Consider the following 69808-nt stretch of genomic DNA (forward strand, 5'->3'; position numbering starts at 1 on the left):
ACAACTTTGGACAGTTTTATCGGCAAGATTGAAGAGATGGAGCCCGAGTTTCGTCTCTCTTATTCACACACTCTTGAGTTCAGCATGGAGCAAGTGGTCAAAATAATCTTTGTGGATTGTGCTTTCATACTTGAGCTCTTTTACAGATTTTGTAGTGGAGAATGGAATGAGGACATGTATCTTAATCTGTCCTTCTCTTCACGGGGTGATGACTTCCCTGTTAGATGTGGGACTTGGGTATTTTCCCAATACACCCCCTTCACGCCCAACACTTATTGGGCTTGGTGCGTGAACCACAAATGGTGGGTGTTTGTCGCAGCGGAGGCGAATGCGAGGTCCCAGGGTTAGAACCTGCTCTGATACCATAGTAGATTTCATCTTAAAACCAATTGGCATTAAGTGAAGTTGCCCAACAGATATATAAGTTGCACTCCAAGGATTGAGGCAGCCGATGTGGGACTTGGATATTTTCATTTCTTGAGTTTACGTTTCACTTTTTTGAAGGGTTCAATGGATCAAACTTAAACTTTAACAATATAAACAGAATAGGGCACTTCACTGATTAACAATTGCTTGAACTTTAAAATTTAAATTATTTTAAGAATATCTATATAATTAATGGTTTAAGTAGTTATATTTTAATACATTAATAAAAGAGATAATTTTTTCAACTAATGAGAAATGAATAGATTTTTCATTAATACATAAAAATGACAATAAATATTAAATTGAAATTAACAATTATTTTCTTTCAGATCGAAACTATTGATGTGTTAATGAAAATAATTAACAATTACATCCTCATCAACAATTGCTTGAACTTGGGATGGGTAATACTCAGCCTAATACATGTCCATGACAAGAAAAGCTAAACGAGAGAGACAATCAGCTCTTTTTTTGAAACTAAGACTATGTAAATTACATAACCTGGCCCAATGCTTACAATCTTTAAGCACACCTGCAAAATAAACCTAACATATTCAAGCACATGGTTGCGTGCTCGCCTGGCATGAGAATTTGTCAACTTTGAATTTCGGTCTAAATTTTTAATACTTTATTGGACCCGGGATGGTGGCATGATGGTTTAGGAGCCGAACTCACTCTGTAAATGACAACACAGCTAGGTTTTAGAGTGATCATTTGCTTTGTTTTAGAACTACATTCTCTGAGTGACTAGTGACTTAATGCGAGTGAAAGGTCTACAAAATGGGAAGAGAGTGAGGAATATGGAGAGAGTTAATATTTGTAAAGAACTTTCCGTGGTGATATGTTGTTGGGAAAAATATTTTAGTTAGTTTTTTATTTTTTTATTTTTTGAAAATTTTATTTAATTGTTCGATAAATAATTTTTTTAGTAATTTTTAGTGTTTTTTTAAATAATATTTGAAAGTTATGTTCGATAAAATATTTTAGTTAATTTTTAATTTTTTTATTAATTGAAAAATTTATTTGTCTGTTTGATAAACAAGTTTTTTTATTAGCTTTTTAGTAGCATCTAACATTTTTTGTAATGTTGTTTCAAATAATATTTTTCAAAATGTTAAGGTTCAGGTTTTAGTTTTTTATATTTTTTTCTTTAATGTATTTATTAAATTTCTTATTTATCTTTTTTAAATAAATCATGATTTTATTGTTTTGAGCTATTTTATATTTGTATGTTATTTCAATTAATTTTACCGAACACTTATAATTTAATAAGTTAATTTTTTAATTCATTCGACCAAACATAACCAAAGTAATATTTTTTTAAAACATCAATTTCTAACTTCTAACTTTTTATATTTTCTTCTATTTTTATTCTTATATATGTATCAAATTTCCTATCTACCCTTTTTTAAATAAATTTTAATTTTCTTTCAAAAAATCATAATTTTATTATATTTAAGTCATTTTATATTTTTTAACTATTTCATCGATTAATTTCTTCAACACTTATAATATAATAAACTAATTTTCAACTACCAACTTTTAGTTAGCTTTTTAACAAATTTTACTGCACATAATCATTTCTTTGAACCCCAATTTCTTATTTTAATTGAAATCAATTGTTATTCAGTGAAATTATTTCATGTTTAGAATTGATCAATTTGAACTTGTTTTGAATCAATTAACGATCAGCTACGAGCTTCGTGATTAATCGGTGGATCTATCAAATAAATGGGTTTAAAATAACATCACATGAACAACCGTGTTTACTGAATCTCTAATATATAGATTAATTATTTATTAGTCTTAATTACATTTTTATCTCAATTTTTTAATTTTTGGAAAATTTATTCCCAATAAATTAATTTGTTGTATTTTATCCACAATTTTTAAAAGACTTTGAATTTTATCCTTTTTCATTTTACTCTTAACATAATTACAATTTTTATCCTCAATTTTTTTTGGCAAATTTTACATTTAATCTTTTATTTTTAGCAAATTTTATCCATTTTTTTTGTTTACTAATGAAAAAATAACTAGGCTAAAATTATCAAATTTCTTAAAAATTGGAAGTAAAATGTGTCAAATTAAAAATTGAAGATAAAATCACCAAAAAATTAAAAGTTGAGAATAAAAAATGTAATTAAGCCTAATTATTAATCATCCTCGGTTAATTAAGGGAAAATGATTAATAGTTCATGACCATTGACCAACATCTATTAATTAAACTAAGTGGAATGATTAACAATTAAATCTGGATGGTAAATTGTCATAAGACAACTTCATAAGAGATTGGATTCGAATTCGTTATTACATCCAAAATCACGAAGTGTGATTCACGGTTCAATTCGAATTAAAGTTGCATTTGTAATCACAATCCTAGACATTCCAATATGTGAAAACTTTCAATCAAACTGTTTGTTGATATTGCTTTCTTTTATTTTTCTCGGCCAAACCGTTAGCATCAACGTTGGCTATAACTACTTTCTCCGGTAATATTCAAAATCCAGGTCCACTGGGGACCTCAAAGGCAACAATGACGTGAAGCCAACCAACTGGGTTGATTGATTAAGAGAGAAGGAAAGAAAAAAAAAATTGCAGATTTGATCTCCTTTCATAACAAAAATGAATATTTATCGAAAAAAAATTAAGCATATAATTAACATTAAAGAACCATTTTGGATTGGGAAGATTCTTCATTAATTTCATGGTACTCTCTATTGGACAAGTGACCTCAGATATCTTAAAAAGGGGAAAGTTGAATTAAGATATTACAACTTATTTCCCCAATTAAAATTCTATTTCACTTTCTATTCAAGTTATAAATTCCCTTAATAATGAATTTCTTAAATATTGATTCGAATAGAACAATTTGAATATGAATATAAATCAATAATAAATAAAGAAGTTTAAGGGAAGAGAAAATGCAAACTCAGATTTATACTGGTTCGGCCACACCCAGGTGTCTACGTCCAGTCCCCAAGCAACCCGCTTGAGAGTTCCACTATCTTGTAAATTCCTTTTATAAGTTCTAAAGACATAAGGACAACCCTTCCTTTGTGTTTAGAATTCTTTCACAACAAGAGACCATCGGTCTCTTAATCCCTTTTCAGAATGAAGAAGAAGAAAAGAAGAAATCTCTCTTGAAAGAGATAGATTGAACAATTTGAGCACTCAAATAATTCCTTATTGAATCACAAGTAATTTGGCCAAGGAATTTGTAAGAGGATAAAATGATTTGCTTTTTAAGAGGATAAGACCTTTTTGTTCTGAAAAACTCTTAGCAAATTCATGTCCCAAGTCACACATATATAGGCCTTTGACAGCCATTCAAGAATCAAGTAAAAAGATGTGACTGTTGAGAATATTTTCTGAAAAACTTCTTTGATAATCGATTACAATATGTGTGTAATCGATTACAAGCTTTAAAATTTGAATTAAAAACGTTCAATAACTGCTGGTAATCGATTACACAATACAAATTTTGAATTCAAATTTAATAGCTGTTGTAAATCGTTTTTGGCCACTGGTAATCGATTACATCCTCTGGTAATCGATTACCAGAGAGTAAATATGTTGAAAAAAACCTTTTGAACTTAGATTTCTTGGCTAAACCTTTTGCGACTTCAATTGGAATTCCCTTCCTATTTAATATACCCTTCCTAAGACTCTAGAGACTATCTTGATCATTCATCTTGAATATCTTTGTCTTGAATAAATCTTTGAGAAGCATGTGATTCATGTAATCCTTTGGCATCATCAAAACATTCAGCTTTATCCTTTGTCTACACTCTCTTTTATGTTGTACTCTTTACTGAAGTCCAAAGACCATCAAGATTAATTTGAAACCTTTCAAACATTTCATCTATGGTCTTATCATCTTCCATCTTGAAAAGCTCATATTGTATGATTAACATATTAATCTTAGTACAAGCAGTTAACATACTGATATCAGTACATGCATTTCCTGGCTACTATTATTTTATTTAAATTTTGCATTGTTGCTTTTTTTTATTATTATACTATGTAGAGATGGGAAATGTTAAATAAAAAGTATGGATTTTGTTTTGAAAAATTAAGAAAAAAGAGAAAAGTTGATCATTTATATTATATTAAGTTTGTGTAAAAGTTTCCCCTTGTGCCTCAAAACTTCTAAACACGACCCTAACACTCATGCGTTTAAGTCAAGATGTCTTACATTTCTTTGGCTGATTGGTAACCAAATACCTTCTTATATCATGATCTTATTGAAGAGAGTAAGTGATAAGATATCTATCTATCTAGTGTTCAACATGCATTCTATTGACTTACTTCTGGAGACCATTTTATCTTTCTAATGATGAAAATTGTTAAATGCAGATAACAATAAACATAAAAACCATAAAACATAAAGAGTAGAGAAGAAGATGAGAGAGCACAACAATTTTCGTATTTGTTGCATAATGTTGTTTTGCATGCTTGCATTCATATTTAAGTGCAAATACATTAGAAATGATAACACATCATGACACTCATACATGCTGTCATCAAAAGAAATGCAATCACTAACTTAAGAATACAGTTTTGCCCAAAATAAAAGTAAATATAAACTCACCAATAAGAACATTACTTTCTGACGCAAATAAGCTAGTTGAACAATTAAACATCATTGTAACAGTAAATAGTAAATAAGAAAAGTATTACAACCATAAATTTAACAAAAATCATCATCACCAAAGAAGCAGTGAAGATGTTAATAAGGAATTTTATTACGGATATAAAACCTAAGTGCTCTTATAGTTGTATAAAATTTTGATCCTTTCATGTGCCAGTTATTAGAACTTTACATCTTAGCGACAACTGGATCATCCAGGTAAATTATTACATGCATACGCAGAACATACCTAATTAATTGATGTTTTGCTAAGAGACAAAGCATAACTAACTAAAGATTATTCAATTTTGCAGATTTTTCTACTACTAAAATTGAACAATCTTTAGTTAGTTATGCCTTATCTCTTAGCAAAACACCAATTAAGACATGTTGCTGCCTTTCATTTCTACGGATAATCATTTTAACTAAAGACTGTTCAATTGCTTGTAACAACTCTAGTTATAAACAGCTTAAGCTATCCTAACTTTAAAAGTATGCATAGTCAGAAGTAGTTGTTACACTGATTTGTGTAAAAAAAGAATGGTTAGCCATAAGAAAAGGATAGTAGGAATTCATATCTTTTCAAATACACAACTTAACTCAACACACCTTATGTCACAAGCAATTTATATCACAAATATGCAGGGAATTCACTTTATTTATATGTATTCTTTTTCTGATTTGTTTGCTCTTTGTCTCATCTTTTTATATCTGAATCTGTTGCCACCAACACCAACTAATCCAAGTAGCTAGCTAGCATTTTATTTCTTCTCATAGCAAATATGCAACCTGATGGAATTTGATGTTCTCGTGATACAAAATCTGTCAAAGGGGACTAAGTTAAATACAAAAATTTGGTTAACGGAGGGGACCTTGGCATGCTTCATCCCGTCACACTATAACTATGCTCCTCTTTCCATTTTCTCATGTTTGATTCAATCTCACAATTTCAAGCTCGCTTTTTCCTCGCCAACGCAGATCTTTTGCCTAGAGCTGAAGATGATTTGGATGAACATGTCAGCAACCCTCGCAGCAAAGCCAGTACACCCAAACCCAGGAAAGAGGCATAAATTGTCAATAGCTTCTCAGATGCCCTCTTGGAATTCATCATTTCTGATAATATAGCAACCTGCAACCCACAAACAACCAAAGTCTCTTTGTTACGCCATCTATGGCTGGGATGGAGTTTTATTTTTATTTTTTTATTGGCAAAAATTGGGATGGAGAATATTATTACACCTCCAACTTTAGCAAAACAAATGCAATTGTAAAAAGTCAAAGGACAAAACTTAGATACAGTTCCTTAGGTTTGTACTGTTTTCAAATCAAAATAGGAGTTTCACCTCGGTAATTCACATAATAAAAGTTTGCATTAAAAGATTACATGCATTATTGAGAAGAAGCTCCAATTTTGATTAGAGAACAAAACAGAGAGATTACAGTTTTGTAATGTAATTAATACCTAAGCAAGCACCTGATTGTCAGAAAAATATATGGACCATAGTTTCTGCTTAAATTTTAAATCTAAGCAAGCACCCAATTTTTGTTTTCATTATATTTAGATAGCAAACTTTATACTCAATTCGACATGATCTAAAAGCTGCAAAAACCACCATTTTTTCTCCTGGTACAAGTAATAATAACCAAGAATATCTTCAAATGAAAATGCATGGCACAAGACAACAGACCAAATGATGAGTATGAATCTAACAACAACTAACAGATCCCTGTAAACAAATATTTTGCTTCTAAATGAACGGTTGCTAGTAGTTGTATAAAAGTTAGACTTTTTCTAAATCCAAACATCAGAAAAAGAGAATAACATCCATTTTCTCTCTTCCCCCAGAAGCCTAATCATTTGTAATACCACAGGATCCACACAAACACGCGATAAGATTTTAAAAAACGGCCCGCGACCTTGATTTGTGCCTCAACATCAAGGTTTTTTAAACTTTCTACAACTGCAATTGTGAATGCATCGACCACATTTGTCTGCAATTTGTAGCGATATCAACAAACGTGACGAGACCAATATTTAAAACCAAAATAAAAACGGGGTCATTTAAAAAGGGAGATTTTTTTCTTCTAATAGAAACACAAGTATTCTCCGCAATCTCTCGCTCGTAGCAGGACAGAGCACGACTATAATGGACGACAAAGCTTTAAAATGAGAGGGGGAAAAAACTTTTAACAAGCAAAATCTTAATTGAAAGGTGATAGATAGATAGATAAACAAAAGTATTCTTTGCAATCTTGCTCGCAGGACTATTACGGAGGACAAAAGTTTTAAAAGGAAAAAATAAAAACTTTGAAGAAGAAAAATAAGAATTGAAAGGTGATAGATAGATTACCATGGAGGTAGTGACAGAGACACCATAGATCAAGCAAGTGGTGTTGAACCAAGGCTTGGAAGTGAGAATGGCGTAGAGGCTGAGGAGTGCAAGGGGCCATTGGAAGAGAAGCTCGAGCCAAACAAGGCCTACGAAAAAGTGCGGCTTTTCGGCGACAAGGTAATCGCCGTAGTCTTTGGTGTAATGTTCCTTGAGCTGGACGAGGATGTCGGGGAAGTAAGAGAGAGGAAGACACGTTTGAGCGTCGATCAGAGGAGCCACCACCGCTATTAGGAGGAAGAACAGAAACAGAACGGCGTCTACTAGCTTCAAAACGCAACCACCCATTTGATTATTCCTTCTTTCAAATAAAGGGGTGAATGGGAGATGATGGGTTTGTTGGAAAAGAGGGATCTTGTTGGTGCTGGATTGAATTCGAATTTGAATCCTTGTATTGTATTGTATGATCCTCCTCTTCCATTAATTATCAATTAATAAATAAGGATTGCATTTTCCATGATTTCCTTGCCATTTTTAGAAATGTTTTATTTTCCTTAAAATAGGGTGATGGGTTTTTTTAAGGAGTTCTTTGAAGTTTGAACGGCACATATCTGTTTTTTTTTTTTTTTTACTGCACTTCTGATTTCGTGATTTTTTTTTTCATCCGTATGTTTTTTATGATTAATTTTCATCTCCATAAATTTTACTGGCCAATTTTAGTGTAATTTTTTTCCTTCCAACTAAAATTTTTGTTATCCAAAACACTTCAACTTAAAATCAGGATCAAAATTAATATCACTCGACTCAATAACTTTTTGGTCCAATCAAATGGTTTTAGTCTCTTTGTTTAATAGATGAACATAATTTTTTGTTGATATGTTTAAAAGAGATTTTTTATGATTAAAAATAAATAAATAAATATATATAAAATTACACCATGATACCTAGCAGATCTAATTAGTGCAATTCGGACCTTAGAGAAAAATCAATCGCACATCTGCAATTGTTCTTGAACAACAATTGTGCAACTAAGCCATTTTTTTACTTAAACTATTAAAATTACAGTTAAATATTCTGAATTTGGTAACAACTTAATTGAATAAAAAATAGCTTTAGGATGGCATGATCTATAGTATTAATTACAACAAAATTAAATTATATATAATTCCACTTAATGAATTTAAACCTCCCTGCTTATCCAAAATATAGTGTTAATTTTATCTTCTCTTTTCGTCTTGCTATCTCTTTTAAATCATTTTAGTTGAGAAATATTCCTCCCATACAGTTCATAACGTCCAAGTAGGTTTTCATACTATCTTAACTGTTTATCTCTATACTTAGTCTATGATCAAGTATCGCAAATCAAATCTCAAAATCACTTCCTACGACATCCCGCTTCCATTAAAAATATATATAATTTGAACACAATAACTAGGTTCAGTCTTGCATTGCAGAGAAGAATTTGTGTCTAACAAAAAGTTTAAAAATCATTTTCAGGCATTATGTAGGATTGATTTTTTTAGGCAAAGTGATGTGATGTATTATTAAGAAAAATTATGGTAAATTCTTAAAAAAGCTAACGTGGTGTATTGTTAAGTGGTGTATTGATTATTTTTTTAGGCAAAGTGGTGTATTGTTAATAAAAATGCCAAATATGGCGAAGGAGGTACAAATACATAAATATGGAGGATTGAGGTTTGACAACCATATAAATTGAAGATTTATATTGATTCTACAGAATAATTTTTTTTAGTTTAAATTCCTTAAATATACAATTTTCATTCTTCAAAATTTTATTGAATTTCATCTTCTTTATTTGAACATGCTTTTCCATATCTCATGTATAATTGATATTTTTCATATAATAATTAAAAGAATTAAATATGTTTCTAATTCCAATTATATACATTTATATATTCATTTTATAGTTTTATTCCCTATAAAAAATTTCTTATGATTTTGGTTCCTATAAAATTTTATTTTACAATTTTAGTCCCTGTTACAGTTTAGCATTGACATCAGTCATTAGATTGTGGAACTACTTGAACAAGTTCATTTTCATGGCGAGCCCAAAAAAAGATTAAATAAATAAAAGAACATAAATTTAGCACATCTGGTTTTTTCCAGCACTCCAAAGATCTATACCATAACTCTGCCAGAGTTTTCATCCTTCCCTAGGTAACTAGAAGTGCCTTTCTCTGACAGATTGAAGAACTATTACAATTTTAGTTGATTTTTGCTGAAAAATATAACTCCAGTTACATACCCCGCTTTCTATCCAATCCGTGTGATCTTCCTCCTATTGTCTACATGAAGCTAAAGAATGCAAATATACCAATCAGCACCTTGAATTCTCGATGTCTAACCACGTCATTCCCTCGGTAAAGTAAATCATTTGAGACAAAAATGATCACCTGCAAATCTGGAGCTCCAGTAATAGGACTTCATTTCTTTTCGCTTTGGCCCACAGCAGTTCATTACTGCAGAGTTGAAGAACCATTAGCCCAATGCCACACAACTTGGCTCAGGATATTGTAGAATTTGTGTCGGTCTCTGTTTTCTGTAATTCGTCGTTCATAATATTTAAAATGTCATTTGGGGGACATTTGTCTGCAGGGTTCTGTGCGGATATTTGGCAGAAGCATTCAGGCCAAGAATTAGTATAGAAAGACTCTGGAGAAACACGCTTGTGAGGTTCTCCAAAGTTTGTTTTGAGCATGACTTTCCTAACAGTTTCCTCAAAACCAGCCGTCCGCCCATTCTCCCTATCGATGAAGATAGGGGCAAGAGATTTTCTACCAGGTCTGATAGTAGTCCGGAAGCCATAGTAAAGGCGATGTCCAAGGAGATTGTTGGCAAAGTTGCTTGGGCCATCATAAGTTGGCATGAAAATGTCAGAAAGAAGACAAACCATGTAATCCACAGCAGAACCTGCCAATCCCCTAGTGTTTTCAGCAAGCTCTTTAGAGTTTTCAACAGATGAATGATTCTCGAGTTGAGGGAAGAAACTTTGAAATGGTTTCATAAATCGATCCCCGTCGAACAATTCACTAGCTATATCATTTCTTCTTTAGGAATTAGAGATTAGCTTTTGAGTATGAAAATGAAGAATAGGTCAAATGAATCAGATTTTGTTCCACATATGCAGGATTTGTCTTCAATCCTTAAACCTGAGCGTTTTGATGATACAAGTTATCCTAAATGGCACCAAAAAGAAAAAAGGTGAAGTCTCCCAAGGACAACTCCACTGTTGTTACTGGATTTGTTGGTACATTTCAACCAATTTGGGGTTTTTCTGTTACTATTAAGGATAATGATTGGATAATTGATACAGGTGCAATAAACCATATGACTTGTGATAGAAATATGTTTACCCAGATTTCCTCTAATAGTTATGTTTCAGTCATTGTAAACGCTAATGGTGTGTCTTCTCTAGTTGGGTAGTGGTACAGTATCCATTTCTCCCTTGTTATCCATTTCTAATGTGCTTTTTGTTCCTTCTCTCAATTACAATCTTTTCTCTGTTAGTCAATTATCTTAGTCTCATAAGTGTTTTCTTGTTCTTTCCCACATATTGTACTCTAAAGAATATACATACGAATGAGAAGATTAGCCGTGGTAAAAGAAGTGAAGGATTATACTATCTTGAAGGTAATTCTCAATATACCAAAGGAAAAATATTGGCTCACTCTATAAGTGATGAAACACAAGCTAAGAATATAAGAGATATTTGGCAATGACATAAGCAATTAGGACATCCATCTTTTAGCCATCTTAAAAGATTATTTCTTTCATTGTTTAACCATTGTCATATCTCTGATTTTAAATGTGAAACTTGTGTAATGGCAAAAAGTCATCGTGTTACTTTTCCTATAAATAACAATAGAGCTAATGCCCCTTTCTCTATTATTCACTCTGATGTTTGGGGACCTACCCTTCTTCACACACATAATGAAATGCGATGGTTTGTGACATTTGTGGATGACTGTACAAGAATGACTTGATTATACATTCTTAAACGCAAAAGTGATGTGCGTAAGGTTTTTCAATTTTTTCACAAAATGATAAGCACACAATTTAATACTTTAATAAAGATAGTCATGTCTGATAATGGAGGATAATACTACAAAAATGAGTTGACAAATTTTATGAAATCTGCTGGTATTCTTCATCAAACATCACATCCTAATTTCCCTCAACAAAATGGCATAGCCAAGAGAAAAAATAGACATCTTTTAGAGGTTACTAGATCACTATTGATTGGCGGTAATATTCCTTTTTACTTATGGGGTGAAGCTTTAGGCTCTGCAGTTTATCTTATTAATAGAGTTCCCTCAAGTGTGTTAAACTTTAAGAGACCTCTTGATACCCTTTCTCATCATTTCACCCTTAATTTTGTCAATCATTTACCACCCTATATTTTTTGTTGTGCCATATATGTGCATTTGCATCCTCACCAGCGGAAAAAATTAGAATCTAGAGTAATGAAATGTGTTTTTGTGGGATACAACACCACTCAAAAGAAGTATAAGGCCAATCATCCATCTACAAAAAAAAATTGTATCAATGGATGTTACATTTCATGAGCATGAATTGTTTTTTCCCTTGAAAACACTTCATTCTTCACCTCAAAGCGGGGGGGAGGGGGGTGATTTGGAGGTGCAAAATCATGATAGACTTGACAAAGATATCAAGTTATTTGATGTTATGCCAACAACAATAGATGATGGAATTCAAGATAATGGAGATGAGAACATGGAGGATCAAATTCAGAATAATGTAAATGAGAATATGGTCGAAGATGATAGTACTGATATACAATGCAATGTCTTTTCTACCCCAAATTCTGACCCTATAGTGAGCCCTTACACTCTTCCACCTCGTATTAATAGAGGACAACCCCCAATTAAGTATGAACCCATTCTTAATTGTAAAGTCAAATACCCCATAAACAATTATGTGTTATCTGAAAGGTTGTCCAAGTCATATGTCAATTTTGTATCTCAATTATCTACTGCCTTTACTTCTAGTAGTTTGCAGGAAGCTCTAGTGGATTCTAGGTGGATCCAGGCAATGAAAACAAAAATGCAAGCATTGGAGAAAAATACTACTTGGAAACTTGTAACCTTACTAGATGAAAAGAGTACAATTTGTTGTAGATAAGTGTTTACTATCAAACATAAAGCTGATGGAAGAGTGGAGAGATATAAAGCAAGGCTAGTTGCAAAGGGTTACACTCAATCCTTTAGGGTTGATTACCAAGAAACCTTTGCACCAGTTGCAAAACTCAATACAGTGAGGGTGTTATTATTACTAGCAGTAAATCAAGATGGATCACCTTCTTCAATTCGATGTAAAAAATAATTTTTTACATGGAGATTTAATGGAAGAAGTTTATATGGATCCTCCTCCCGGTATACCAAAGTACTCAAATATTCCTTTGGTGTATAAGCTTAAAAAGGTTCTATATGGATTGAAACAATCACCAAGAGCTTGGTTTGGAGGATTTACGAAGTCTATGAAGTTTTTCGGTTACACATAAAACAATTCTAATCACACCTTGTTTCTCAAGCATAATCAAGGTAAAGTAACTACATTGATAATATATGTTGATGATATGATTGTGACTGGAAATGATCCTGATAAAATTTTAAGCTTACAGAGACATTTAGCTTCTAAACTTGACATGAAACAGCTTGGAGATCTCAAATATTTTTTAGGAATCGAAGTTGCAAGGTCCAAGCATGGTATCTTTCTTTCTCAAAGAAAGTATGTTTTAGACTTGTTAGCTGAAACATGAATGCCTGGGTGTAAACCAATTGATACTCTCATAGAACAAAATCACAAGAATTTTCATTGTGTTGATGCAACCAGTGCAGATAGAGGAAGATATCAAAGACTAGTGGGAAAACTAATTTACTTGTCTCATACTAGACCAGACATAACATATGCAGTCAATGTCGTGAGCCAATTTATGCATGACCCAAAAAAACCACATATGGATGTTGTTGAACCGATATTAAGGTACTTAAAATCTGCACTAGGAAAAAGTTTGTTATTTTCAAATCATGGTCACCTTAAAGTTGAGGGTTATACGGATGTTGATTGGGCTGAATCAGCAGATGACAGAAGGTCTACCGCTGACTATTTCACTTTTGTGGGAGGAAATCTAATAACTTGAAAAAGTAAAAAGCAACAATTAGTTGTTAGATCAAGTGTCGAAGCGAAGTTTAGAGGGATGACAATTGGAATATGTGAACTGTTATGGATTAGAAGTCTCTTAAAGGATATTGGATATGAACAAAAGGATGCAATGAAGCTTTATTGTGATAATAAATCAGTCATAGAGATTGCCAACAACCCCGTCCAACATGATCGTACAAAACATGTGAAAATTGACAGACATTTCATCAAAGAGAAGATTGAAGATGATATTATTGTCTTTCCTTTTGTAAAATTAGAACAACAACTTGTTGATATGCTGACCAAGGCAGTAGCATCCAAGACCCTTAGTAATTATTTTGACAAGTTGAGAATGTGTGACATTTATGCACCAACTTGAGATGGGGTGTTAGAATCCATTAATTGTAGGGATTACCTATGATTTGAATTTAAATTGTAATTGATCCAAATCCTTGTATATTTTTTTCTTTTTGTTTGTGATTTTGTTCTGATATTTTATCCTCAATAATCATAAAAAGATGGTAGAGAGGATCATGTATTTATTCACCATTTCATATCAATGAAAGCTACCGAATACCATTTTCTTAAGAGTTTGATCGACAACATTCAGGAGATGAGTTTCATCACTGTTATTTACACATTCTTGAGTTCAACAAGGAGCAACTGGTCAAAATAATCTTTGTGGATTGTGCTTTCATACTTGAGCTCTTTTCTAGATTCTGTAATGGAGAATGGAAAACAAAGAACTAAGGAAACCGTTTAAAATCTTATATTCACGTTATTTAGTGGAATAATACGTAGAAACAATTTATTTAATGAAATAATATGTTTGATTTCACTCCCCTTTTGTTATGAGGAAGATCATACTTAAACTGCAATTTTGATGTTAAATATTGGAATCCTTACCTCATTGGCTATGGTCCATTGCAAATCAATAGAGAGCTGAATGAAGCATCAAACTTGGTTCCGATCAACACTGGAATTGCCGTCTACAAAAATTGAGCACAAAACACTAGCATTCCCATTCCTCTGCATCCACATGCCTACAATTTAAGCTATTGGTGCCAAAAAAAAATATACGTACCTGATTCCATTTCCTGGCTTCTTTGTACCATCCCACGACACTGAAATCATAAGGTCAGGAAAAAGAAGGGAAAACAATCTTTAGAGAAGGATAATAAAAAGAGATGAAATCTTTGAAAGATACTGAAATCCCTGCTTCTTTTTATATTTTTTTCAGTAGAAATCAAATAAAAATATCAAAGAGTTTATCACAATCACATATTTGCTCAAACATCTCATTCTTACCTCTTTACATGTCTCCTTCTCTATTTTCTAGTTAAAATATAAAAATGCCAACAATATATTAAGGAAAAAGATATTACTAATGAAAAGAGAAAATAAATTGTAAAAAAAAAAAAAGTTAAAATCCATAGTGGTTGGATATTAGGTTACTTTTATACTTAAAGAAAGGCATAATTCCCACTTGACTCGCCTAGTGTTTGAGGGCTCATTGCTTCATCCAATAGCTACAGATATATTTTGTAGTTGAAGTAACTTATTAAAATTAAGTGGAAGTTACTAAGATAAATCTTTATGCCAAATTTTGATTAGGATTTATGGCTGTTATTCGCATGTATTTAACAGAGAGAGAGGGAACAAGGAGAGAACTGCTGAAATTGGGAATACTTTGTCTTCGTCAACGTCAACCATAGTAGTTGATGAGACATTTATCAGTAGATATTAAAACAAAGATATGCAACTTACGAACACCAGAAAGAGAAAGAACTTTGGCTACAAATATACAAATAAGGACTTGACATTCAATCTAAACAAATAATCTAACCACTTTGGAGTTTGGTTATTTTGATCACTAGCTACAATGGCATACGACGGTGATGTTGTTGAGATCAATATTGAGGAGATGCTGAAGGGGGCATGGGCACCCGTAATTACTGAGTGTTGCATCTACAAAGTGCCGTTTAGTATCCGAAGACACAACGAAGAAGCCTACACCCCAAAGGTTATTTCTATTGGCCCTTTTCACCACGGCCATCCTCGCCTCCGAGACATGGAGGAACACAAAATCTATTACTCCAAGGCTTTTCTCGAACGATCTCAAACAACTTTGGACAGTTTTATCGGATGGATTGATGAGATGGAGCCCAAGTTTCGTCGCTGTTATTCACACACTCTTGAGTTCAGCAAGGAGCAACTCGTCAAAATAATCTTTGTGGATTGTGCTTTTATACTTGAGCTCTTCTGCAGAGACCATGATCAAGGATTGAACCAGGACGTGATGTGTCTTTCTATCCCTCCTTTGAGGGATAGTATACAGTATGATTTGTTGTTACTTGAGAACCAGGTTCCTTTTTTTGTTCTTCAGAGTCTCTATAATCTGTCCTTCCGTTTACTGAATGATGACCGTTCATTACTTGAGCGTACGTTTCACTTTTTTCGACATTTCAATAGATCACAATTAGACATGGGAAATATTCAAAAAATAAGCCACTTCACAGATCTGATAAGAACTTTTCACTTGCAAGATCCTCTGCCGTCTAGGATTGATGGTAAAATAATAAAACATCTTCCTAGTGCCACTGAGTTATCAGAAGCAGGATTGAGGTTTAAGGTTCTTGAAAGTGAGTCTTGTTTACTAAAGTTAGACTTTTCCGGACGGGTTCTTGAAATCCCGCAGTTGGTAGTGGAAGATCCGACTGAAACTTTGTTTCGCAATATGGTGGCATTGGAGCAGTGTCACTATCATTTCCAATCTTACATTACGGACTACGTTTGTTTTTTAGACTTCCTTGTAAACACCAACAGAGATGTGGATATACTAGTTCAAGAGAGAGTCTTTATTAATTGGCTAGGGGACACTGATTCTGTGGCTATGATGATTAATGGCCTTATGAAAAATATTACGACATCAAATAATATCAGTTCTCAATACTTTGATGTCAGTGAAAAGTTGAATGCTTTTCATAAAAATCCTTGTCGTAAGTTGATATCGGCTCTGAGACGAGATTATTGTAGAGGTCCTTGGCAAACTGCTGCTTCCATTGCTGCAATTATTCTTCTCATTCTCTCTTTTGTTCAAACAGTTTGTTCTATCTTGCAAGTAATATATTAATAGAATATGTCTCCAGGCCCTCTCCCAAAGACCTGCAGGTAAATCTAGTTATTGTTAAATGCTGAATTTTTTTCTTATTCTTTTCCATTTTTACTGCAATATTCCTTTTGTCTCAAAACGTTTCAATGGCTTCCTTATTTCAGGTGTTGAAACAGATTAATTTATTAGTCCTTCCCGAAATTACTATGGGTATGCATCAAGTTATTCAGTGTTGCCTCTTGAAGTCTGTGTCTATGGTGCAAAATATGATCTAAAGTAGCTTACCCTGCTTCAGATTTGTGAGATGATGATGTCCTGATACATACCTAGTTTAATTTTATAGCTATTTCATATTTGTATTGTGTTGCTTTAGATATTTGTGAGATGATGATGTCCTGATATTTACCTAGTTTAAGTTTATAGCTATTTGATATTCGTGTTGTGTTGCTTTTGATATTTGTGAGATGATGATGTCCTGATGCATATATACCTAGTCTGATTAAAGTTTTCGAATTACAACCCCTGATTTTGTCTTGTGTTGCTTTTGATATTTGTGGGAATTATAGATATTTCAGGGAGGAACAAAAGTTCCAACAAAGCCGTATACCTCTTTTCAGATTGATCAAAAGAGGGGTGAAATTGGGAAAGTTGTATCATTTTCTATAAACTATAAAAGGCTTTGAACAATAATAAGATGATGAGACCAAGAGATAATTTTAATGACTCTTTTTTTTTCTTTCTAAAAGAGAAAGTCAAAATATAAATTTCAAGTTGGGTTTTGTAAAATCAATCCGACTTTATATTTGTTTCAATTGTTTACTTGATTAAAAAAAATTAGCTCGCCGTCGGATCCCACCGGCGGCGGAGGAGAGGGCAATGCCGGCGGCAGCATGCTGTACGTGGCATTGGTGGGCTTGCTTCCGGAGCAGAGGAGGATACGGTGGAGGACGCGGAGGAGGAACCGCCGGAGCAGGGAAACGCGGTGGTGGAACCGTCGCCGGAGGGTGGAGGAACGGCTGAGTTTCGGATCAAAGTGGGACATGTTTTATTTGTTTTTCTTCTTTTAAAAAAAAAGTTGTTCTTTTTCGGAGGAAATAAGAAAAAAGAAACAAAATGGAAGTTTTTTTCTGTATGGAATATGGGATGGGGATGGGCTCAAGTGCAACGACGAGTGAACCTCTCTCAGCCATGAAAATGAAAAGCAAGGTTGTGAGTTTTCTCATTTTTTAATGCGGAGGGGCGTTTTCGGGATTTCGCTCTCCCTCTTCTCTCTGTTTGTTCTTCTATGAAAAAAAGGTAAATTATTCGTTATTGATAAGAAAAATCAATAATTGATGTTTCAATATATTTACTTTTTAATAATTATTGAGATGAGATTACTTATTAATTAATTATTCAGATTACTTGTTTTGCTTATGTATTAGGATCCTCTTATTTATGTATATATAATTATTGATATTATTTATTATTTATTCCATCCCAAAATAATAATCATGATTGTTTTACACAGTTTAATAATAATAAATAAATGAAAGAGAATAATAAATTTATAAAATTAATCTTATATTTTCATTAGTTTATTTTTGGATTTGACAAATTGTCATTAATATATAATAACTATAAGTGAAAAAATAATAATTAATGTTAGTAACATTATAATTATATTAGAACAAAAAAACTTTTTCTTGCAGGACAATTATAAAAAGATAGAGGGATTAATTAATTTTTGAGATTACTTATTTTATTTATGTATTAGGATCCTCTTATTTATGTATATATAATATTAATATTTAATTTTTATTAATTATTGAGATTTCTTATTTCATGAATTAGGATCCTCTTAAGTCAAATTATCATGATGCTCTTAGTATTTCATTACTTATTATATAATATGAGCTTAAATTGTATGCACGGTTAATATACATAAAAAAAACATTATTAATAAAATCTATATTGATTCTACACAATAATTTTTTATAGTTTAGATTCCTTAAATATACAATTTTCATTCTTCAAAATTTTATTGAATTTCATCTCGTTTATTTCAACATGCTTTTCCATATCTCATGTATGCCCATCGATATTTTTCATATAATAATCAAAAGACTTAAATATGTTTCTAATTCCTATTATATATATTTATATATTTATTTTATAATTTTATTTCCTATAATTTTTTTTTTATGATTTTGATTCCTATAAAATTTTATTTTACAATTTTAGACCCTGCTACAGTTTATAGCATCGACATCAGTCATTAGATAGATAGATCACCTTTACTGTTTTCAAAGAGGAAATATAGAATTGTGGAAATACTTGAACAAGTTCATTTTCATGGCAACCCCAAAAAAAGATTAAATAAATAAAAGAACATAAATTTAGCACATCTGGTTTTTTCCAGCACTCCAAAGATCTATACCATAACTCTGCCAGAGTTTTCATCCTTCCCTAGGTAACTAGAAGTGCCTTTCTATGACAGATTGAAGAACAATTACAATTTTAGTTGATTTTTGCTGAAAAATATAACTCCAGTTACATACCCCGCTTTCTATCCAATCCGTGTGATCTTCCTCCTATTGTCTACATGAAGCTAAAGAATGCAAATATACCAATCAGCACCTTGAATTCTCGATGTCTAACCACATCATTCCCTCGGTAAAGTAAATCATTTGAGACAAAAATGATCACCTGCAAATCTGGAGCTCCAGTAATAGGACTTCATTCCTTTTCGCTTTGGCCCACAGCAGTTCATTACTGCAGAGTTGAAGAACCATTAGCCCAATGCCACACAACTTGGCTCAGGATATTGTAGAATTTGTGTCGGTCTCTGTTTTCTGTAATTCGTCGTTCATAATATTTAAAATGTCATTTGGGGGACATTTGTCTGCAGGGTTCTGTGCGGATATTTGGCAGAAGCATTCAGGCCAAGAATTAGTGTAGAAAGACTCTGGAGAAACACGCTTGTGAGGTTCTCCAAAGTTTGTTTTGAGCATGACTTTCCTAACAGCTTCCTCAAAACCAGCCGTCTGCCCATTCTCCCTATCGATGAAGATAGGGGCAAGAGATTTTCTATCAGGTCTGATAGTAGTCCGGAAGCCATAGTAAAGGCGATGTCCAAGGAGATTGTTGGCAAAGTTGCTTGGGCCATCATAAGTTGGCATGAAAATGTCAGAAAGAAGACAGACCATGTAATCCACAGCAGAACCAGCCAATCCCCTAGTGTTTTCAGCAAGCTCTTCAGAGTTTTCAACAGAAGAATGATTCTCGAGTCGAGGGAACAAACTTCGAAATGGTTTCATAAATCGATCCCCGCCGAACAATTCACCAGCTGCAAGATATATCCTGGTAGAATTGTCAAAACCCAATGCACGCAAAATAAGACCAACCTGCAATGAGAAACACATAAATGTACATCCAATTTAAACATTGGAATAATATCATAGTCATAATCTTTAACAAATTTAAAATTTGTTATCACCAGCATGCATGTAAAGGTTAGTCCTTTTACCAGACCCTGAGAAACAAATTAAAGAACAATGAAAGCAAAACTAATTTTTACCTCCTGAGGAGTCAACGGGCATTTCCCAATAGCCCTTCTTTCATTATAGACAAGTCTTTTAGGTGCAAAATTTTCTTTTCGGTACTTCTTCAAAATCTTTTGCTCCTCAGGTGTAAATATATCGAAGCATCTACAATCACATTCATATTCAAGATGAGTAGTTCAGAAAAAGTAGCATCCCATTATGTTTTGGGGGGAGGGGGGAATTGAGTTCATTTATCTACCAATAAAACAGACTCTTGAATCAGCACTTGCAGTACATATTAACTAGTAGTAGTATAAATATGGATTACTGTTTTGTCTTATCCATCACATCACAATCACAATCACATCCTTATATACAAGAATATTATTTAGAATCTCAATTTTCTCTCTCCTTCCTACCTAAATCCCTATAATTTCTACAAATGCTGATATAAACACTATTCAAGATATAACAAGAGGATATAAATAGAAGGGAGAGAAAGCGGGGTATTAATGACAATGGTAGTTTTAGAAGAAAAAAATATAAATTTAAGGCACTTATTACTATCAACTAAATTAACCACTTTCCTTAATCTTAATGAATTAGATAATTGAGTCTTATAAATAAGACTGGATATATACACAGGCATCTGGTTTCTGACAATGATAACAAGGAAAATCCCACACATTTGGTCTATGGTTTTTTATTAAGCTTTGGCATAGACATCCATTGCTTTAAATCAAATAAAAACGTGCAATTAACTCTTGATATTATAGGACATAAAACAACAATTACACAATATTTATATCACATTCAAAGTCAATAGACACATAAACATAATTGTCCAGTCCAACCCAGATAACTTACCCAGCAAATGACAACATGTCCATCTCAAACCGAAGATGTATGGACATGAAGGGACCTTGTTCGCGTAGCTTTTCAACTATTGATTGACTTAACTTCACGATATGTGGCTTAAATCTTAAAGCATGATAGTTGACTCTACACCTCAACCTTTGGTACTCAGGATTGTCAATTTCTTCAGCTAAGCGATGTGAAAAGGGAGTAAGATAGATGGCACCATGTTCCTTCATTTTCTTCAGAGCATCAGTAGTATACCAACTTACAGGAGCATCTCTAGGAGGACGAAGCTGTGTGAAAATAACATTTGAACAAATTATTCAATAAATTGAAATAATTTCAAACTACTGATTGACAACCAAATTATTATAGTCTACCTGAAATGGCTTTATTTTCTTCTTTTTGCCATTTTTCTGATTTTCTGGAATGCTTTCAACAATCTTTACATCATACCTCAGTGTTTTGATGAAATGTTCAACATCATAGATACCATGGAAACCACTGCTTGTAATTAAAAATAAGGCACCTATTTAGTGTAGTGTGACTCTGGTTCATCACAAATTAAGAATCAATTAAGCCACTATCTATACTATTATAGAAAGGGGGTTCCCCATTTGGGATCTTTCCTACTTTTCCAAAAAGTCCATTTATTTGCAGAAGATCTTTCAGGGGAAATAATCACTTACTAGTGTTTCAATAACTCTCTCAGGAAGCTACCAAAAATAAGTGATTATTTCTTCTAAATAAAAATGCAAGCAACAAACTCTCATTATTGGTTGAAAAATATTGCCAATTGCAATTTTGTGTGTCCTACTTCTTATTTAATGAGTTTGACTCATGATTTTGTAGTTTCCAATAAATTTAACCAAAAATAAAGTGTTATAAGGAATGTGTTAAGAGAATGTTTTGCTAGCACTCTTTAAAATAAGCTAAACCAGAGGCATGCACTAAACCAAAAGGGGAGGATAAACTTGTCTCTACAAAATACAAATTAGCTACTAAGGTCCACCACTTAACCTACTCCTACTTGTGAAGAACTTAACAAAAGATTTTTTTTTATTTTTCTTTAGATCAGTGAACTTAACAAAAGATTAATAAGTAAGTTTAAATATCTTATTTAAATTTAAAAAGAAAATTGTCATGCCATAAAATTGAATTTTCTCTTTAGATAGGTGCATTATATGCATCTTTTCTTAAATACAAAAAAGATTCTAATTAACAAAACACAAACAATTGAACTTAAGAAACTTAGTCTGAAGTTTAAGTGAACCATGCTATATGTGGATTTGGATGGTAAATCCAACTCATTTTTGTGCGTCTACCAAGGAAGTTTAAAGAGTTTAATAAGCATCCAAATCTCTGATAAATGAGCAAGCTTATATAATGCAAGTTTATAGAAAAGTACAGAATTGTGCTACCTTAGCCAAGAGCATGAACAGGTATATACCTAAGCAATTGCACACACACAGAAAAGAGAGAAAACCCAGAGATAACCACATCAATATGCTTCTGAGAAAAATGCACTCAAGCAATTCTTAACTTCTAATGACAATTTAGATGAGGAAAAAGGAAATTCCTTTATTAAATGGTAACTCACTGATGGTTGTCCTCACTTGCTGTAAAAAAAATTAAAAAAGACAGTCTAGCAATTACTTTCTATCAGATATATAAGAACTAAACAGGAAACTATCTTCCAAATTTATTTGTGAAAATCAACATATTATCTATTCTCTGTCTCCCTGTAAAATAATAATAATAATCATAGTGGTTTCGACAATGGGTGCCCTAAGGAAACAATTTAAAAAAAAAAGTAAATTGCATTAAGTCCCCTAAAGTTTTGTCAAATTCTCCATGATACCCCTCTCTTTTTTTACCCGTACACTAACTCCCTTTGATTGTTGGAAAACATTACACTGACACCACTATACATTACAGAAATTAATTGTTTAGAAAACAAAACGCTGTACCCCTATAAGGGGGTTGTGAACTTGTGATAAACATTACTAATGCAAGGGGTCATGTGCAATCTCAAGAAGCATCAAGGGAGGGGAGTTAGTGTAATTTACTCCAAATAAAAAACCTTTGTTTTTAGTAGAAACACATGTTTTCCTAGCCAAATTAAAAACAAATTTGATAAATTAACGCACAAGTTAATACCAAATTCAAGTTTAGATGATAAATGCATATATCTAAACATACAAAACAAAAGTGATTTTAATTTATAATTAAAAAAATATAAAAGTTAATGCATTCACTACCAAAAAAGAGTTAATTGTTTCTTAATATAATACAATAACAAATGCCTAATAGTAATAACAAATTTGTCAAGTATATTATATATTATATTACTAATCCATCATCCCATTCCAATTGAACAGCCAACATATATGTTCAAGGGATAAAATAAGTTATCTTCTGGTATTTTTCTCAAAAAAAAAAAAATCCAAGTCTAGGAGTAGATGGATGCATGCTGCAGTTCAGAAGTCAGACAAAAATTAGAAGTTAAGAGTCTTAAGACAGTTACCTGTCATCATGCCAAAAGGAGTTTGCATCCAACTCAGGTAGCACAAGTGTAGCATTCATGATTCGCGCAGCAAGAACAGCATTAGAGATCTATAGCATTGAAATACAAATTTATCAGTATAGCAATAGCAATATCAACATATATATATATATATACACACACGCACAGAATAGCACCAGCATACACATAGGAAGCCTCATCCTATCAACAGCACTAAATTCAATTTACCTAGCTTAGTAAGCAGACACAATGCAAATACTTAGCAGCAGTTTAAGTGAATCCAAAAGTCTACTACAGTTTAGAGAGACTGAGGTACAAACCGCACTACGCTGCTGATTCAGGCCACCATTACATCGAACACGCAAATAGCCGTTGCTCTCAGTCGGAGGAGCTGAGACAAAAACAACACCAAACAAAAACAGCATCAGAAAGTAAGTTCTAGAAAGAACATTAAATTCAGATACGAATAAATTTTTGCATCAGAAACAGTCTGTAACTACAAGAATAGATAGATACGGGCCCAATGAGTTCTCGGAGCAGACGACGGCCGCCAACTTCCGGAACCTGCGTTGCTCCAAAGCTCTTCTAAACGGATCTGAACGGAAAATGAATAACAAATTGCTGAATTACATGAAATAACAAGTACAAATTCCATTTCACCATAAAAATAAAATGTATAATGATATGATCCAGCAAAGGTCCAATTACTTCAAAAATCTTTTGCGATAGATGAGAACTAAAATCAATATCCTTCTAAAATGAAAACTAAAATCAATTTCTAAATCTGAAGTCATCAAAAGGTGATCCGTCACGTTTCCGTGTTCGTATCAATAAAGGATTCTGAACGAATTGCACGAACCTCGGAGCGATAGTTGGATTGAAGATTGGAAGAAGTTCCTGTTGAGGAGAAGAACAATGAGAGCGTGCAGATCAAGAGCACCACAGCAGCAACCGACAACTTCACGATCATTCCTTTGAATCCTGAGCCTCCTCCTCCGCTTTGTCTCCTGTGAAAGCCAGTTCTGCAAATAACAACAAAACGTCGGCGTTTAAGAATCGAATCGAAATGAAAATTAGCATCGAATGGAACCGTTGTTGTTTGAACTAACAATACCTCCTCATGGTTAAGATTCAATAATGCCTCTGTTGTGTTACGCTTCGGTGGTGAAGTAGGGATTGGAATGGTGGTTGCGGCTGAGAGCGTCGGCGATCTAAGTGGCGGTGGCCGGTGGATATGTGGTGGTGGGAGAAAGAAGGTGAAACGTAATCACCGTCATTGAATTGAAATAATAATTACAGAAAATGGAATGGACTAATCGATTGTGGACAGGGGGGTATGGGTCTCTGGGTGGGTTTGGAGAATGGGCTACAGATTGTAGGGATATGCTAGGTGCACCCTGCAATATTGCTGGTGCACCCAGAAATTTATTGAATGGGCCATTTTGCCCTTAATTTAAAATTTTAAAAAGCTTTCTTTCCCTCTTCCGGAACCATTCACTCCTTCTTCGCTGCTGGTTCTCTTCTTCTCCGCGAGCCTCATGCATCTCTTCTTCGCGAGCCCGACTGCTTGTTTTCGTTGGATCAGACACGCCATTTGCCTTCGAGGTAGGTGTCCCTAACCTTCCTTTGCTTTTATTATGCACTATAGTTGTAACATTTAGGCTAGGTTAGTGGAACCTTAGGGTAGAAGACGCCGGAAAAAAATGGGGAAAGGGTGGTTACGGTGGCAGCTTCCGGAAGATCCGTGTAAGGTTCTTTCGGAACTTCTGGAAGGTGTTCCGGAAGATTTCCGGAAGAACCCTTCTTCCGGAAGTACTAAAAGGTCATCCGGAAAAACAGGTCTTCCGGAAATCTTTCGGAATACCTCTTCCGAAAACTTTCCGGAAGAAGTAGTTCTTCCAGTACTTCTTCCGGAAAGTTTTCGGAAGAAGGGTTCTTCCGGATGACCTTTGAGTTTTCCGGAAGCACTTTCCGGATGAACCACTTCTTCCGAAAAGTTTCCGGAAGAAGTACTTCTTCCGAAAAGTTTCCGGAAGAAGTACTTCTTCCGGAAGTTTGTTTTTTATTTAAAAAATATTGTTTTGTTTTTTTTTTAAATTAGTGTATTTTATTTATATATAAAGTTGGTTATTTTTGTTAATTGGTTTTGTTTATTTTTTATATGATTTTAGTTGAGTATTTTACTAATTATCTAATTTTAAATTAGTTATGTTTTTTGTTTATAAATGAAGTTGTTTATTTTTATAAATAAAGTTGTGTGTGTTTTGGAAAAAAAATTTAAATACTAATTTTTTTTATAAATGATAAAAATTAAGTTGTGTATGTTTTGAAATTTTTTTTCCATTTTTGTTTTATTTTTATATATAATTTTAGTTGTGTATGCTTACTAATTATATATTTTTAAATTAGTTGTGTTTTTTTGTTTATAAATAAAGTTGTTTATTTTATTATAAATGAAGTATTTTTTTATAAATTAATTTGTGGAATTTTACTATTAATTATTTTTACATTAGTTGTGTTTTTTTATAAATGAACTTGTTTATTTTTTTTAAAAAATTAAGTTGTGGATGTTTACTAATTAATTATTTTTACATTAGTTGTGTTTTTTTTATAAATGAAGTTGTTTATTTTTTAAAAAATTAAGTTATGGATGTTTACTAATTAATTATTTTTACATTAGTTGTGTTTTTTTTATAAATGAAGTTGTTTATTTTTTTTAAATTAAGTTGTGGATAATTAATTATTTTTACATTAGTTGTGTTTTTTTATAGATGAAGTTGTTTATTTTTTTTAAAATTATGTTGTGTGTGTTTTCAAATAATTTGATTTAAATTAGTCTTATTTTTTTATAAATAAACTTGTTTTATTTTTTAAAAAAAAGTTGTGTATGTTTTGACCGAAAAAAATACGTGTTCTACATGATATGCAGATCATGGCTAGAACACGAGGTTTAGGTTGTGCTATAGGTAGACTTATAGGCAGAGATAGACAGGATGACCATGATGCAGTTGATGTTCCCGAGAGGCGTAGGCCTACTGCATCAGCCCGTAGGCAACGGGTTCATCAGATGACTGCGGATGCACCTGATATGGCTGAGGATGTTCCTGACATGACTGAGGATGTCCTTGATATGGCTGAGGATGCACCTGAGATGATTGCGGACGTACAGGGTGATGATGGTGCTAAGGGGTCACATGGTGATGATGCTGAGGGATTTCCATGTAGGCCACGTGACCCATTAGTGCTGACATCATTTGCGAACCATGTTGCACACGCCGTTTGGAGTGGACAAGTATTTTAATTTGTTAATTATTTATCATTGTTGATTTGTTTGTCATTAATTTTTTTTTATAATTGTATAATTTGTACTTCAAATCAGGAACATCCTGATTTGAAGTTGGTGTCACATGGGAGGAAGGTGACATTGATTGGGAGGCCAGTGCCTGAGATTGAAGGACTGGTTGGTGCCACAGGATTAAGTCCACTGATCGATTGTTCAGTTGTTACTGACGATCCTGGACTTATATCCGCATTTGTGGAGAGGTGGCACAGCGAGACCAGCACCTTCCACCTTCCGGTATGAGAGTTGACGATCACATTGGATGATGTGTCGTCACTCCTCCATTTGCCTATCACTGGCGCGTTGCACAACTTTCATGCTCTTTCTGCGGAGGAGGCGATATTTTTGTTGACCGAGTTGCTTGACGAGGCTAGAGCCGAGACAACACGATCACGTGGGGCATATGTACGGCTGGGATGGGTTCGAGACATTTATGAGATGAGATGTCAGGCCTGGCGATGGATTGTAGCAGCTCGTGCTTATCTGCTGCACTTGGTCGGTTGCACTCTTTTTGCTAATAAGAGTGCAACATATGTTCATGTGATGCACCTAGACGCTTTTCGCGACCTGGGTCAGAGTGGTGGTTATGCTTGGGGAGTTGTCGCGCTGGTTCATATGTATGACCAGTTAGATGAGGCTTCTAGGACCACCACACGACAGTTGCGGGGTACCTGACTCTATTACAGGTAAATTTTGTGTTTTTAAATATGTTACGTTCGATTATGATTTAAACATGTTTTTATGTTATGTTAACCTCATTTTTTTTTGTAGTGCTGGATCTATGAGCACTTTCCTAGTGTGCACCAGTGCGTAACAGATGATACATATCAGGATACGTCCCCACGTGCTTCCCGGTGGCTATGTCGAAGGCGCATATGAAGGGAATCACAGGAGCACCTTACAGGGCACGTTGTGATGCTTTGACTGTCACAGGTGTGTCTTGGTTGTCGTACACTGAGCATCGGGGGGTTAGGGCCTTTGAGCTGATTTCATCATTACATGGTCAGCTGAGATGGGGTCCTATGGTGGTCACAGCTCAACCGGAAAGGGTGCTACGATAGTTTGGTTACATTCAGAGCATCCCTCTGTCGCCTGTTAGTGCTTGATTGTCACATGATGATATAGATGACAGGTGGATGCATTTTGCGGACCACGTACTAGCTGTGGGTGAGCTTTGTCTAGTGCCTGGGCAGGTATCTGCGGATTACATGGAGTGGTTTCTCCAGATATCTCACCCATTCATGATACCGACCCAGGCAGGTGACCAGTACAGAGATGCACCTAGCGCAGACCCTGAGGAGTACATGCAGCCGTCCAGCCCCCAGGTTCCAGTGGCATTTGACCCCCCCCTCCACATGCAATGGTAAGATTTTTTGCTCGTTTAATGTTTGATGAGTTGTTATTTATTTTAAATTTTATAATAAATGTTTTTAATGACTGTCACAGGATGATTATGACTACTATGAGGCGATTGCACAGAGGTTGGAGCGTGTGCTCAACCTTAGGATGGTCATTGCAGGCACAAAGTTATATGATATTATGCAGGATTGCCTGACGATCGCCAGAGGGGGAGCCAGTGCTGATGGAAGTGTCACGGCTCGACAGAGACAATGCACAGAGCGTTGATTATTGTATTTATTTTTTGTTTTGTAGTTGACATGAATTTTTGTATTTGTTACACTTTTTAGTTTAATATCGTTGACTTGTTTGCACAGTTTATTATTTTATGATATTAACTAACGTATCGATTCTGATTCCGATCGTGGTCCTTAAGCGAAGTTTTGGACTGCTTTAAATTTTGTTTTTAAAAAAAGTGAAGCTAAAATCATGAGTTTTTTTTCGTAAGAATTACATTGAAAATAAATTTTTTTAGAAAAGAGGCAGGAAATCCAAAAAAATAGGAATCAGATCCTTTTTTTGATGTTTCAGTACCCATGTTTGGGGTTTTTTTTCGTGGATGTGCGAGTGGCGTAAGACATTGGAGGGATGCTATTTGTCATGTTTGGACGTCAAAGAAGCCAAAAAAATTATTTTTGTTCCCTGGTTCCATCAAATAACACCTAAAAAAAGAGGCAGAAAATCCAAAAAAATATGAATCAGACCCTTTTTTATGTTTAAGTACCCATGTTTGGGGTTTTTTTTTGTGGGTGTGCGAGTGGCGTAAGACATTGGATGGGCGCTATTTGTCATGTTTGGATGTCAAAGATCCCAAAAAAATTATTGTCGTTCCTTGGTTCCATCAAATAACACCTAAAAAGAGAGGTAGAAAATCCAAAAAAATAGGAATCAGACCCTTTTTTATGTTTAAGTACCCATGTTTGGGGTTTTTTTTTTTTGGTGTGCGAGTGGCGTAAGACATTGGAGGGACGCTATTTGTCATTTTTGGATGTCAAAGAACCCAAAAAAATTATTGTCGTTCCCTACTTCAATCAAATAACACCTAAAAAAAGAGGCAGAAAATCCAAAAAATAAGGAACCAGACCCTTTTTTATGTTTAAGTACCCATGTTTGGGGTTTTTTTTTGTGCGCGTGCGAGTGACGTAAGACATTGGAGGGACGCTATTTGTCATTTTTGGACGTCAAAGAACCCAAAAAAATTATTGTCTCCAGATATGCAAACCCAGCAGAGAATGTCATCGCCGTTGGTGTCACCCCAACATAGTCAAGTAGTGGGAGTCTGTACCTGTTTGTTTTGTAGGTATTGTCTATAAAAAACACCAGATGGCATGCATTGCATAACTTTACTGCATCTGGGTGACACCAAAACAGATCACGCACCACAACTTCATCATTCAATCTATGCCAATGAATGTATTGATCACGTTCGAGAAGCTTCATCAGATGTTGCATTTCGGTATTAGCTCCTCTTATTGAAGAACGATATGCACTTCTTGCATTGTAAATTTGCTTTATCGTGGTGCAACTGTTGACATTGTGTTCCTTCAACGTTAGCAAGATGTTTTTTGGTTTCACCATCGACTTTGTCATATCAACAATAATTTTCTTTTCATCCTTAGTCGATCGCCCAACGTATGGATGTCCATCTAAGGACTTGGCCAATTCATGATTGTGAATCCCACAAATCAACTTCACCATCCAACCTTCCCCTCCATGCACTGGTTTCCCACGAAGCCTGAAGGGACAACCACATTTCCTACTCTCAATGTCTTTTCTAACGAATTCTTTATTCCTACACTTGTACGTACCACTCCTTTCACACCCAATTAAGATAAATAAACTTCTTCCTCTACTATCGGTATCTGTGTCAGACCTCATAATCATTGCAACAAATTCATTTTCATGGGCAATTGTTCGAGCCCACTGCAAAACATCATCTCGAGTGCCAAATACCTACAACGCAACCCCAACATATTAATTTTTATACAAAACATCAATTCAACCAAATGACTCAAACTAATCAACATGATTACCTGAGACGTAGTAAAAGCATTTGAACAATCGACATGTGGTTCATTCACACCACATTCTTCTTCATTATCATAATCATAATCCATATGAACTTCTTGTGACATCGCATAGTCATACGTTCATTGATCTTTGTCCATCTTAAGGACATATGCATCATACAGAACTATATTCAAATTATCATATAACCACAATCCACAAATTGACTACATATTAACTAACAAACATATTAACAACTAATACAAATACATTCTAAATTTATAACTACATTATTTACTTAAACTAAACTTAACACTATAATAAACAACTAATAAAATAATTTTCTACTACAACAAAATACAATTATATTATCTAAATCATTTAATATTATACCAAAATCATTATACCTAATTAAACCAATTATCCACAATTGAAAATACAGATATTATAAATATATATATATATATATATATATATATATATATATATATATATATATATATATATATATAAATTTTAAAACAGAATTAAAAAAATTTGTTAATAAACTAACATTCCGGAAGAAGTACTTTCGGAAGTTAATATGGCCAATTCCGGAAGACACTTCCGGAACCACTTCTTCCGGAATTGAGCTTAGTAACTTCCAGAAGAAGTACTTCCGGAAATCCAACATTCTCATTCCAAAACTACTTCCTCCTGCAGTTAAAAGTTCTTCCGGGAATAGCTTTTTACTGTTCATCTTCTCTAAAAATTATCCAGAAAACGCAAAAAAATACCGATAAATGCGTACCTCCGATGAAATAGGAAGAGCAACGACTAACACAACTTCAAATACGGAACAACTGCTTCACGGGACCACCAAATCTTCAAATACGGAACAGCTACTTCACGGGACCACCAAATCTTCAAAGCTTTTTACGGAAGGATAGCAATAGCAAGAACACGGGGATGAAGGTGAAATGAAAGGGTGTAAAACGAAAAAGCAGCGCAGTAAATTTAAAGAAAACAACATAGGGGCAAAATCGTCATTATATATGCATTAAATATTATTTTATTTTTAGTTATTATTATAAAATGAAATTTATTTTTACTTCACGTTGTTATAAAATTATAATTATTTTTTTATTATATATTAAGTTTTGTAATACAAATTAAATGTTATCATAATAAATATTTTATATTTTTTTATAAAATATACGAATTAATTAATTTTTATGATTTAAATTATACTAAATTGTCACACAAATTATTATTTACATTTACATGCGCGTAAAAAAAGAATTACAAATATTAGTCATAATTATGTTCACTAATAATTTATGTATAATAATATTATTTATTTTATAACGTAATTTATTTATTAAAATTAAATAATTACAAAAATGCAACATTTTTAAAAAAACAAACAAATTCCGGAAGAAGAAGGTGGTCTTCCGGAAGACCCTTTTTCCGGAAACATTCCGGAACACGTCCTTCCAAAACGTATTCCGGAGTTTTTCCGGAAGCACACCTTCTTCTTCCGGAAGAAGGTTCTTCCGGAATTTTTTCGGAGTGGCGTCTTCCGGAAATGTTTCTGAAAGAAGGGTCTTCCGGAGACAGCCTTCGCGGAAGGACAAAATTGCCCATTCACTGTTTGCTGGGTGCACGTAGCAACTCCCCAGATTGTATTAAACTAAGAAGTTTGGGCTTTAACTAGTTCATTGGAGGCCTTTCCTTCCTGCACCGTGTAGATTTCTTCTACACCAACACTTTTACGAATTTTCTAAAATTACCCCTGGTAATAAATATACGAATTCATATTCCATAAGAGACTTACAGACTCTTAATCAGTAGTATGCTTACAAATTCATAATCCATAAGCTTCTTACAGATTTGTAATCCATAAGAGACTTACGGATTCGTAAGCTTATGGATTCATAATCCGTAAGAGGCTTACTCGTATGAATCATAGGTTTAATAAAAAATTATATATGTAAAAAAAATAATTATGAAATCAAAATAAATTGTCACAAAATTTATTATGTAAACTTACATGTGCATTAAATATATGTTAGAAATTTTTGTGTTATATATAACAATATTAATTATTTTATAACATAATTGATTTATTATCACAATTGGTTAGAGCGTTGTATCATAGGTTGAAGTCCTGCATGGACCATTAATTTTAAAGTAATTCATAAAACATATTTTTTTTAAAAAAATCAGCAATTCATATTGGCATACCGATTGTGAATCTGTTTACGGATTATCAATCTGGATCGTGAATTCATATACGGATTGTGAATCCATATGAGCCTTATGGAAGAATAGAAAGTTTGAAAGAAGAAGATTATTTAAGTAATTTGATTTTAAAAAATAGGGAAAGGGACCGAATATAGCAAAAGGCTTCATTAGGTCATGAGAAAGAAGAAGAAAAAGAAGATTTTTGTACACACGAGGGAGCAATTAAAATTAATTGGGTATTGGTCATGAAATTAGGATGGGTGCAGTTTTTGTGTGGCAGAAGTGTTGGGTAATTAACTACACGTGTTCCACGGTGAGATATCATGCTTTGCATATATAGTACTAGTTGGAATCCAAAGCAGGCAATGATTGATGTATTACAGCATAGCTGCTTATAGTTGGTACACCATGTACATGAAGTGGTCCCTTAGGCACATGCTGACCCTGTCGATGATGGGTCTTAGTTTGATGTTTGTGTGGACAAATGGACAATGTTGTATGTGTGAGACATGTTTTACAATATTTAGATGGAAGGAAGGAAAGTGGTGGGGTTATTTAAATAAATTTAATAACAAAAATAGAAGAAAAAAAGAGATATATTAAGTAATTAAATTTCAGTTAAAGTTATTTGTGTTTGAATGTTTTGGTCTTGAATACAAGTTAGCTATAAAACTTGGTAAATTCTCCGACTCTGAACGAAAAGTTACTTCGTATGACTTGTGATCAAACTGAAGTTTTTGAAAATCAATTTTACTTAACATCTGTGTTCTATATATATATATATATATATATATATATATATATATATATATATATATATATATATATATATATATATATATAATAACAAAACTCACCTATAGTTAAAATCAATTCTCATTTTTCATCATTCCGGTTGTAAAGCCAAACACATTCTAGCTAGAATTGTTAGTACCCTGCCAATTAGAAAACCAAACACATTCTACAAAATATAATTTTGTGCTTTCTATTTTGTTGAATTCACAAATTTAATCGTCCTTTTTAAAATAAAAATTATAGATTGTTCTATTTCAAAAAATATGTAATTTTGATCAAAATTTTCAATTTTTCCTGCACTTTATTTATTTTATTCTATGTTGAATATATTTTGTAAATAAAGTATTTTATCTTATTAAAATATGAGTAGAATGTATGATTTAATATTTTTGTTCCCACGAGTCAAATTTTAATTAAGTGATCCAATTTAAATTTAGGAAATCATTTTGTATATTTATTGAGTGAAACCCAATAAGTAAATGTGGTGAGTTTGCTTGCAATGCCTATTGGACTTAAGGTTGGATATTAGGTTACCTTTTTACTTAAGAAAGACAGAATTCCCACTTAACTCGTAGAGTTTGAGGGCTCATTGTTTTATCCAATAGCTACCAGATATATTTTGTAGTTGAAGTAACTTATTAAGTGGAAGTTACTAAGATAAATCTTTATGCCAAATTACGATTAGGATTTATAGCTGTTATTCACATGCATTTAACTGAGAGGGCTGCTGAAATTGGGAATACTTTGTCTTCGTCAACGTCAACCATAGTAGTGATGAGACATTTATTAGTAGATATTGAAACAAAGGCTGCAACGTACGAACACCAGAAAGAGAAAGAACTTTGGCTTCAAATATACAAATAAGGACTTGACATTCTATCTAAACAAATAATCTAACCACTTCGGAGTTTGGTTATTTTGGTCACTAGCTAGAATGGCATACAAGGGTGATGTTGTTAGGATCAATGTTAAGGAGATGCTGGAGGGGGCAAGGGCACCCATAACTGCTGAGTGTTGCATCTACAAAGTGCCGTTTAGTATCCGAAGACACAACGAAGAAGCCTACACCCCAAAGGTTGTTTCTATTGGCCCTTTTCACCACGGCAATCCTCGCCTCCAAGACATGGAGAAACACAAACTCTTTTACTCCAAGGCTTTTCTCCAACGAACTCAAACAACTTCGGACAGTTTTATCGGCAAGATTGAAGAGATGGAGCCCGAATTTCGTCGCTGTTATTCACACACTCTTGAGTTCAGCAAGGAGCAACTGGTTAAAATAATCTTTGTGGATTGTGCTTTCATACTTGAGCTCTTTTGCAGATACCGTGATCGAGTACCGAAAAAGGACGACATGTGTGCTTCTATCCCTCGTTTGAGCTATAGCATAGCGTATGATTTGTTGTTACTAGAGAACCAGGTTCCTTTTTCTGTTCTTGAGAGCCTCTTTAGTCTGTCCTTCCCTTCACCGGGTGCTGACTTCCCTTCATTTCTTAAGCTTACGTTTAACTTTTTTCAACAATTGAAAAGATCAGTCTTTTACAATATTAACGACTTTCACAAAAATAACGGAATAAGGCACTTCACGGATCTGATAAGAACTTTTCATTTGCAATATCCTCTGCCGTCTAGGATTGATGGTAAAATAATAGAACATCTTCCTAGTGCCACTGAGTTATCAGAAGCAGGATTGAGGTTTAAGGTTCTTGAAAATGAGTCTTGTTTACTAAAGTTAGACTTTTCGGGACGGGTTCTTGAAATCCCGCAGTTGGTAGTGGATGATGGGATTGAAACTTTGTTTCGCAATATGCTGGCATTGGAGCAGTGTCACTATCCTTTCCAATCTTACATTACGGACTACCTTCATTTTTTAGACTTCCTTGTAAACACCAACAGAGATGTGGATATACTAGTTCGAGAGAAAGTCTTTCTTAATTGGCTAGGGGACACTGATTCTGTGGCTACCATGATTAATGGCCTTGTGAAAGATATTACGGTATATAATACCGGGTCCCAATTCCTTGATGTCAGTGAAAAGTTGAATGCTTTTCATAAAAATCCTTGGCGTAAGTTGAAGTCGGCTCTGAGGCGAGATTATTGTAGAGGTCCTTGGCAAACTGCTGCTTCCACTGCTGCGGTTATTCTTCTCATTCTCTCTTTTGTTCAAACAGTTTGTTCTATCTTGCAAGTAATACATCAATAGAATATGTCTCCAGGCCCTCTCCCAAAGATCTGCTGGTAAATTTAGTTATTGTTAAATGCTGATTTTTTTTTCTTATTCTTTTCCATTTTTACTGCAATATTCATTTTGTCTCAAAACGTTTCAATGGCTTCATTATTTCAGGTGTTGAAACAGATTAATTTATTAGTCCTTCCCGAAATTACTATGGGTATGCATCAAGTTATTCAGTGTTGCCTCTTGAAGTCTGTGTCTATGGTGCAAAATATGATCTAAAGTAGCTTACCCTGCTTCAGATTTGTGAGATGATGATGTCCTGATACATACCTAGTTTAATTTTATAGCTATTTTGATATTTGTGTTGTGTTGCTTTTGATATTTGTGAGATGATGATGTCCTGATATTTACTAGTTTAAGTTTATATTATAGCTATTTGATATTCGTGTTGTGTTACTTTAAGAAATGAATTTAGTTTATATGAAAGCTTTTTAAACTCTTTTCTAGTTATAAATAATCATGTTTCATAAATTTATTAATTTTTATTATAATTATTTTGAAGTCGAATGTGATTTTTTTATTAATTAATCATGTAAAAAGTTATACATTATTTTTAAGAACATAATTGATTTAGTAAATCAATTTTAAAAAAATCAATTTTAACGATATATGCGTTATAACACTTTGAATGAAATTGATTTGGTAAAAATGATTTTGATTATAATTTTGAAGTAAAGGATTTTATGTTTGAGTATTTTTATTCTAAAAATAAATTAATAATAAAATTTAATATAAAAAAATTGATTCAACACAAAAGCTTTCCAAGGTTGTTTAATTCAAAATTAATTCTTAAATGTGGAATTATACATATAAACATTTAACCAAATGACTAAGAAAAGGGTGTAAAATCTTATTATGTTCACGTAAAAATTATTTATTTACTCAAAGGATATATGTTTGATTTCACTCTCTTCAATCAGCGATAATCACAAACCACCAACACTATTTTTATGTTATGAGAAAGATGATACTTATACTATAATTTTGATGTTAAATATTGGAATCCTTACCTCATTGGCTATGGTCCATTGCAAATCAATAGGGAGCTGAATGAAATCATCAAACTTGGTTCCAATCAACACTGGGATTGCCGTCTACAAAAATTGAGCAGTAAACACTAACATTCCCATTCCTCTGCATCCACATGCCTACAATTTAAACTATTGGTTCCAAAAAAATATATATGTACCTGATTCCATTTCCTGGCTTCTTTGTACCATCCCACGACACTGAAATCAAACATCCACAATCGAAACGAAAAGCACCCCCAAAAAAGGGTGGAAAATTCATCTTATATTAGCAATTAGCTCTTGAAAAAGCTTTAATTATTTTTTAATTCAAAAGTAACACAACATAGAAGATACCTGTTTAATGTGCATCGACTTGTTAGATCAAACATAATCAAAATTGCCACGGAGTCCATACAAGCCATTGGGAGTTGGTCTTCTGATTTTCCATCACCTGCATAGATAACAATCAAATATACAATAATTAACCATTACCAATCTTTCTTTTTGGCCACATCCATAACCATAAGTGATCCCAAATTCACAAGAAACAATCTGGGATCTTCTCTCTCTATATACCTCGTACTTCCCAGATACAATACGATATACGTGCCCCTTCAACAACCAAAGTTTTGTCCATCTGATTTAACCCTTCCCTCTGGTTCCCTTGGCGCTGATCTTTTTCATACCCAACATATTTCGTCTGAAAACAAAATTATAAAAAAAAAAACTGACAATTAAATTAAAAAAAGAGCATATTTTTTACTCAACCCATTTCAGATTAAACCCCACAGAACCAAAATATAAAAAAATTTCCATGTAGGTTGATCTAAAAAGCTGGTTTTTCCAATTTAGCAATCACCCAACAAGCTGATCATCCTCAAGGAATCCAAATTCCAAAAAAAAAAACACTAACAATTAAATCAAAACAAAAAAAAAACAATTTTTTTAGCCAACCCATTCCAGATTAAACCCAATAGAATCAAAATATAAGAAAATATCCATGTTGGCTAAATTATAAACATTAAAAAAAAGTGATGAACCAACCAGAAAGCTGGTTTTTCCAATTTGGCAATCCCCCAACAAGCTGATCTTCAAGGAAACCAAATCAGAGTCCAAGTCATGTGTACGAAACACCGCTGACGAATCATTGGTTTAATAAAAATTTATATACATAAAAAAATTAATTATTAAATCAAAATTAATTATTACAAAATTTATCATGTAAACTTACATGTACATTAAATATATATTAAAAAATTTAGTATTATATATAACAACATTAATTATTTTATAAGATAATTAACTTATTAACTCAGTTTGTTAGAGTGTTGTGTGACATGTTCAAGTCTTGCATGAGTCATTAATTTTAAATTAGTTCATAAAATATATTTATAAAAAAATTCATAATTCGTATTGGTATACAAATTGTGAATCTGGATCCATACGGATTGCGAATCTGTATACGGATTGCCAATTTGGATTGCAAATCCATATATAGATTGCTCTTTATGAGCCTTATGGAAGAATGTTTTTTGGAATTTTCCTCTCATTGCTGTGTAGAAGAAAAATGGGTGATGCAAGAAGTAAATGCCTTCATGGGAGCTTTTGCTATATACAATTTTGAGGTAAAACTTCATGCACTCCCACTATTATTTTATTATGCACTTCCCAAGTTTTGATTGCATTATGGAAAGTCGATTACAAAATACAATTTGTATTTTGAAATAAGCTGTAAATATTGAATTACAATATGGAATGATTTTCCATAATACAATAAAAAATACAGGAAACAATAGTGGAAGTGTATGGAGGAACATCTCACTTCCATTTTGTTAAGTACATTCCAATTTGTTTTTTAAAATTTATTATCATATGTATCATTTATACTCATAACATTAATACAAAATTATTAATGCATGATGTAATCTTTACAATGATGTTTTGTTTTTAACATTAAAAAAATAATATTCCAAACACATTTATTTTTTTAACATTTTTTAAAGTAATTTTTGAAATACTATTTTGTGTTTTGAAAAACAATTTTTGAAATTAAAAAAAAAAACTGTTCTGGAAAGTGTTTCTTAGAACAAGTTTATTTTTTCTGGACATTTTCAAAAATTGTTTCTGGGACATATAATTTTAAAAAAAATTAAAACTTTACTCTCGACAGAAACAAATTTTCAAAATGTTGAGAAAAACATCTGAAAAAATTCAGGCAAGACACTAGATTCAGGAAAATTTGCACAATACTGAAGCAATTGAATTGAAAAAACATATAATTAATATTTTAGAGAAGAATAATCAAATAAAAGTATGAAGAGAGTTTACAACAACTCACATACTTGCTCAAATGACTCATTTTCTATCTCTTTACATGTTTCCTTGTGTTTTCTAGTTAAAATATAAAAATGGCAACAATATATTAAGGAAAAAGATATTACTATTGAAAAGAAAAAAGAAATTGTTAAAAAAAAGTTAAAATTCGTAATGCGGATATTAGGATTCTTTTTTACTTAAAGAAAGGCAGAATTCCCACTTGACTCGCGTAGAGTTTGAGGGCTCAGCGCTTCATCCAACAGCTACAGATATATTTTGTAGTTGAAGTAACTTATTAAAATTAAGTGGAAGTTACTAAGATAAATCTTTATGCCAAATTATGACTAGGATTTATTGCTGTTATTCGCATGTATTTAACAGAGAGGGAAGAGGGAGAGAGTTACGTTGCTGAAATTGGGAATACTTTGTCTTCGTCAACCATAATATCTCATCTGTTAAATACATGCGAAGACATAGCAGCATCTCTGTCAGCTTTAATATCTCATCTGTTATTCGAATATTTGTCTTCGTCAACCATAGTAAAACCAAACACATTCTACAAAATATAATTGTGGCCTTTCTATTTTGTTCAATTCACAAATTTAATCCTCCTTTATAAAATAGAAATTATTGATTGTTCTATTTCAAAAAATGTAATTTTGATGAAAATTTTCAATTTTACCTGCATTTTATTCTATGTTGAATATATTTTGTGAATAAAGTATTTTATCTTATTAAAATATGAGTTGAATGTATGATTTAATATTTTTGCTCCCACGAGCCAAATTTTAATTAAGTGATCCAATTTAAATTTTGGAAATCATTTTGTATATTTATTGAGTGAAACCCAATGAGTAAATGTGGTGAGTTTGCTTGCAAGGCCTATTGGACTTAAGGTTGGGCATTAACTGCTATTCACATGCATTTAACAGATAGGAATGCTGAAATTGGGAATACTTTGTCGTCGTCAACGTCAACCATAGTAGTTGACGAGACATTTATGAGTAGATATTAAAACAAAGATATGCAACGTACGAACACCAGAAAGAGAAAGAACTTTGGCTACAAATATACAAATAAGGACTTGACATTCAATCTAACCAAATAATCTAACCACTTTGGAGTTTGGTTATTTTGATCACTAGCTAGAATGACAAATAACGGTGATGCTGTTGAGATCAATATTGAGGAGATGCTGAAGGGGGCATGGGCACCCGTAACTACTGAGTGTTGCATCTACAAAGTGCCGTTTAGTATCCGAAGACACAACGAAGAAGCCTACACCCCAAAGGTTGTTTCTATTGGCCCTTTTCACCACGGCCATCCTCACCTCCAAGACATGGAGAAACACAAACTCTTCTACTCCATGGCTTTTCTCAAACGAACTCAAGCAACTGTGGGTAGTTTGATCGGCAACATTCAAGAGATGGAGCCCGAGTTTCGTCGCTGCTATTCACACGCTCTTGAGTTCAGCAATGAGCAACTGGTCAAAATAATCTTTGTGGATTGTGCTTTTATACTTGAGCTCTTTTGCAGAGTCCATGATCAATTATTGAAAGAGGACGACGACATGTGTCTTTCAAAACCTTGGTTGTCGAATAACATAATGTATGATTTGTTGTTACTTGAGAACCAGGTTCCTTTTTTTGTTCTTGAGAGACTCTTTAATCTGTCCTTCTCTTCACCTTCATTCCTTGCGCTGACGTTTCACTTTTTTCAACAGTTCAATAGATCAGGCTTAAACTTTAACGATATTAACAGAATAATGCACTTCACGGATCTGATAAGAACTTTTCACTTGCAAGATCCTCTGCCGTTTAGGATTGATGGTAACATAATAGAACATCTTCCTAGTGTCACTGAGTTATCAGAAGCAGGATTGAGGTTTAAGGTTCTTGAAAGTGAGTCTTGTTTACTAAAGTTAGACTTTTCGGGAGAGGTTCTTGAAATCCCGCAGTTGGTAGTGGATGATCGGACTGAAACTTTGTTTCGCAATATGATGGCATTGGAGCAGTGTCACTATCCTTTCCAATCTTACATTACGGACTACGTTGATTTTTTGGACTTCCTTGTAAACACCAACAGAGATGTGGATATACTAGTTCGAGAGAGGGTCTTTCTTAATTGGCTAGGGAACACTGATTCTGTGGCTACCATGATTAATGGCCTTATGAAAGATATTACGACATCAAATATCAGTTCTCAATTCCTTGATGTCTGTGAAAAGTTGAATGCTTTTCATAAAAATCCTTGGCGTAAGTTGATGTCGGCTCTGAGGCGAGATTATTGTAGAGGTCCTTGGCAAACTGCTGCTTCCATTGCTGCGATTATTCTTCTTATTCTCTCTTTTGTTCAAACAGTTTGTTCTATCTTGCAAGTAATACATCAATAGAATATGTCTCCAGGCTCTCTCCCAAAAACCTGCAGGTAAATTTAGTTATTGTTAAATGCTGAATTTTTTTCTTATTCTTTTCCATTTTTACCGCAATATTCCTTCTGTCTCAAAACGTTTCAATGGCTCCTTATTTCAGGTGTTGAAACAGATTAATTTATTAGTCCTTCCCAAAATTACTATGGGTATGCATCAAGTTATTCAGTGTTGCCTCTTGAAGTCTGTGTCTATGGTGCAAAATATGATCTAAAGTAGCTTACCCTGCTTCAGATTTGTGAGATGATGATGTCCTGATACATACCTAGTTTAATTTTATAGCTATTTCATATTTGTATTGTGTTGCTTTAGATATTTGTCAGATGATGATGTCCTGATATTTAGCTAGTTTAAGTTTATAGCTATTTGATATTCGTGTTGTGTTGCTTTTGATATTTGTGAGATGATGATGTCCTGATGCATACCTAGTCTGATTAAAGTTTTCCAATTAGAATCCCTGATTTTGTCTTGCGTTGCTTTTGATATTTGTGGGAATTATAGCTATTTCAGGGAGGAACAAAAGTTCCAACAAAGCCGTATACCTATTTACAGTTTGATCAAAAGAGAGGTGAAATTGGGAAAGTTGTATCACTTCCAATAAACTATAAAAGGCTTTCAGAACAATATTAAGATGATGAGACCAAGAGATAATTTTAATTATTCTTTTTTTTCTTTCTAAAAGAGAGTCAAAATATAAATTTCAAGTTGGGTTTTGTAAAATCAATCCGACTTTATATTTGTCTCAATTGTTTACTTGATTAAAAAAAATGAGGGCCCTATAACACCATTTTTTTAATCTGAAGTTGCTTGCCCGATTCTTGAATATTTTCATTGAATTCTATTCATCACTGTTTGATATTAGAAATCCCATCGTTAGTGTAGGACTTAAGACTTGAGTGACAGAAACAAGGGAACCATATGAAATGATGTATTTATTCAGAAGAAGCTTTGGATTACCAGAACTTATTCAAAACTGGGTGAGAAATAAAAATGAAACAAAAGGAGATTTGGAACATCCTAATCTCGTTTTCTATGTGCTTTTGACAGTAACTCACTGGTCACTTCCTCAGTATCAAGACAAGAGTACCATAGACTAAATAATGCATTAGTTCCCTTCTCTTGTTATGCTACAAAACCCTTATAGTCCTCTCCTTTGTTTCAATTTCTTTTATTTCTCGCTTGCCCTTTATTCCTCTCCCTTGTAAAACCTTATTGTTGGTGGTGATAATTGAAGAACCTTGTTACTTCCATAGGAATTGACATGTGTCTAAACCTAACAACTCTATTGCCCCAAGAGTGAGTGAGATTTTGACTCATGACACCCCCTACTGGAGCCGGTTGACTTTGACTATCACTTAACTTCAAAACAATGTAATTTACAGTTTTAGAAGTCAATGATGGGTTCCCCAACAGGTAGATTCCTCTCCACTGTCCATGGTAGGTCAAAGAGTTTAGCTGTGATGAACTTGAAGATCTTGTTCACATTGATGTTGTAGGTTGCACTTGAAAAGAACAAGGTGGCATTGAGGGCCTTTGCATATTTTCTTGCCTGTTCAATGTGACACATTGCAACACACATCACCATCATCATCAAATCTTATCTTGAAAACCTGAGAATTTTTCTTTAGCTATTTTGGAAAGCCTACATAGCATTCCAACATGCCTAGCTTAACTTGCTTGTAAATAAATGGGTATAATATGGTTGGGCTTGTCTGCCTTAGGGCTCAATGAATCATCAAACATGCCTTGGTGGCCTTGCTTCCGGAGCAGAGGAGGATACGGTGGAGGACGCGGAGGAGGCACCGCTGGAGCAGGGAAACGCTGTGGTGGAACCGTCGCCGGAGGGTGGAGGAATGGCTGAGTTTCCAATCAAAGTGGAACATGTTTTATTTGTTTTTCTTATTCTTCTTCTTTAAAAAAAAAAGTTGTTCTTTTTCGGAGGAAATAAGAAAAAAGAAACAAAATGGAAGTTTTTTTTCTGTATGGAATATGGGATGGGGATGGGCTCAAGTGCAACAACGAGTGAACCTCTCAGCCATGAAAATGAAAAGCAAGGTTGTGTGTTGCCTCATCTTTTAATGCGCAGGGGCGTTTTCAGGATTTCGCTCTCCATCTCCATCTGTATTTTTTTTTCTCGATTCTGTGAAGGGTTTTCACTTTTTCGGTTACATCTTCCAACGACTATTGTGCCAATTAGCAACACTACTTTAAGGCCACCGTTGACCGTTAAAATATGGAACACTCCCCATTTTATTCCCACAATCTTAAATAGTTTTTATTAGTGGCTACAGTTTTTTTTTTTTTTGTAAGATATGATATATATATATATATATATATATATATATATAAAAGAATTTTGTTCTGTGAAAAAAAGGTAAGTTATTGGTTATTGATAAGAAAAATCAATAATTGATGTTTCAATAAATTTACTTTTTAGTAATTATTGAGATGAGATTACTTATTAATTAATGGTTTAATTATCCATTTAGTTTATGTAGTTTTAAAATTTATCCATTTTAGTCTCTATAGTTAATAAGTAAATTTTTTAGTACTTTACCATTTAATTTTCAATAGGACTGTTAAATTATTATTACTAGTCGTCCTTCCCGAGAGCTCCCTCTCTTTCGAGAGGCCCTCGTCGACAAGGAGTGTGGCTCCTCTCCCTCCGTCACCGTTAACGTAGCCATGACCCTCGACACCAACTACCTCCGCGACACCATGAATACAAAGGAAGATGTCAATCTCATTGTTGACCTCAGAGGGTGCAGAGGAAGAAGAACAAGAGATAGGTCGTTGGGAAACATTGTTATGATGATGTTGTGGCCGCGAAGGATGCTTCACCGCCATGGGACAACCACGAACGACGGCTTTGTAGACATAGTTGTGGCTCCCTTTGCCAAGGAGCTTGCGGTTGGAGAAGCCATTGGTGGCAGCATCGAGGTCACTGTACAAAAACTCTTGGATCTTGATGTTGTTGCATTTCTCTTTGGAAGATGACACATAATTGGAGGTTAAGATAGCGGATTCGACTCTACAAGAAAGGTAGAGGAACCCCATCATCAATTCAAGTTTGTGGCTTTTTAACGAATGAATCAAGGGGTGCTGGAGATGAACATAGAACAAGGTGAATGGAACAAAACAAAACAAAAAGAGGGCAAGCAAAAGATTTTGTTTGGGCCACAGATCAAATGTGCTTTTGAGTATTACAAATCAGTATCACAAAAAATAATTTTTAATGTTTTGTTATGGGATTGCAAAACTGTGCATTTGTTTCATCCATGGTGCCGCAGAAATAGTTGGTGTCAAGGGTCATAGCTACGTTAATGGTTGCGGAGGGAGAGGAGTCATAGTCCTTGTCGGTGGGGACTGCCGGAAGAAAGGGAGCTCCGGGGAAGGACGACTAACAATAATAATTTAAAGGTATTAGACAATTTTAATGGTAAGGACCTATTGGGAATTAAATGGTAAACTACAGGAAATCATTTATTAACTATAAGAATTAAAATGGATAAGTTTGGAAATTATAGGGACTAAATGGGTAATTAAACCTTAATTAATTATTGAAATTACTTGTTTTGTTTATGTATTAGGATCCTCTTATTTATGTATATATAATTATTGAGATTATTTATTATTTATTCCATCCCAAAATAATAATCATGATTGTTTTACACAATTTAATAATAATAAATAAATGAAAGAGAATAATAAATTTATAAAATTAATCTTATATTACCATTAGTTTATTTAAGATTTAAAAATTCATCATTAATATATAAGAATTATAAGTGAAAAAAAAAATAATTAATGTTACATTAAAAATTTAACATGACAATTATATTACAACAAAAAAGTGTTACTTGCACGAAAATTATAAAAAGATAGAGGGATTAATTAATTTTTGAGATTACTTATTTTGTTTATGTATTAAGATCCTCTTATTTATGTATATATAATATTAATATTTACTTTTTATTAATTATTGAGATTACTTATTTCATGAATTAGGATCCTCTTAAGTAAAATTATCATGATGCTTATATCTTAGTATTTCATTAGTTATTATGTAATGAGTTTAAATTGTATATACGGTTAATATACATAAAAAACATTTTTAATAAAATTTATAACAATAGATAGAGAGGATGCGATGATAACTTCTCTTTGATTTCCAACCAATATTTATATGACTTTTAAGAAATTATTATTTAAGTCAATAAACATATTATATAAATTAGATATATGATTAAATAACAATTCGTGCGCATTACATCGTATGCAACATTGAGCATGGTGATCTTGAAACCTTTGCTGATATTTATGATTATAATGAAACTCAACATATAAGAGGACCACCAAAAAAGCTTGGAAAATGAAAGAGCATATATGCAATGATGTGAATAGCGGTTAGCGTGTTTGTTTCCCTTCACAAGCTTTTCTAAAGAAAGGTACAAACCAAAGCATGATTTTTTTTCTTCTTTTTTTTCTTTTTCAAATACTATTGTGGTGACATTCTTGGTGTCACAGTTTCCTTGCTAAGAAGGAAAGAATTTTACCTTTACTAGTGTAGACTAATTTGTGCCAACACTATTATCACTAAGGTTGCCAAAAGGATCAATCTAAACAAATAATCTAACCACTTTGGAGTTTGGTTATTTTGATCACTAGCTAGAATGGCATACAACGGTGATGTTGTTAGGATCAATATTGAGGAGATGCTGGAGGGGGCAAAGGCACCCGTAACTACTGAGTGTTGCATTTACAAAGTGCCGTTAAGTATCCGAAGACACAACGAAGAAGCCTACACCCCAGAGGTTGTTTCTATTGGCCCTTTTCACCACGGCCATCCTCGCCACCAAGACATGGAGAAACACAAACTCTTTTACTCCAAGGCATTTCTCAAACGAACTCAAACAACTTTGTACAGTTTTATCGGACAGATTGAAGAGATGGAGCCCGAGTTTCGTCGCTGTTATTCACACACTCTTGAGTTCAGCAAGGAGCAACTCGTCAAAATAATCTTTGTGGATTGTGCTTTCATACTTGAGCTCTTTTACAGATTCGATAGTGGAGAACGGAAAGAGGACATGTATCTTTCAAAACCTTGGAGGGGGAAGAGCATAATATTTGATTTGTTGTTACTTGAGAACCAGGTTCCTTTTTTTGTTCTAGAGAGACTCTTTAATCTGTCCTTCTCTTCACGGGGTGGCCCCTCATTTCTTAAGCTTACGTTTAGCTTTTTTAAAGAGTTCAATAGATCAGGCTTAAACTTTAACAATATTAACAGAATAAGGCACTTCACTGATCTGATAAGAACTTTTCACTTGCAAGATCCTCTGCCGTCTAGGATTGATGGTAAAATAATAAAACATCTTCCTAGTGCCACTGAGTTATCAGAAGCAGGATTGAGGTTTAAGGTTCTTGAAAGTGAGTCTTGTTTACTAAAGTTAGACTTTTCGGGAAGGGTTCTTGAAATTCCGCAGTTGGTAGTGGAAGATCCGACTGAAACTTTGTTTCGCAATATGGTGGCATTGGAGCAGTGTCACTATCCTTTCCAATCTTACATTACGGACTACGTTTGTTTTTTAGACTTCCTTGTAAACACCAACAGAGATGTGGATATACTAGTTCAAGAGAGAGTTTTTATTAATTGGCTAGGGGACACTGATTCTGTGGCTACCATGATTAATGGCCTTATGAAAGATATTGCGACATCAAATGATACCAGTTCTCAATACCTTGATGTCTGTGAAAAGTTGAATGCTTTTCATAAAAATCCTTGGCGTAAGTTGAAGTCGACTCTGAGGCGAGATTATTGTAGAGGTCCTTGGCAAACTGCTGCTTCCACTGCTGCGATTATTCTTCTCATTCTCTCTTTTGTTCAAACAGTTTTATCTATCTTGCAAGTAATACATCAATAGAATATGTCTCCAGGCTCTCTCCCAAAGACCTGCAGGTAAATTTAGTTATTGTTAAATGCTGAATTTTTTTTCTTATTCTTTTCCATTTTTACTGCAATATTCATTTTGTCTCAAAACGTTTCAATGGCTTCCTTATTTCAGGTGTTGAAACAGATTAATTTATTAGTCCTTCCCAAAATTACTATGGGTATGCATCAAGTTATTCAGTGTTGCCTCTTGAAGTCTGTGTCTATGGTGCAAAATATGATCTAAAGTAGCTTACCCTGCTTCAGATTTGTAAGATGATGATGTCCTGATACGTACCTAGTTTAATTTTATAGCTATTTGAAATTTGTGTTCTGTTGCTTTTGATATTTGTGAGATTGATGTCCTGATATTTACCTAGTTTAAGTTTATAGCTATTTGATATTTGTGTTGTGTTGCTTTTGTCTTGTGTTGCTTTTGATATTTGTGAGATGATGATGTCCTGATGCATACCTAGCCTTATTAAAGTTTTCCAATTAGAACCCCTTATTTTGTCTTGTGTTGCTTTTGATATTTGTGGGAATTATAGCTATTTCAGGGAGGGAGGAACAAAAGTTCCAACACAACGTATACCTATTTACAGTTTGATCAAAAGAGAGGTGAAATTGGGAAAGTTGTATCACTTTCTATAAATTATAAAAGGCTTTCAGAACAATATTAAGATGATGAGACCAAGAGATAATTTTAATTAGTCTTTTTTTTTTCTTTCTAAAAGAGAAAGTCAAAATATAAATTTCAAGTTGGGTTTTGTAAAATCAATCCGACTTTATATTTGTCTCAATTGTTTACTTGGTTAAAAAAAATGAGGGCCCTATAACACCATTGTTGTAATCTGAAGTTGCTTGGCCGATTCTTGAATATTTTCATTGAATTCTATTCATCACTGTTTGATATTAGAAATACCATCATTAGTGTAGGACTTGAGACTTGAGACTTGAGTGACAGAAACAAGGGAACCATATGAAATGATCTATTTATTCAGAAGAAGCTTTGGATTACCAGAACTTATTCAAAACTGGATGGGAAATAAAAATGAAACAAAAGGAGATTTGGAACATCCTAATCTCATTTTCTATGTGCCTTTGACAGTAACTCACAGGTCACGTTCCTCAGTATCAAGACAAGAGCACCATTGACTAAATTGTACTCAATAATGCATTAGTTCCCTTCTCTTGTTATGCTACAAAACCATTATAGTCCTCTCCTTTGTTTCAATTTCTTTTATTTCTCCCTTGCCCTTTATTCCTCTCCCTTGTAAAACCTTATTGTTGGTGGTGACGATTGAAGAACCTTGTAACTTCCATAGGAATTGACATGTGTCTAAACCTAACAACTCTATTGTCCCAAGAGTGAGTGAGATTTTGACTCATGACACCCCCTACTGGAGCCGGTTGACTTTGATATATCACTTAACTTCAAAACTCTGTAATTTACAGTTTTAGAAGTCAATGATGGGTTCCCCAACAGTTAGATTCCTCTCCACTGTCCATGGTAGGTCAAAGAGTTTAGCAGTGACGAACTTGAAAATCTTGTTCACATTGATGTTGTAGGTTGCACTTGAAAAGAACAAGGTGGCATTGAGGGCCTTTGCATATTTTCTTGCCTGTTCAATGTCACACATCGCAACACACATCATCATCATCATCAAATCTTATCTTGAAAACCTGAGAATTTTTCTTTAGCTATTTTGGAAAGCCTACATAGCATTCCAACATGCCTTGCTTAACTTGCTTGTAAATAAATGGGTATGGGAATATGGTTGGGCTTGTCTGCCTTAGGGCTCAATGAATCATCAAACATGCAATGTATTATAATTTAAGATGGGGTCCATATTTACCAAAAATAAAACAAAGAAAAAGATATATATCATAATCATATATGTGTATATATAAAGGGGTCCATGATAACTTGATTATGCTTTATGCAGATGACTCTCCTTGGTTTTGTATAATTAACATTATCTTTAACTAGCCTACCCTACCCTACCCTACTGAGAAATTAATAGTGACTGCAAATTAAAGTGTTAGGAAAAGAAGGGGTTTCTTTATATGCTGTCTGCAGTGATCCCATCAATCCCTTTCATTTGAATCGACGTTGCAACCGAAAACAACCATTTTATAAATAGTGGCTTAATCATAAGAATGAAAAAATTAAAATAAAAAGGAGTAGAGGCTTTGTTTTGTAGCATCAACTAGAAAGTTTCTTGGTCCTTATTGAATTTTCTCAGTAAAGAATGTACAAACAAATTGACGAGTCTTGCTAGTATCATCATTATGTAGGCTACTAAGGCATTCATGCCTCGGACTATATCCTCTTTAACAGCTCTAAGACTGAGGTGGTTATGTTGAAACAAGACGTGGTCGTTGATTAGTTGTAATCAAATTTACTTTTTCGTAATATATTATCTAAAACAAGATTGGGAATAAAACTATTTGAAAAACGTCACTAAATAGAATCGGACTAAATTTCAGTTTTCAGTTACTTTAAGAAATGAATTTAGTTTATATGAAAGCTTTTTAAACTCTTTTCTAGTTATAAATAAGCATGTTTCATAAATTTATTGATTTTTATTATAACTATTTTGAATTCGAATGTGATTTTTTATTAATTAACCATGTAAAAAGTTATACATGATTTTTAAGAACGTAATTGATTCAGTAAATCAATTTTTAAAAAAATCAATTTTAACAATATATGCGTTATAACACTTTGAATGAAATTGATTTGGTAAAAATGATTTTGATTATAATTTTGAAGTAAATGATTTTATGTTTGAGTATTTTTATTCTAAAAATAAATTAATAATAAAATTTAATATAAAAAAAAATTGATTCAACACAAAAAACTTTTTAAGGTTGTTTAATTCAAAATTAATTCTTAAATGTGGAATCATACTTACAAACATTTAGCGAACCGACTGAGGAAAGAGTGTAAAATCTTTTTATGTTCACATAGGAATAATTTATTTACTCGGAGAATATATGTTTGATTTCACTCTCTTGAACCAGAGATAATCACGAATCACCAGCACGATTTTTTTGTTATGAGAAAGATGATACTTATACTACAATTTTGATGTTAAATATTGGAATTCTTACCTCATTGGCTATGGTCCATTGCAAATCAATAGGGAGCTGAATGAAATCATCAAACTTGGTTCCAATCAACACTGGGATTGCCGTCTACAAAAATTGAGCACAAAACACTATAACATTCTCATTCCTTTGCATCCACATGCCTACAATTTAAGCTATTGGTTCCAAAAATAAATATATGTACCTGATTCCATTTCCTGGCTTCTTTGTACCATCCCACGACACTGAAATCAAACACCCACAATCGAAACGAACAGCACCCCCAAAAAAGGGTGGAAAATTCATCTTATATTAGCAATTAGCTCTTGAAAAAGCTTTAATTATTTTTTAATTCAAAAGTAACACAACATAGAAGATACCTGTTTAATGTGCATCGACTTGTTAGATCAAACATAATCAAAATTGCCACGGAGTCCATACAAGCCATTGGGAGTTGGTCTTCTGATTTTCCATCACCTGCATAGATAACAATCAAATATACAATAATTAACCATTACCAATCTTTCTTTTTGGCCACATCCATAACCATAAGTGATCCCAAATTCACAAGAAACAATCTGGGATCTTCTCTCTCTATATATACCTTGTACTTCCCAGATACAATACGATATACGTGCCCCTTCAACAACCAAAGTTTTGTCCATCTGATTTAACCCTTCCCTCTGGTTCCCTTGCTGCTGATCTTTTTCATCCCCAACATATTTCTCCTGAAAACAAAATTACAAAAAAAAAACTAAAATTAAATTTAAAAAAGAGCATATTTTTTACTCAACCCATTTCAGATTAAACCCCATAGAACCAAAATATATATAAAAAAAAAAAAATCCATGTTGGTTAATCTAAAAAGCTGGTTTTTCCAATTTAGCAATCACCCAACAAGCTGATCCTCAAGGAAACAAAATTCCAAAAAAAAAAAAAAAACACTAACAATTAAATCAAAACAAAAAAAAAACAAATTTTTGACTCAACCCATTCCAGATTAAACCCAATAGAATCAAAATATAAGAAAATATCCATGTTGGTTAAACTATAAATATTAATAAAAAAAGTGATGAACCAACCAGAAAGCTGGTTTTTCCAATTTGGCAATCTCCCAACAAGCTGATCTTCAAGGAAACCAAATCAGAGTCCAAGTCATGTGTATGAAACACCGCCGACGAAGTAAGGTCCATCTCTTCACGACCAAGCTCGCCGTCGGATCCCATCGGCGGCGGCGGAGAGGGCAATGCCGGCGGCAGCATGCTGTACGTGGCATTGGTGGGCTTGCTTCCGGAGCAGAGGAGGATACGGTGGAGGACGCGGAGGAGGCACCGCTGGAGCAGGGAAACGCGGTGGTGGAACCGTCGCCGGAGGGTGGAGGAACGGCTGAGTTTCGGATCAAAGTGGGACATGTTTTATTTGTTTTTCTTCTTCTTCTTCTTTTAAAAAAATGTTGTTCTTTTTCGGAGGAAATAAGAAAAAAGAAACAAAATGGAAGATTTTTTTCTGTATGGAATATGGGATGGGGATGGGCTCAAGTGCAACAACGAGTGAACCTCTCAGCCATGAAAATGAAAAGCAAGGTTGTGAGTTGTCTCATTTTTGAATGCGCAGGGGCGTTTTCGGGATTTCGCTCTCCCTCTCCCTCTGTATTTTTTTTCTCTTGATTCTGTGAAGGGTTTTCAGTTTTTCAGTTACATCTTCCAACGACTTTTGTGCCAATCAGCAACACTACTTTAACGCCACGGTTGACCGTTAAAATATGGAACACTGCCCTCTTCATTCCCCACAATTTTAAATCGTTTTTATTAGTGGCTACAGTTTTTTTCTTTTTTGTAAGATATGATATATATATATATATATATATATATATATATATATGGATTTTGTTCTTCTGTGAAAAAAAGGTAAATTATTGGTTATTGATAAGAAAAATCAATAATTGATGTTTCAATATATTTAGTTTTTAGTAATTATTGAGATGAGATTACTTATTAATTAATTATTGAGATTATTTATTATTTATTCCATCCCAAAATAATAATGATGATTGTTTTACATAGTTTAATAATAATAAATAAATGAAAGAGAATAATAAATTTATAAAATTAATTTTATATTATTATTAGTTTACTTTAGATTTGAAAATTCTTCATTAATATATAAGAATTATAAGTAAAATAATAATAATTAATGTTACATTGAAAATCTAAATCTAACATGACAATTATATTAGAACAAAAAAGTTTTTCTTGCACAATAATTATAAAAATATTGAATGATTAATTAATTTTTGAGATTATTTGTTTTATTTATGTATTAGGAGCCTCTTATTTATGTATATGTAATATTAATATTTACTTTTTATTAATTATTGAGATTACTTATTTCATGAATTTGGATTCTCTTAAGTCAAATTATCATGATGCTTATATCTTGGTATTTAATTAGTTATTATATAAAATGAGTTTAAATTGTATGCACGGTAATATACATAAAAAACATTATTAATAAAATTTATAACAATAGATAGAGAGGATTCGGTGATAACTTCTCTTTGATTTCCAACCAATATTTGTATGACTTTTAAAAAATTATTGTTTAAGTCAATAAACATATTATATAAAAATGATTAAATAATAATATAAAATTTATTTATATTATAAGTATGTATATTATTTATTTATTGATATAACAATTAAGTAGAGAAAATATAATAGATGGTTTTGGTTTTAGCTGAAGAAAAAAAATTGATGGAGTCAGTTAATACACTATTTATTCATACAACAATTTAAGAAGAGAAACTGATAATGAACAATTCTAATTTTAGCTGTAGAGAAAAACTTGATGGAGAGACAAGAGAAACTAATAATGAATTATTGTCTAAAATAAGTTGTGAACGGGCAAGATAAATGTGTACATGAGTATAATTTTCATTTCCTAAAAAAAGATGTTATTATATGGAAGAATCGTTTTGCCTTAGCCTTGTTTTTATTTGTTGTTAGCAACATTGATAGTGATGGTTCAATTACCCTGCCAGATGGCAGTTATCTATGGTCTCATGCTGCCACCCAAGTAACCCTTTGTCTTAACTCTCTAACAGATGTCCATTAGAGAATGGTTTTCATTTCCTATAGAATTCTGCCTAATTGATTGTGTTCCTTGTAAGTTGACTAAATCTAATTATTAACTTCAACGACAAATAGTACTAATGTTATTCAAGTGTAATTAAGGATATCAATTGTGAATAGACCAGTGAGGGTACTATAAAAATATCTTCCCTACGTTTTAAGTTTGGTGAGTAAAAAGAGGCTTTTGAGAAACAAGACAACATTATCGACCACGTGTTGCTATGGAAAAACATGTGTACAATGGTCCCATTTGATGAATCATTTTCTCAAATTTGAAACTTACTAGCGACAAACCCATGTAGTAAAGTCTAGAAATTATTCAATGCAGTCCTGCAGCTCTTATATTTATAGAGATTCGTGAATATAAGAATTATGTTGACAATCTAACTCTTGTTTATTTATTTTTTGATATTAAAACAAAATCTTAAATAACAAAGATGAAGAGCATCTAAGAATACGTGCAATGATCGCATAGGATCATATCAAGCTTGAATTTGCTACTTTCTTTTAATTTTTTAAGAGAAATTTTCATTACTAAATACAAGGGGGTCTGTATAAATCAAGTCATGAGAGTCTAGATGAGCTAATTAAATAAAATACGTAAATTATTGTAAATAGATGTCAATTAACAATTCGTGCGCATTACATCGTACGCAACATTGAGCATGGTGATCTTGAAACCTTTGCTGATATTTATGATTATAATGAAACTCAACATATAAGAGGACCAACAAAAAAGCTTGGAAAATGAAAGAGCAAATATGCAATGATGTGAATAGCGGTTAGGGTGTTTGTTTCCCTTCACAAGCTTTTTCTAAACGAAGGTACAAACTAAAGCATGATTTTTTTTCTTTTTTTCCTTTTTCAAATACTATTGTGGTGACATTCTTGCTGTCACAGTTTCCTTGCTAAGAAGGAAAGAATTTTACCTTCACTAGTGTAGACTAATTTGTGCCAACACTATTATCACTAAGGTTGCCAAAAGGATAAAAAAAAAGATGCACCAACCAAAATGCATAGGGTTGGTTAACTAACTAGGTGACTGATGAAACAGAATGCTTATCCAATGCTGAGTCTCCTTTTTTTGTTTTCCCTAAGTATCTCTTTGATATCTGCTTCTCTTCTATCTACAAATACCATCAACTTCTTGATGCTACGAGTTCGACTTGGACGTCTAGGCCTGACCGGTTGCATTTCCTTGTCGTCGATCTTATCAGGCTCTGGGCTGAATTTGTTGTATTGACAGAAGATTCTAGCAAAGAAAATGGTCAGGGCAATGACACATGCAATGCCACATATCAGAAAGAGGCCCCAGAAGCTTGTCAAAGCTAGTTTGTTTGAATCAGTATCAACGGTTGAACACTCCTTTTTATTAAGCCATTTGTCATGAATCTTTTGCAGGTCCCCACTCTCAGAGAGTTGAAGGATGGCAGTAGACAAGTCAATGGCAAGGGGAGAGTCCCTTTGGAATGCCTGTTGTCAGGTAAACAAACATGAGAAGTTGAGAACAATATCCAACCATGTTTAGAAAATTCTCACAAGATATAGACACAACAAGCACACTCATAGTAAAAGAATATTCACCAACAAGCACACTCTCATGTTTGAGTCTTATGGACTGAAGAAACATGATTAAGAGGGTAGCCCTCATTAAAAGTGACCAGTTAAGTTCCTAAATGAAAATTAATCATCGACAAATTCAATGAATACTTGGAACCAATAATATGGTTAAAAAAAATAGTGAAAATTCATGTATAAACTTAGATCTACCTTTATTTTCTTATTTTTCATAGAAAGTGTCTTCATATAAACATTATGTAAGGTACAAAGTAGAGAGTGTGGAATTGAGGGAGGTTGAAGATGAAAACATATGAAAAAGATGAGAAAACATCTCAGCTTTTTTCTGTTTTTTGTCTTTCAAAACACTTATTTTGGAAACAACTTTCAAAACTTAATAGATTTTGGATGAAAATTTGATTGCTGAATAATGTAGTATTGTTTAAGAAAATTGTTTTTAAAAGCATTCATATATACTTGTACTCTAGTTTAATGTTCTTTCAAGCCAGAATAAACCAATTTTCTACTTGTACAGCCAGGGAGGCATCATAACATAAAAGCAACCTTGTATTCTTAAGGATATTCTGAATAGTCACCAATCCTAACAAAAATAATGCACTGCACATTCAAATGGGAGGAGAGAGAGATAAAATAGTGAACAGCAAAATCAGTCATTCTAATCTTTTAGTTTTTTTCTTCATAGAATTTCAGGAAATGTTGGGTGTCTAGGATGACCACACTAAGCCTTTATTTATAATGAGAATAATGATACAATTAAGGTTAGTAATCTCTAGTGTAATTAAGGTAAGATTATGCTATTCCCTATTTCCATATTTACTTAAAGATATAATCATATCTTTTAACATTCTTAAACACGTTTTCAAATCACCATTTCTGAAGTAATTTGCCCTTAAGAGAGACTTTCCAACTCTAGTATTCTAACAAAACAGGAAATCAACAATATATTCTAATAAACTTATTTAATGGATGAACATATAGAATCCTTAACCATAGACATGAAAAAATAGAGATACTTACAAATCCCCAGCCACTTTTTGTGAACTCCTGCCCAACAATTGTGAACTTACAGTCAATGCTAGACATCAAAACCTCAACATAAGGAAGCTCATCAACAACTGCTGCAACCCCTCCAGCTTTAGGGCCACGCCGAAGGGCATCAATATAATCCTCCATGTTTTTCAATGTAACTATCCTAGATTCAGCTATGTTGAGGTCATCTATCAGATACTTGCGCGCGAATGACCCATCTTGAATTCCAATCGGTTGAGTACTCGAGATCAAGCTGTCAATTCCTGCAATTTGTGATGACAGTTGCTGCACAGTGAGGATAGATGTCAAGCTAGCTGTGTAGCTTGAATTTATGATCAACACCACAAAGAGCCATATTATTAGCACCAATCGCCCGAGTCCACTTACAGTATTCTCCCCTGTGTCAGTGTCAACAAATAAGTCAGAATTTCATCATGCAGAACACAAAATAAGGACTGTTACAGGTAAAAATTGAAGAGGGTGTGAAAGAATCTATATGAAACGTACTGTGTGAGAAAAACATTGTTGAGAAACTAAACCTGCAAAAAAGGAACTCATCTCAGCAAAAATATTTAACTTGATGTTAAAGTAAGCATACATACACCTCCTATTTGGAGCTGAGGCAGGATACTCGGATAAAGGCTTATTGGTTAAGGATTGGGAGATATGAAATTATAAATTAGCTCAATGAAAGAAATAAATTGCCTCAATTCTGACTAACAAATTACAATCCACTATTGTATATGATATGATATGATAAAACAATGGTAGAAATGGCCCACCCTTGCAATAAACAGTGTCCATCTTAAAGGGGTCTCTTCATCTACAAAAAGGATTCAGATTAAAAAGGCTTTCAAATGCGGAAAACATACTAACCAAAACACTGTTATGAGTTGTTTCCTCGGAGAACCACGGAACTCAGGATTGAGCCGGTGCTCAAGAATCCACACAACAGTCCCAACGAAGAGAAAGAAAGCACCAGTGACCAACCACATTTGAGTAGTGAACGGCACAAGGAAAGACCAAGGGCTTGACTTCTCCTCCTCCACAGGAACAACAACAACAAGCCCTGATGGCATGAAAGGTTGAGTAAAATCCACAATCCTTGTCCTATTTGTGACAATTGTAACATCTCCAACAACTGCATCAAAGTTCTGAACAAAGAAAGAGTCAAAGAGCCAAATTAACAAAACTATCAGAATTTAAAAAACCATATCAAGGAAAGGACCAACTTTCCATATTATTGCTGCTTGAAGTCCTTTTTAGACCACACACACATTATGGCATTAGCAATGCTAACATAAGATTTAGAAACTCACATTCTGTGCAACTTGCTGCACAAGCTCGTTGTAGCTAGGATTCCTTTCACCATTTCCAAACAACATATATTGTCGCGGGACAGGATAAGTCAACAAGTTTAAGGCTGCTTCAAAGACATCAATGCAATAGCCTTGTACCCCTTGGGGGTTCTTGCTTTTAGCAACAAAATCCTTGAAGCTCACTCGGTTCGGCACTGCTATCCTCAGTGGCTGTCCATTGTTGGGAAAAACCCATCCCCTTGGTGTAGTTGTAGCCTCTCCAGGCCATATCACACTGTAGAGTTGTTGATTGCTCTTTAAAGAAGTCTTGGATGGTTTTTTCTCATATAAAACTTCAGGAGCTATAACTGATAGACCAGAGTGATTAGACCAATAACCAATTCTATGGGATCCGCTGCCACCAATATTTAGAATATCATAGGCTGGACGGACTAAATTCTTTTCCATGTCAAACTCAACTTGACCACTCAGACCAGTGAAGTTCATTCCCAAAATTGTCTTGAGAAACTGAGGGCCGCCATCAAAGGTACGAAGCGATGCTAACTGCAGCATGCTTCCATTTGTGTCACGCAACTTAGGGTCGCTGGAGAAAGATATATTTCCACCTTCATTGAGATAAGCATCGAGGGCGCGAGCTGCTAACCAAACAGAATCATATGCATAAAGTGCATAAGAATTGAAGCTCACAGTCTCATTGTCTCTTTGGCTTTTCAACCTGGAGAGAAAACTCTTCTTGAGATCAGTATCCGGAATGTGATGATGAAATGCAACAACACCTTGCAAGAGATCCATTGTGTCAGTGTCTGGTAGATCAAAGGAATCCAGCACTGAAGGAAGCCAATCTGTTGCAATCCAAACATATCCACTGTCCATCATTCTTAGCCTCTTGGCAATAGAGAAAATTGCTAAACCATGATCAGGATTTACATGTAGAACATAGACACGCGATTCCATTAAGTTCACCTCATTTAACAAGTCACTGATATCACTTTCTGTGGCACCAGGAGGGAAAGCAGCCTTGTAAGAGATCTTGGCACGTTTCCTTGACATTGCATCCCCCAAAACAGAAACTCCATTCCTTCCATTGTCATCATCTATGTAAATGGCAATTACCTTCTTCCATCTGTAATAATCAACAAAGTCTGCAATTGCATACATCTGAAAATAGTCGTTCTGAGTGGTGCGGACGAAATACGGATATTGTAGAGAAGATAGAGTGGGATCAGTTGCCCCAAATGATAAAAGAGGAACATGGAGTTCATTAACAACATGAGATATGACATGAGCTATTCCAGATGACAGTGGACCAACAACAGCAACCACATCATTCTCCATCAACTGCAGAGCTACATGATTAACAAGATTAATCAAGCTTGTTTACTCCACCTAATTAGGACAAAACATGGATATATAGTTGCTTAGGTACTTTTGAAGTTGTTTTCCAATCAGAATCTGATGAAAGTTTTACCTTGATAGTCGATGTTAACTTTCAATGCAAACTTTTGTTATGGAGATGACCGAGGTAAACTCTAATTTTGATTGGAAAACAGCACTGAAAGTACCTAAAGAACTATTTATAAATGTCCTAAATATTAATCAAGCATAATGTTTTTGGTCCAATACAGATTTTCTAGGTGTAGATAGTCATGAAAAATGTGACTTGACAAGATTGGTAATCAAACTTTAAAGAGAATTCTGCAATAAACAATTGATATGGAAGGACACCGTGTGAGATGAGAAGAGCTAATCTAACTATTTAATTACACATGTGTGGTCAAGATTAGATTTAAGCAAAACTAACCTTTACCAAACCCCACTTAGAATAGAATGGTAAGATTAGCTCGTCTCACATTACAGGGACCATGAGATCATAAGCAGTGAGAAACGAGTCAATCTTGACCATTTGAACTTTAACATACATAAAGTTGTCAAGCAAAGTCAAGAAAAACCAATTTGGTAAGAGAGAGATAGCATCTGAAATTTCAAGTTTTGGCAAATACCTTCCATTGTTCCAAGAAAAGCACTGCAATTTGTATCACGTAAAATTACTTGCAGATCAATGCCAGGGAGAATGCTGGTGCTGGAATTAACATCCTTAACAGCAGCCATAATTGCAGGTAAAGCTGATCTTCCAATGACAGAATCCATAGTAAAGAGGGCACCAAACTTCACAACCTTGGGTCTAGAAGAAACAGTGGAATTCACACTGGTAGGTGAAAAAAAAGGTTCTTTTCTCCCCACCACTTCAAAGGGAATCCACAAGCACAAGCACAAAACCAAGAGCAACAGTGTTCTTCTCCCCATAACCATGCTGCCAAAGAGAAACCAACCTTCCTTCAAAATTCAAACTTCAAAGTATACAACAACTCTCTCTCAGCTTCAGTTATTCTTCTTCTTCAGCTTACACCACCATTCAGCGCAGAGAACTAAGCACCAGTCAAGTGCCAAAGCCATTTCATGAGGAACAACAGCACAAAAAGTAAGCAAAAGTAAGCAAGCACCATCATAGTTTGATAAAGAAGAAAAACTCATGACTCCATGCGCCTAAAGATTCTATGTTTTTGGGAGGGGGTAGCCCAGAAAAGCTAGGATTTTCAATAAGCACTCAACAAGAAAATTCCATGTCCATATATAACTTTTGGTGATTCTAAATATGAGTGAACCGCAATAGTCCAATCATGCCCAGAAACTCCAAAAGATAAGCCACTGAAAATAAATATTAAAAGGTTCCAACAACTTGTTGGTGCCTTGGAGAAGTAAAACCCACATGTTTAATTTATTAATTATTAATATTAAAAAAATCAATATAATATGTGACAGAAACCTGCATAGCACGTTAGGAAGAGGAGAATATCTGAGATTACCTCAAGAAAGAAAGACCAGAGTTGAAGGGATAAAAAAAAAAAGCTTGCAATAGTGATGTTCTGAAACATTGGAACATAACCAGCGAAAAAAGGAAGTTACTGTGTCTTAGGTTCAAGAAAAGAATCATTCACTCGCTTTCAAGCATATTCATTGCACACTTGGTCGTGCTTAAAGAGATCTTTGACGTTTCCGGGGATGGAATCAACGTGTTCATTTTGGTTCAGTTTTTCTAATTACATTTACATTAAAGGAATCTTACTATTATTGTTCATTTTCTCCTCCATCTCAGTTTTACACTTTTTCTTACCTTTTTAATTATATCATTTATCATGTTTATTATTTTTTTCTTTATCTCTTTTTTCTTTCTAGTCAAATATTCCAGAAATTATGAGATCATCAGGAATACTAGGTAATATGTATCCATCGTCTGATTAATATCTATGTGGCAAGCCATAACACATGTAGGATCCTAAGTCAAGAGGAATAATTTATTTAAAAAATGAAAGTTAATAATTACTATCATGAAATGGAGAAAAAAATTGGTGGAGGAATTTAAATATACCAAATTAAGGGGATAAAATCTATACATTCGATATATTTATATATATTTACATGTAATTTTTAAAAGTGAAGTGTGAATCTGCCGCCATCGATCACAGGCAATTCAGATTTTCAATTTTAAAAAATAATAACATTTAATTGAAGGTATATTTTTTATTTATTTAGAAGTATATTTTACTAAAGATTAGACTTAAACTGGAAATCTCTTATTAATTGAATATAAATCTATGTCAATTGATCTATATATTCAATGATTAGTGTTAGATTTGTTTGATTGAATAAAAAGTAGATTGATATAAATTAAAAAAGTAAAAAAAAAAAATAGGTAAAAAATAAAATAAAAAATTAAAGATAATAATTTATTTCAAAGATGGGGTATACGTTATTTTTTCTTTATATTAAATTAAAAATTTTAAAAAGTAATCTTTTAAAAATAATTAAAAAGGTATAATAATAAAGTATATTAAATGCACCTGTGAATGCAGACAAGCCATATCTTGGGAGGAAGAGGAACTGGACACAAAGTCATGGGCAGCCAAAACATTGAGAAAGACTGGTTTGGTTGTGACTTGTGTGAGTCATCCTCGTGTCTCTCATTTTCCACGATTGCGTTCGAATCTTGCATGGTGGATTGGTGGAATTCAAATTTTCATTTCCCCGGAATTAAAGAAGGGCACACACTCTTTCTTTGGGTGAACTCATTAAGATAGTGGTATTTATTTAAGAAATTAACTTTTTGAACAATTTTTTAAATAAATTTTAAGAAAATATTTCTTAATATTAGTAATTCGAGATATTGATCAAGTGATCATTATTTTTTCAATAAACTTAATTTAAAACAATTGGGATAATTATTATATTTTTTTAAATAAAATTTAAGATAAATAGTTAGTTTCATTCTTAAAAGTGTGTGACACGGTCAAATATGTTCTTTAAGAGATAAAAAAGTAAAATTTAATCTTCAAAAGTATAAAAAATGAGACAAATTCATCTCATTGTTAATTTTCATTCATTAACGTTAGAAAACTTGTTTACTTGACACTCGGGACGAAAATGTCACGAAATTAATTGCTCACATAAACTTAAGGACTAAAGTTACTAACAAACATGTCTCTAATTTAACAAATTGTTGACATTTTTTCTATCGATTATATAACTTATTGACACATATATCTAAGAAATATATAAACTTAATTAATTGATATGAGTGACAAGATACATGCACCAATAACACATTAAACTTTCAAGTAAAATTGTTAACTCATAATATAATATTGATGATAATAACTTATTGACTTGTCACATTGTCAAGAAGTCTAACATGATAATCACATATATTTTTTTTTTAGATAAATTGTGTTTTTAAATCTTTCATCAACTAATATAACTTTATTGATTATTTTGAATAGATGGTGATTTTAAAAGACATTTTATATATAAAAAAGTTGCATATCACAATCTTATTGCTAACTTGTTGACAAATATACCAATATGTACAAATAGTAATAAATGATGATAAATAATAAAATATCTGGTGTCAACTCTATAGGAACTTTACTTATATTCAAAGTTTGTATATACCAATTTTAAGCAACACTAATTAAGGAAAGTTGATATATTCTAGAATGAAAGTGCATAAATGTTAAAGTTTAAGACATAAAACTCACCAAGCAAGGTTTAGAGACAAGAAGGACAAACGCTCTCGTGTAAAAATGATAACTTGGTGCAGAATTTTGGAGAAGTGTTAGGTGTTTGGCCTACCAAAATTACTTTTGACGGGATTTTTTCATCATTTAAAATTATTCCAACTATTAATTTCACCAATTAATATACTCTAACCATGATCTCTCATGTGAAAGAGCCTAAGTCACTTGATTTCACTCCTAATCTCTTAAAAAGCTAAACCAAGTAACTTCTTTTAAAAATAAAGATACATAAATCAGGCTAACAAACACCATTTCATCCCTAGATATGAATTACTTCGAAGTTCCTTCACATCCTTGATGTAAAAACATTTCCTAGTTATTAAACCATGAACAAAACAATAAATATAGAAAGGAAGCAACAATACTAAAATAACATTAAATAGACAGTAAAGAACATTATATTGAGTTTTTATATCCAAACCCCCAACAATGGAAATGAGTAAGTTTGCCTCTCATGGCCATCTGAGACCCAAAATAAGAAGAAACAAAGAAAATGAAGAACATCTAAGAAAAAGAGCTCTCAAAGTGACTTTTGTCTCAAAAAACTACTCTAGGCGAACTCCACTTGTTCAATGGAACAATGCCCTTTTAACCACCTCAGAAACTTTGCACTCTTGTGTTTTTTTCAAAAAGTCATCACATACTAAGCCTGCATGCGGGTTGAGCACCACACAGTACAACTAGCTTAACTAACAATGTGTTGAGCCTACATGTACATGTGTGTGCTAAGCGTGCATGTACGTACAATTGGCTTGAAAACCACCAGATGCTTGACACATGTTTCTCCATGTTGGGCTTCTTGTGCTGAATGAGTTGCTCCAATTCTTCACACATCTTCTGACCATTGTTATTGTAATAAAAATCTATAAGAATCGTAGAATTCACTAACTTTAACTTTCTTTAAGCTAAAAATCCAAAAAAACCTAAATTCCTATCTTTTTGGATCAACGTGAGCATTAAAAGAGACAAAATGAAATAATTGTTATATAATTTAAGTGCAAAAATCAAATATGCATAAAAAGTGTCACCTATTAGACTCCTTAATGATGTGCTAAGTCAATGTTTTTTTTTTGTTACATCATCAATAACTGGAAATAAACTAAAAATTAAAATTACAAAAACTAAAATCAAAACAAAGTTTTTTGAATGACTATAAAAATTTATTTTATAGGAATCAAAAAGCTATTTAAGTTTTTTTATTACTAAAAAATAAGGTTTAATTACACTTTTTACTTTTTAGTAAATTTTACCTCCAACAATTAATTTTGGCATATTTTACCCCAACTTTATCCTTGTAACTTTTTATTTTTAAATCTCTATTACTAAGTAACTGTGTTAACTGATGACATAACAATATTAGCACGTCATCAAGGAGTCTAATAGGATAATTACATGTAAAATGTTGGATAAACTGTATTTTTAAATTCCTCATAAACTAATATGACTTTATTAATTATTTTGAACCAATGATGATTTAAAAAAAATTGACCAAAAAATTTACATGTAATTATTATTATAGACCTTTTGATGATATGACAAGTCTATGAATTGTTAATGTCTTTGTTATGTCATCAACAACTATCTAATAAAAATAAAGACTAAAATTTGGGACGGAGAGAGTAATGTTTTTTCTCATTAATTTGTTGTTGATTTATACATAATTTTATGTTTTTCTTGATTCTTTAGTCATTACTCAAATTTCTTTAATTAAGAATAAGTACAATTGGATAGCTTTAAATTACTAGTATAATAATTTTTTTAATCAATTAAATATATTTATTTTTCAAAAATGAATATTTGAAACACCTGTAATTTTTATTTTTACTGTATTTTATTAATTATAAAATAATATTTGATAAATTAAGTTATTTATTTTTCTAATTTTCCTCAACTTATTTTTAAAAAAATATTTCACATACATTAATTTAAAAGTGTCTCTATAATAAACAAAACAATTTTTTTACAAATATATAGAAAATAAATGTTAGTATATATAAGTATAAAATTGTGAAACTTTATCTTATTAAGCATGTATCTTATAAGTAATATCATTACACTACTTATTTCTAAAAAAAAATTCTCAAAGGCTGAAAATGTAAATTCACAAAAAAAGCAAAGGCTGAAAATCTAAATTCTCGATCGAATGTGAGTGTGAAAGCTATGAATGGTGGTTACACAATAAAGTTTTTTTTTACATAATAAAGTTGAAATAGTGATGAAGATATTTTTCATATGTCAAATGAATGAACAAAGTGGGGAACATAAAATTCCGAAAAGAGAAACAAGTTAAATACGAAAAGGGTTAATAATATGCTCTTCTTTCACAATTTTCATTGTGTATATTTTGTTAGAGTTCTAATTTATGATCATTTAAATAGTTTTTTAGATTATTATGGTGTTGAAATATTTGTTGAAAATATTTATTGATTTTATAATTTTATTTGTTGAAAATTTTGGTTGGTCTCTTTTAATAAAATCTGAATTTTTTTTTCCAGATTCAATGTTCGAATCTAAAACATTAATAAAAAAAATGAAATTAATTTCACCCAGGCCAATTATTAAAGGAGTATAAATATATTGACCGTGCAAATTTATTGCTCAATAAATGGTCCGTACTGACAGCGTTAAGATAAAATGGATGATAAATGCATCCAAATTCGAAAGACGACGAGATTGGTGTTTTAGTTTTAGTTTTCTCTCTCTCCTACCCATAAAGTCAAACCCTTATCCGAATTAGTCAATGCTATTTATTTATTGGTTAAAAAAAATCATGCAAATAATGGTACTAAAAGTTTTAATAGCAAATGACACTCCTGCTTTTTCTTACTTTTTTATTCTCGTAATTAATTTATTTCCTATATTCTTTTTCTTATATTTTTTTTAAGTGTAGTATAATTATTGAGAATAAAAAAGTTTTAAACTATTTTTTTAATCTTTAGTGACTTCATCATTTAATAAATATTTGTTAATAAATTGAAAAGTTGCTTCAACAAAATACATAAATCAACGGACACAAAGTTGAAACGAAAATTGAAAAAAATATTATAAAAAATTTAATTTGTTTTTGTCTAATAGTATTATCTATATCAACTTTTAGTTATTTAGAATAGAATAGTTGAATAGTAGAGTGGACAAGAAGGTTATATACATGACAGTCATCGACATGTGATCATGGATGGAGTTTTTGAGCTGGGAGGAGACCTTGTTGAACGAGACATGAAAGAAGAAAATAAATTGGCGTAGAAAGTGCACCAAATTATTGCGGTAATCAGCCTAGATTCCTAGCATTCATCTTTAAAATATATTAAATTACTATTTTTTTTAACGTTAGAGAAGTTTTGAATTTTTTTATTTTATTTTTAATTATAATAAGCAAATAATTAATAAATTAAAATATCTCTTTATTTTTTCAATACTTCTATTTGGATATTAAATTAAATAATCATTTATACTTATTTTTATTTATTTTTAAATATTAATAAACTATGGAATTTACTCTTGCAATTGGTTAAAATACTATACATACAATAAACGATTTCGTACATTGACTTTGTAAATGTTTTAAAAGTATCATAATAGAATTTGACTTCTCTAAAAATGTGAGAAGATTACACCCATTAGAAAATAAAGTACTAATAAATATCAATTTAACATAAATTTAATGCTATACATGTTAAGTCTTTATAATACATTCAAATTAAAATGTGACTTGCTCTTTTTTATAAAAGAGAAAAAGAATTATTTATTGATAAAGTTATCCAATTATAACACATTATGCATAAATGTTTAAAATAATTTTTTTAAAATAATTTAAACCAAAATTTATAATTAAATAATAGTATAAAATTAAACTGTTTTATCCAATATCAATATATATTCATTAAACTCTTTATAAAATTCAATCTGATTTTTACATTAATTTTTTTTACAAAAATGTCCTTAATGAATTCTAATTTAAGACAAATGTAAACTATAAAAGCATCATTTAGTCATGTGCATGGAGTCAATATTTACATAAATCTATGCATATATATTCATGTTATTAACACAACTGATCTATACTATGATTAAGAACAACAAGCGCAGAGGCGTGTTTTGTCCATATTTACCTCTGGTAGGGACTTAATAATGAGATGTGTTTTGTCCATATTCTTTAATATTTTGCTTACCTTGAGATTCTATCATATCTATTATATATACGTACACAGCCACGCAGTTTCACTGTGTGTAAAAACCAGCTGCGCTCCAATATCAAATAATGGATCATGTGCACGTGGGACCCGGAGGAAGACCTGCAATCAAAATTCAACGATCGTGTCTTTTACATCCTTTACCTATTGGTTCTGATTAGTGAAACACGTGAGTCACATACTTTATTCTTTCATCCTTTCCTTTTTTCTTTTCTTCATTAATCTAGACGAAGCATAAAAGTCACTGTATATATATATTGACCACAAATTTTTAATTTAGAACTTTGTACAAACTACCTAAATTTGCCATACTTGACTGACCTAATGAATTTTTAAATGTTGAGTTTAATGCATAGTTTTTCGAATGAGATAAGAGTAAACTTACTTGTTCACATTGTAAAAACATTGGAGGGATGACTCTGCATGTTTTCTTAACTCCGTCCTAACCATGAACTTGAGTTTAAGTATATGCTCATCTCTATTTATACAAGATACCATCTAATAGCTCTTTACACGTGTTCTATTAGCATTGACCCTTAAGAGGCAGGTGTCTAGGTATATACATTCATGTTGGCTCTATAGTTGATACGTATGCATTGCTGCGGGTCTTTAATGTCAAAGATGTGGTGCACAAATTAACTTGGTATGTCGCCAAGTTTAATGATGCCCGGTCGCCCTTTAGAGATAAGTTGGCATGTAGTTGGAGACCTATCTTTGTTGGATGATCCACAATACTCACTCAAACCCTTATAGATAAGTTGACATGTGTCTTGGATTGAGTAATTCGTAATACATTGGTACTATGAATTACTTAATTCATAATACAAATGTATTATGGATTACTCAATCTAGAACCATATGTGGGTGGTGTGGCACGATGGTGAGTTTTATGGGATGTGGAGGCTTGTGGATCATAGTGATTTGCCTAGAAGTGGTGGGTGGTTGGGTGGTGGCATGGTGGTGGGTTCAGTGTAGTGTGTAGGTGGTGTTTAGGGGTGACAATGGTGTTGGTGTTGGTATTGGGTGGAGGTGGGGTGCGATGGTCATGGAGGTTTGGAGGAGAGGCAAGTAGGATTTTCCTGGAAGAGGAAAGATAAGAAGGAAACATTAAGAATTTTAGGAGTGTGTCAAGCAAAAAATAAGGTGCATTGAGTAATTGTCTCTTATTTGAGAACTTCACAATTAACTACAATTTAATATTAAGATATTTTATAAATGTCTTGTTTTTTTTTTTACATCCAAAAGGTATTTGAGATTTTTTATTTGATATTAACTAATTCTTCTCTCATCAAATTGATCCATTTTGAGATAAAATGAAATTTTTAATATTGGCTCTTGCTTTCTTTATACATATATAAATTGGGCCTAAAATTTTCGCTTAGTTGAGTTGTGATGTTGCGTCCAAATTGCTGCTAGGCACTTGGTCACGTTGTTGCCTTTGGGTAAATGTTAACACATCTCATACTCATATTCTTTCCTTCCTTATACGTTGTTGGGTTCACTTTAACTATAGTGCTAATTTTTATTTATTTTATTATTTTGCACCTTTGCGGCTTATCCAATAGCTTAGGAAACCTATGATTTTTGGTTGTTGAACCAATATTGTACTGGACGATTTATTTATTTTTTTGGATCAGGACTATTTATTTTAGTAGTTAAATTATCTAAAATCTCCTTGGAATGTGCATGTAACAAGTTTTTTTGGAACTAGCTAAATTTGTCTACAATTTGTGCCGTGTTTGGAAAATTTTCAATTGGCTTTGACATGATATAGAGATGCGTCATGTGCGTATATATACTCACCCACTTTTTCTTTTTTAACTATGATCTTATTGAGTTTGAACCTACAACTTCTGCATATTACTCAAAATTCCTCGCCACTATACACTAATTTGTGGTAACTACCTGTTCTTTTTAGTTTATACATTGACAGAGAAGTGTGTCGATGTTTATTTTAATGAAGTTAATTCTTCTATTTTTCTATTTTATGTTTAGTGGGGTTTTATATTTCTTACAAATGCTCCTTTAAATTTTTTAACTATGATAATGCATCCGATATTTTACTACTATAATATTTGTGAAGAGTATATATTGTTTTAAAAAAATACTTGGAGTTTTCTTTAGTAGTTTGATTCTTACTTTGTTTTGAACAAAGTGGTGACAGTGAAGTCACGTATGCCAAATTTAAATTGAAATTAATTAGTGTTTCACTTTTGTTTTTGCACTAACATTCATAGCAATGTGAATTTTTATGGCTTAAGTTGTGTTTGTTTTTCCATTTAATGTCAATCCAATCTTTTCGTCCTAGTCACATTGAACTACGTTAGAAAGTGTACAAATGTTAAAACAAACACACTTAGAAAAAGGTGTTAGAGACCGCGTTCAATGTCAATCCATAATTTTTTTCACTTTCATGTTTGCACAATAGTATCAAGTGTTTGCAATTATATAACTAAAATGTTGATTCAACAAACTGCAATCTTAATCATACTAGACTTAATTTGATTATCATTTAATGTGTTTTCTGTATGCTACTAATTAATGTTAAGATTCCTTTCTGCTAAACAGTTTAGTCACAAGATAAAGAAATTATTGATTTTAATATAGTAGTGCAAATTAATTTGTGGTTAACTACTTATAATTCAGTTTATACATCAAAATTGTTGACAGAGAAGCATGCAAATATTGAGTTCCTTCTAAATCTTGTGGCTTTAATCTCAAATGTTGCTTTAATTTGCATCACTCCATCTACAAGTATTTAGTTTGTTGCTGCTAGTTCAAGGGGCTATAAGTCTTGCATGCTCTTTGTTTGCCAAATCTCTTTTAAGTCAACTACGTACTCCAACATTTTTTTTTATAATAACTACTCCAACATGCTATCTTGTTTCATGACACAATAGCCAATAGTCATGTACTTTATGCCTAATTTCTTCATATTTTTGGCTTCTCCAACCTCTTTGTGGATATTTCTAATGGTTATCAGTTACACAATTGGTTCATGTATTTCATGTTTCTTTTGTTTTTTAGTATTGCTGGATTCTGGATAGGCTTTTTTTTACCCTAT

The 69808-nt window shown here is 32.8% G+C and overlaps 11 protein-coding genes and 1 long non-coding RNA gene across 14 annotated transcripts; 6 read left to right on the plus strand and 6 right to left on the minus strand.

Moving 5' to 3' along the window:
- Window positions 1-5688: 5688 nt before the first annotated feature.
- On the minus strand, window positions 5689-7893 carry LOC114417300. Its single transcript, XM_028382450.1, has 2 exons — window positions 7411-7893; window positions 5689-6188 (listed from the first exon to the last, which is right to left on the minus strand). Exons 1-2 carry the CDS (start codon window positions 7735-7737, stop codon window positions 6009-6011), a joined length of 507 nt encoding a protein of 168 aa, XP_028238251.1. The 5' UTR covers window positions 7738-7893; the 3' UTR covers window positions 5689-6008.
- A 1551-nt stretch (window positions 7894-9444) lies between these two features.
- On the minus strand, window positions 9445-14706 carry LOC114416375 (O-fucosyltransferase 1-like). The gene is made up of 2 exons (XM_028381232.1): window positions 14657-14706; window positions 9445-10457 (listed from the first exon to the last, which is right to left on the minus strand). The coding sequence occupies exons 1-2, from the start codon at window positions 14704-14706 to the stop codon at window positions 9914-9916; spliced, it is 594 nt and encodes a 197-aa protein (XP_028237033.1). The 3' UTR covers window positions 9445-9913.
- A 560-nt stretch (window positions 14707-15266) lies between these two features.
- LOC114417301 (UPF0481 protein At3g47200-like) lies at window positions 15267-17197 on the plus strand. Its single transcript, XM_028382451.1, has 2 exons — window positions 15267-16743; window positions 16849-17197. Exon 1 carries the CDS (start codon window positions 15455-15457, stop codon window positions 16703-16705), a length of 1251 nt encoding a protein of 416 aa, XP_028238252.1. The 5' UTR covers window positions 15267-15454; the 3' UTR covers window positions 16706-16743; window positions 16849-17197.
- A 1791-nt stretch (window positions 17198-18988) lies between these two features.
- On the minus strand, window positions 18989-24895 carry LOC114417302 (O-fucosyltransferase 1-like). Its single transcript, XM_028382452.1, has 9 exons — window positions 24708-24895; window positions 24453-24615; window positions 24110-24188; window positions 23914-23984; window positions 23594-23682; window positions 21447-21570; window positions 21076-21359; window positions 20244-20373; window positions 18989-20070 (listed from the first exon to the last, which is right to left on the minus strand). Exons 1-9 carry the CDS (start codon window positions 24713-24715, stop codon window positions 19483-19485), a joined length of 1536 nt encoding a protein of 511 aa, XP_028238253.1. The 5' UTR covers window positions 24716-24895; the 3' UTR covers window positions 18989-19482.
- Window positions 24896-26525: 1630 nt separating this feature from the next.
- LOC114416376 (protein MAIN-LIKE 1-like) lies at window positions 26526-27608 on the plus strand. The gene is made up of 2 exons (XM_028381233.1): window positions 26526-26885; window positions 27267-27608. Exons 1-2 carry the CDS (start codon window positions 26526-26528, stop codon window positions 27606-27608), a joined length of 702 nt encoding a protein of 233 aa, XP_028237034.1.
- Window positions 27609-27793: 185 nt separating this feature from the next.
- On the plus strand, window positions 27794-28559 carry LOC114416378. Its single transcript, XM_028381234.1, has 3 exons — window positions 27794-27982; window positions 28127-28258; window positions 28380-28559. Exons 1-3 carry the CDS (start codon window positions 27794-27796, stop codon window positions 28557-28559), a joined length of 501 nt encoding a protein of 166 aa, XP_028237035.1.
- Window positions 28560-34090: 5531 nt separating this feature from the next.
- LOC114417303 (UPF0481 protein At3g47200-like) lies at window positions 34091-35873 on the plus strand. The gene is made up of 2 exons (XM_028382453.1): window positions 34091-35594; window positions 35701-35873. Exon 1 carries the CDS (start codon window positions 34294-34296, stop codon window positions 35557-35559), a length of 1266 nt encoding a protein of 421 aa, XP_028238254.1. The 5' UTR covers window positions 34091-34293; the 3' UTR covers window positions 35560-35594; window positions 35701-35873.
- Window positions 35874-36597: 724 nt separating this feature from the next.
- LOC114417305 lies at window positions 36598-37082 on the minus strand. The gene is made up of 3 exons (XR_003667732.1): window positions 36957-37082; window positions 36782-36821; window positions 36598-36686 (listed from the first exon to the last, which is right to left on the minus strand). It is a non-coding gene; the product is annotated as an uncharacterized LOC114417305 (long non-coding RNA).
- A 2874-nt stretch (window positions 37083-39956) lies between these two features.
- On the plus strand, window positions 39957-41815 carry LOC114417304 (UPF0481 protein At3g47200-like). The gene is made up of 2 exons (XM_028382454.1): window positions 39957-41345; window positions 41450-41815. Exon 1 carries the CDS (start codon window positions 40069-40071, stop codon window positions 41308-41310), a length of 1242 nt encoding a protein of 413 aa, XP_028238255.1. The 5' UTR covers window positions 39957-40068; the 3' UTR covers window positions 41311-41345; window positions 41450-41815.
- Window positions 41816-45811: 3996 nt separating this feature from the next.
- LOC114417306 (UPF0481 protein At3g47200-like) lies at window positions 45812-47693 on the plus strand. The gene is made up of 2 exons (XM_028382455.1): window positions 45812-47302; window positions 47409-47693. The coding sequence occupies exon 1, from the start codon at window positions 46020-46022 to the stop codon at window positions 47265-47267; it is 1248 nt and encodes a 415-aa protein (XP_028238256.1). The 5' UTR covers window positions 45812-46019; the 3' UTR covers window positions 47268-47302; window positions 47409-47693.
- Window positions 47694-48237: 544 nt separating this feature from the next.
- On the minus strand, window positions 48238-52146 carry LOC114417308 (septum-promoting GTP-binding protein 1-like). Its single transcript, XM_028382456.1, has 6 exons — window positions 51448-52146; window positions 50970-51093; window positions 50746-50842; window positions 50571-50610; window positions 50390-50473; window positions 48238-48894 (listed from the first exon to the last, which is right to left on the minus strand). Exons 1-6 carry the CDS (start codon window positions 51775-51777, stop codon window positions 48730-48732), a joined length of 840 nt encoding a protein of 279 aa, XP_028238257.1. The 5' UTR covers window positions 51778-52146; the 3' UTR covers window positions 48238-48729.
- Window positions 52147-54165: 2019 nt separating this feature from the next.
- On the minus strand, window positions 54166-60458 carry LOC114417309 (glutamate receptor 3.4-like). 3 transcript variants are annotated; one of them, XM_028382458.1, is made up of 7 exons: window positions 60287-60458; window positions 59423-59848; window positions 57423-58768; window positions 56980-57257; window positions 56611-56642; window positions 56092-56501; window positions 54166-54969 (listed from the first exon to the last, which is right to left on the minus strand). In XM_028382458.1, the coding sequence occupies exons 2-7, from the start codon at window positions 59730-59732 to the stop codon at window positions 54556-54558; spliced, it is 2790 nt and encodes a 929-aa protein (XP_028238259.1). In that variant the 5' UTR covers window positions 59733-59848; window positions 60287-60458; the 3' UTR covers window positions 54166-54555. The 3 variants fall into 3 exon arrangements, with proteins under 3 accessions (XP_028238259.1, XP_028238258.1, XP_028238260.1); XM_028382457.1 differs by lacking the exon at window positions 60287-60458 and having other exon boundaries at window positions 59423-60128; XM_028382459.1 differs by lacking the exon at window positions 60287-60458 and having other exon boundaries at window positions 57423-58760; window positions 59423-59538.
- Between the last annotated feature and the right edge of the window lie 9350 nt (window positions 60459-69808).

Source organism: Glycine soja, chromosome 6 (genome assembly GCF_004193775.1).
Source record: "Glycine soja cultivar W05 chromosome 6, ASM419377v2, whole genome shotgun sequence".
NCBI classification, from domain to species: Eukaryota; Viridiplantae; Streptophyta; class Magnoliopsida; order Fabales; family Fabaceae; genus Glycine; species Glycine soja.

What these genes read in the sequence shown, in the direction of transcription:
- LOC114417300 (XM_028382450.1), bottom strand. Translation starts at nt 7,737, where the DNA reads ATGGGTGGTTGCGTTTTGAAGCTAGTAGACGCCGTTCTGTTTCTGTTC. An exon ending in TCTCTGTCACTACCTCCATG is followed by an intron (nt 6,189 to 7,410) that starts GTAATCTATCTA and finishes TGTGGGTTGCAG; the next exon opens with GTTGCTATATTATCAGAAAT.
- LOC114416375 (XM_028381232.1), bottom strand. Translation starts at nt 14,706, where the DNA reads ATGATTTCAGTGTCGTGGGATGGTACAAAGAAGCCAGGAAATGGAATC. An exon ending in AAGCCAGGAAATGGAATCAG is followed by an intron (nt 10,458 to 14,656) that starts GTACGTATATTT and finishes TAATTCCTAAAG; the next exon opens with AAGAAATGATATAGCTAGTG.
- LOC114417301 (XM_028382451.1), top strand. Translation starts at nt 15,455, where the DNA reads ATGGCATACGACGGTGATGTTGTTGAGATCAATATTGAGGAGATGCTG.
- LOC114417302 (XM_028382452.1), bottom strand. An exon ending in AGAAAATAAAGCCATTTCAG is followed by an intron (nt 21,360 to 21,446) that starts GTAGACTATAAT and finishes ATTTTCACACAG; the next exon opens with CTTCGTCCTCCTAGAGATGC. An exon ending in GCCCGTTGACTCCTCAGGAG is followed by an intron (nt 20,071 to 20,243) that starts GTAAAAATTAGT and finishes TTCTCATTGCAG; the next exon opens with GTTGGTCTTATTTTGCGTGC.
- LOC114416376 (XM_028381233.1), top strand. Translation starts at nt 26,526, where the DNA reads ATGGCTAGAACACGAGGTTTAGGTTGTGCTATAGGTAGACTTATAGGC. An exon ending in ACGCCGTTTGGAGTGGACAA is followed by an intron (nt 26,886 to 27,266) that starts GTATTTTAATTT and finishes CTTTCTGCGGAG; the next exon opens with GAGGCGATATTTTTGTTGAC.
- LOC114416378 (XM_028381234.1), top strand. Translation starts at nt 27,794, where the DNA reads ATGTCGAAGGCGCATATGAAGGGAATCACAGGAGCACCTTACAGGGCA. An exon ending in TCACAGCTCAACCGGAAAGG is followed by an intron (nt 27,983 to 28,126) that starts GTGCTACGATAG and finishes GTGCCTGGGCAG; the next exon opens with GTATCTGCGGATTACATGGA. An exon ending in TGCAGCCGTCCAGCCCCCAG is followed by an intron (nt 28,259 to 28,379) that starts GTTCCAGTGGCA and finishes TGACTGTCACAG; the next exon opens with GATGATTATGACTACTATGA.
- LOC114417303 (XM_028382453.1), top strand. Translation starts at nt 34,294, where the DNA reads ATGGCATACAAGGGTGATGTTGTTAGGATCAATGTTAAGGAGATGCTG.
- LOC114417304 (XM_028382454.1), top strand. Translation starts at nt 40,069, where the DNA reads ATGACAAATAACGGTGATGCTGTTGAGATCAATATTGAGGAGATGCTG.
- LOC114417306 (XM_028382455.1), top strand. Translation starts at nt 46,020, where the DNA reads ATGGCATACAACGGTGATGTTGTTAGGATCAATATTGAGGAGATGCTG.
- LOC114417308 (XM_028382456.1), bottom strand. Translation starts at nt 51,777, where the DNA reads ATGTCCCACTTTGATCCGAAACTCAGCCGTTCCTCCACCCTCCGGCGA. An exon ending in AGTCGATGCACATTAAACAG is followed by an intron (nt 50,611 to 50,745) that starts GTATCTTCTATG and finishes GTTTGATTTCAG; the next exon opens with TGTCGTGGGATGGTACAAAG. An exon ending in AAGCCAGGAAATGGAATCAG is followed by an intron (nt 50,474 to 50,570) that starts GTACATATATTT and finishes CAATTTTTGTAG; the next exon opens with ACGGCAATCCCAGTGTTGAT.
- LOC114417309 (XM_028382458.1), bottom strand. Translation starts at nt 59,732, where the DNA reads ATGGTTATGGGGAGAAGAACACTGTTGCTCTTGGTTTTGTGCTTGTGC. An exon ending in TTTTCTTGGAACAATGGAAG is followed by an intron (nt 58,769 to 59,422) that starts GTATTTGCCAAA and finishes TTAATCATGTAG; the next exon opens with CTCTGCAGTTGATGGAGAAT. An exon ending in CAACTCATAACAGTGTTTTG is followed by an intron (nt 56,643 to 56,979) that starts GTTAGTATGTTT and finishes CCTTTTTTGCAG; the next exon opens with GTTTAGTTTCTCAACAATGT.